The sequence below is a fragment of the Peromyscus eremicus genome, chromosome 16_21 (assembly GCF_949786415.1).
Source record: "Peromyscus eremicus chromosome 16_21, PerEre_H2_v1, whole genome shotgun sequence".
NCBI lineage: Eukaryota > Metazoa > Chordata > Mammalia > Rodentia > Cricetidae > Peromyscus > Peromyscus eremicus.
This window is the reverse complement of record NC_081432.1, coordinates 5,366,108-5,436,730: the sequence shown is the minus strand read 5'-3', so window position 1 is coordinate 5,436,730 and position 70,623 is coordinate 5,366,108. Positions and strand designations below refer to the sequence as shown.

Sequence of the window (70,623 nt, the reverse complement as noted above, 5' to 3'; positions counted from 1 at the left end):
CCAACACGGGCTTCAGAGTGGATTAAAAACAAAAAAAAAAAACCGTGTCGCCTGTGTGTAAATACATTTTTTAAAAGCTTTAAATGAATCATTTTGCAAGGTTCATTTGTAATGCAAGCAGCCGCTCCCTGGTCTGCTTTGGAAATGTTGACATTTGCGTCCTGGATTTGCTTAAACCCTGAAAGACCAACAGCTGCAAACCACACCCTGAATGCTTAAGTTTGTCACTGACAAAACCAGCCAAGCGAGTGTGACGTTATAAAATAAAACCACAAAGGTAGTCCAGAGAGGCTGAGCTGCCCGGGGTGTGTTTGTGTGTGTGTGTGTGTGTGTGTGTGTGTGTGTGTGTGTGACACCAGGCACCTCTACCAGCAGGGAAGGGACCGTGGAGAATGTGTTATCTCCTTTCTTCATAAACCAGGAACTAGCACTCAAAACTGGACCCTCCCTAAGAAAAGATCATGCCATTTTTTTTAAAGGGGGAGATTAGGGGATGGAGAGTTGACTCAGGGGTTCAGAGCGCTTACTGTCTGAAGAGGACCCCAGTCAATACCCTGAACCCACATCAGGTGGTTCACAAACCCGTTACTCCAGTTCCAGGGGATCCAGTGCTCTCTGGCCTCCTACCCAGGCGCTTGCACGAACACGAAACACATAAACTATTGCAAGTACACACTACATATAAAAATCAATTTTTTTTAAAGGAGGACATAAGTCTCTTTATCCAGTTTTGCTTCCATTTGAATACAGATGGACAAAGTACTAATCCAATTGCTAACCCCATGGAAGGGGAGGAAAGGGGTGAGGGACGAGCCTGGGCTTGGTCACATGCTTATTATCCCAGCACCTAGGCAGTGAAGGCAGGATGATCAGGAGTCCAAAGCCAACCTCCATACATAGTGAATTGGAGGCCAGCCCGGGCTACACGAAGTTGGGCTACTGAAATAAAACAAAATAAAAACTAACAACAAAATAGTAGGGTGGGGGCACATTGGGCAAAAGAAGTAGGAGTATTAATTTTACTTTGAAACTTTAATAATCATTGATCTATTATTTAAACAAAACAAAGGCTTTAAAAGGAGAGATGGGGGCTAGCTTGGGGTTCAGCAGTAGAGTTCCTGCCTGGCATGGGCAATGGATCTGTGTCCTAGCCTCGCACTGAAGAGAGACAGAAACAGAGATGAGCAGAAAGAGAGAGAGAGAGAGCCCATAGGCCATCTATATGACTTATAATTTTTTTCTTTTGTTTTTCGAGACAGGGTTTCTCTGTGTAGCCTTGTCTACTCTGGAACTCACTCTGTAGACCAGGCTGGTCTCAAACTCACAGATCTGTCTACTTCTGCCTCCCTAGTGCTGAGATTAAAGGAGTGCACCACCATTGGCCAGCGGTGTAGCACATGTCTTTAATCTCAGCACTTGGGAGGCGGAGACGGGTGGATCTCTGTGAGTTCGAGGCCAGCTAGTGCTATATGCCTAGTGAGGCACCATCTAAACGAACAAATATACAAACAGAGTGGAAGGTGATTCTTCAGTTCATTTTTCAAATTCAGGAGACAATGATGGGCAGACGGGCTTTGTCTTGTTCACCTTGTGAGAAACAGACTTTCACTCTGCAATAACAAGTTCAATTCCACAGAAAAGGTTAAAAAATAGTTGGCATGGCATTTTGGTGCAAGCTTTATTATATTTATTTATTTATTTATTTATTTATTTAAAGATTTTATTTATTTATTATGTATACAGTGTTCTGTCTGCATGTATGCCTGCAGGCCAGAAGAGGGCGCCAGATCTCATTACAGATGGTTGTGAGCCACCATGTGGTTGCTGGGAATTGAACTCAGGACCTCTGGAAGACCAGTCAGTGCTCTTAACCTCTGAGCCATCTCTCCAGCCCCTTATTTTTATTTATTTAGTTTTATGTACAGGAGTGTCTCCAAAGGTATGTGCATCGCATGTGTGCAGTTCCTGCAGAGGCCAGAAGGTGGTGTTGGATCCCTTGAAACTAACAGCAGATGGCTATGAACTGCCCAGGTAGTGCTGGGAATCGAATGGAGAGTCTCTGCAAGAGCAGTATGTGCTCCTACCTGTTAGCCATCCCTCCTGCCTCAAGAAGGTGGTTTTAAAAGTCCTCAGTGGTAAGAAATTCCTCTTTCCCCATAGGCTGGTTACCACAGAGGGCTACAATTTTTGCACTTTTTGGCATAACCTCCCACCTCCATTACATATACTGGTTCAGGACCCAGAGCTTCATCTATGGGATATCTCAGGGCTCGAGATCCTTCCTTTTCTGACTATGAGCTCACCCCATAGCCGACTGTCTGCAACTTTCCAACTTTGAGAGCTCTGAGATGAGCAGGCGTCAGCTGCCAAGTGGGGGAGAGAGCGGCCTAGAGCCTCCAGCTCACGGTGACTCTCCAGCTCATTTCAGTGTGAGGTGCACTTACAGTTCCTCAAAGATTGGGCTCTTAAAGCCACACGAGGTCGAGCAGCTGACCTGTTGGCCCTGATCTGTCTCCACAACCCACATCCTGACCATGGTCATGCTTGCTGGAGCACACATTTAGGGAAATTTTTAAAAATAACTTGTTTTATTTTTAAATTATGTATAAGTGTGTTTGCCTATGTGTAGATATGGGCACACAAGTGCGGGTGCCCACAGAGGCCAAAAGATGGCGTTGGATGCCCTGGAGCCGAAGTTACAGACGGTGGTAAGCTGCCCCAGTGTGGATGCTGGGAACCAAACTTGGGTCCTCTGTCAGAGCAGTACTTGTTCTAAACCGCTGGGCTCCCTCTTTCAGGAAAGTGTTAATTGGTGCTCCACACACTCTCTCAAATGAATTCTGGAAAGTCCTGTGCAATATGTGAACCCTGATGGACAGTCATAGGACCATTATCGGTTCTGAGGTGTCCTGTGATAATGAAACTCACATGACTTTCCTCAGTCCACTGCTTTACTTGACTTATAGACGTGGATTGCATGGACTCAAACAACTCCGTTTATAGGGAATGTACGAATTATTTATCAGTTGGCAGTTAAAATAGTTCTTGGGTCTCTAAAAATCTGGGAAGATTTAGAAGTAAGCCCCAAGGAGCTGGAGAGGCTCATGATTCACACAGCTCTCCACCCCGCTCCATTTGAAAGTCTCAGCCCTCCCTTGTCTCCCTGGGAGGTTCCCAACCAAACAGTGAGGTCAGTGGACATCCTACCCCTTTTGTTTCTGGCTTCCAGATTTTTTTTTTTTTTTTTTTTTTTGTTCCTGGGAACATGTTTTCTCCCTCTTTTTTGTTCAGAAACTAGAGTTCTTTTTCTCTCTTCACTCTGAGCCTTGCAGGCTACCTATGCTGGCATAGTTCCGCCTTCCTGACAATTTATTTATTTGGTTTTTTTTTTTTTAAGGTTTATTTATTTATTATGTATACAGTGTTCTGTCTGCATGTCAGAAGAGGGAGCCAGATCTCATTATAGATGGTTGTGAGCCACCATGTGGGTGCTGGGAATTGAACTCAGGACCTCTGGAAGAACAGCCAGTGTTCTTAACCTCTGAGCCATCTCTCCAGCCCTTATTTGGTTTTTTTAAGACAGGGTTTCTCTGTGTAGCCCTGGCTGTCCTGGAACTTGCTCTACAGACTAGAATGGCCTTGAACTCAGAGGTCCGCCTGCCTCTGCCTCCTGAGTGCTGGGATAAAAGGCGTGTACCGGGTTGGGGATTTAGCTCAGTGGTAGGGCGCTTGCTAAAGCGCAAGGCCCTGGGTTCGATCCTCAGCTCCAGTTTAAAAAAAAAAAAAGGCGTGTACCACCACCACTCAGCAAATTTATTTATTTTAGAGACAATGTTTCACTGTGCAGCCCTGGTTAGCCTGGAACTCACTGTGTAGACCTGGCTTTTGAACTCACAGAGCTCCACCTGCCTCTGTCCTCTGGGTGCTGGGATTAAAGGGTATATCTATCTGGTGTGCCACCCTACCTGAGCCTGGTATCTTTTTTTTTTTTTTTTTTTTTTTTTTTTTAAGATTTATTTCTTTATTATGTATACAGTGTTCTGTCTGCATGTGTTGCTGGAGAATTTTTCTCCAGCTCCCGCCACCAAGTCCCGCCAGTCCCAGAGCCCATTTATAAAATAAACACACAAACTCTTACATTATTTAAACTGCTTGGCCATTAGCTCAGGCCTGTTATTGTCTAGCTCTTACTCTTATATTTAGCCCATTTCTATTAATCTTTACTTTGCCACATGGCTCATGGCTTACTGGTACCTCACATCTTCCTTGTCCTGATGGCGGCTGGCAGTGTCTCCCTCAGCCTTCCACTTCCCAGAATTCTTTTCCTTGTCCCGCCTATACTTCCTGCCTAGCCAATGGCCAATCAGTGATTTATTTACTGACCAATCAGCAACACACTTGACATACAGACCATCCCACAGCATGCATGTATGCCTGCAGGCCAGAAGAGGGCACCAGATCTCATTACAGGTGGTTGTGAGCCACCATGTGGGTGCTGGGAATTGAACTCAGGACCTCTGGAAGAGCAGCCAGTGCTCTTAACCTCTGAGCCATCTCTCCAGCCCCGAGCCTGGTATCTTGATTTACAACGGCTGGTCTGGGAAAGCAGATGTCTGTCACCTGGGTGGTGATGTCCCTTGGGCCAGCCGCACCTGTGTTACTTCCTGACATTCTCACCCTCGTTCCCCAGAGAAACACTGACTCATTGTAAAGAGTGGTCACCTGGAAAAAATTACTTTAAAAACTGTATCTCTTAAGATTTTTCCAGTCCTCCTCTCCTCATTATTAGTCATGCAGCTTAAAGAAAAGAAAATCTCAGCCGGGCGGTGGTGGCGCACGCCTTTAATCCCAGCACTTGGGGGGCAGAGCCAGGAGGATCTCTGTGAGTTCGAGGCCAGCCTGGGCCACACAGTGAGTTCCAGGAAAGGCACAAAGCTACACAGAGAAACCTTGCCTTGTAAAAAACCAAAAATAAATAAATAAATAAATAAATAAATAAATAAATAAATAAATAAAATCTCTGAGCAGGCAGGAACGCAGGAGCTCAGGAAGCTGTCTTTGCAGCAGAGCTATAAGTCTGAAACCAAGAAATAACGTAAAAAGCTATTTTCGTCTTTCTTACTCTCTTTGCTTTGAGGTTTTTCAAGTTTCGAGTTTCGTTAGCAGTGAGGGGACAGAGGCACGCTCCATGTCACCCTCACACACACGTACACGTACACGTGCATGGGTGTTTTGCTTACATGTATGTTTGTGCACAACAAGTGTGCATTGCCCTCTAAAGTCAGAGGCCAGAATCCCTTGGAACTGGAGTTAGCGACAGTTGTGAGCCTCGGCGTGGGTGCTGGGAATTGAACACAGGTCCTCTGGAGGAGAAGCCAGTGCTCTTAACTGCTGAGCCACTCTCCAGTACTCTCGCTCCCTTATTTTGAGATGTAGCCCTGGCTGGCTAGATCTCACTGGGTAGGCTTCATCAGGCCTGGGGCGTAGTTTAGAAACGGGGCAGTCTACTTGGTTTGGGCTATGTACATCACTCTTATCACTCTTTGAAAAACTCACCCAGCAGCCTAAGAGCTTCACTTATGCATCACACACACACACACACACACACACACACACACACACACACACACACACGCACCCTCCCAACACCCCAGATCCCCACCTGCATCAGGCTACAGGACACCCCTCTTTGAACAGTGGGATAAGCTTTCCCTCCTTTTAATGACTGTCAAATTCAGTTTCTATTCAAATGTATCCCCAACACATCCTGGTTCAGGGTGTGTGTATGTAATCCAGTCGGAACTGGTTTTGGATTCATGCCCAGTAAGGCAAAATTATCTCATCAAGTGACTATAGGGAGAACCCTCTATTTACCGTGTAATGTCTAACACAACTGGGGGTGCATAGGATCCAAATGAGATGCATTATGGGAAGGGTCTTGTGCAATAGAAAGATGATTATATAACCTAAGTTATCAATCTAAACAGAGACCCGCCCTCACTACACCCCCATAATCAGGCTCTGCTTCAGTGAACCTCATAAAAGAGAACCCTGACAGGAACTGTGGCCCCTGCTGCTGAAGTGTGGACGGTCTGTTCTGTCCCTTTGCTTTAAGGGGCTCCCTTCTTGCCGCGCTAGCAAATCCAGGTAAGACACTTGGAAACCCTCAATTCTGATCTCAACTACCAGTGACACGACCATACTGGCCCTGAACTCACTCAGACATCTGTTTGCCTCTACGTCCTCAGTTCTGGGGTTAAAGGCAAGAGCCACCATGTCTGGTTTTGTGTTCCATTAGCTGTTTAGGGACCTCAATTCAGGAAACTCCAGGATTCGTGGCTTTGACATTGAAAAGAATTTCAGGGCTAGAGTGTATAGAGTAGTTGAGCTTTAATAATAGAAAAAGTGCCAGGCGGTAATGGTGCATGCCTTTAATCTCAGTCCTCCAGAGGCTGAAGCAGGTAGATCTCTGTGAGTTCAAGGCTAGCCTGGTCTACATAGTGAGTTCTGTCAGAGGACTCGAGTTCCATTTCCAACACCCATGTTTGGTGGCTTATCGATGCCTGGACTCCTGCTCCAGTAGATCTATTTGCCCTCTGTTATCCTACATGGGCATCTGCACACAGGTGGTATACACATGTGTACTCACAGAGACACATATATACACATAGATCAAAATAAATCTGAAATAGAAACTCAACAAAGTACACCTGAGAGCATGGGTGTGTGGGTTTCTCAAGAAGATTTGCAATTTATATTATGTATTCATTCATTCATTTATTTATTTGGTTTTTTGAGACAGGGGTCTCTCTCTGTGTAGCCTTGGCTGTCCTGGAACTCACTCTGTGGACTAGTCTGGCCTCGAACTCACAGATATCCTCCTGTCTCTGTCTTCCAAGTGCTGAGATTAAGGGTGTGCGCCACCACCGCCTGGCACCCTTGAAAAAACACTTTTAATAGAATTTAAGCATGAGGGTTAAGAGAGAAAGAGACACTGAAAAGTGTCTTACACAGGAAAGTGTAAGACAAGCCCTCGTGCGGGCGTGGGTTCCCGACGTGCCAGGTCTCAGTGTTAGCCATACATGTCATTCAAGCCGATTTGAGTGCAGGCACTGACATTAACGTAACAGGCGTGGCAGTGGCGGGAGCGTTGTGTGGAAGTTGTCACGTAAGTTACGTTACGACCTTTCCATAGGCCTAAGCACCCCCTTCTGTTCCCCTTCCCCTAATAAACTCTTATAGTGGGCTTGTTATACCTTGTGGCTTTTCCCGAATGGTAAACAGTGCCTCTTAATGAATAACATTGGCTCCAAAACAAACAAACAAACAAACAAACAAAAGAATAGCAATGTTACCCCCCTAAGGGATGAAAGACAACCAAAGTGTTGAGAGAGGCTGCCTCTGCAGTGGCTCAGATGGAAGTGGATGGGGCAGGAATGGCTGTTACTATTACAGTTCTTGTAGGTCACGTGGTCTCTTTTGCAAGATTGTACGTGTAGTATTTGCTAAGAATAAAAACAATGGGGCTAGAGAGATGGCTCAGCAGTTAAGAGCACTGGCTGTTCTACCAGAGGTCCTGAGTTCAGTTCCCAGCACGGTGGCTCACAACCATCTGTAATGAGATCTGGTGTCCTCTTCTGGCCTGCAAGCATGCATGCAGGCAGAATACTGTATACATAACAAATAAATAAATCTTAAAAAAAAAATGAAAATGTTATATGGGCTTGTGGTAGTTTGAATGCAATTGGCCCCCATAAGCTCATGGGGAGTGGCACTATTAGGAGGTGTGGCTTTGTTGGAGTGGGTGTGGCCTTGTTGGAGGAAGCGTGTCACTATGGGGGCGGGCTTTGAGGCTTCCTATGCTCAGAACATGGCCCAGTGTGTCAGTTGACTTCCTGTTGCCTGCAAGATGTAGGACTCTCAGCTCCAGCACCACATCTGCCTGCACGCCACCATGCTCCCCATGGACGATAATGGACTGACCCTCTATAAGCGAGCCCCAGTTAAATGTTTCCTTTATGAGTTGCCGAGGTCATGGTGTCTCTTCATAGCAATAAAAACCCCTAAGCCACTGTGCAAGCATGAGAACCTGAGTTCAAATCCCCAGGAACCACATAAAAGCCAGGCATGCTAGCACAAGTCTGCAAGCCCAGCACTGGTGGGGACAGACAGATCTCTGGAGGTTGCTGGCCAGCCAGTCTAGCCAATCAGTGAGCTCCAGGTAATGATGAGACCTGGCTCAAAAACTAAGGTGGAGAGTGACAGAGGAAGACATGTCTGCCATCAACATCTGTTCTCTCACGAGGGAAAGAGCAGGGGTGGTGGGATCATACATATGTACACATACGGCACATGCCCACACACACATACATGCATCATACCCACATATGCACCTCCTTAACTGTGGCCTTGGTAGAGGACTAGGCCCGCTGACCCTTCTTGCTGCTCCTTCAGCATCTCCCAGGGACTCTGAGAAAGGCAGGACCTGGGTTCTACCAGACCCTGGAACTGGTAATCAAACCCACACCGGTCAAGCATTCGACCTCTGAACTACATAACCCAAGGCCTAGAATGTGCTTCTTTCTTTTGTAGAAAAAAATTATTTTATCTTTAATTTTATTTAATTATGTGCATGTGTGTGTGTGTGGGGGGGGGTAGGGTATGTGCATGTGAATGTAGGTGCCTGTGGAGGATCTGCTGAGGTTACAGGCAGTTATGAGATATCCAATATAGATGCTGGGGACCAAAGTTGGGTCTCTTGCACAAGAATGTGTACTCTTAACCACTAAGCTCTTATCCAGCCCTGTTTGGTTTTGTTTTTTATTTTTTGCACACTTATTTTAATTCACGTGTACAGGCGTTCTGCTTGCGCACTATGTATGTGAAGTGCCAGAGGAGGCAAAAGGAGAACACTGGATTAGATCTCCTGCAGACTGGAGTTACAGATGGTTGGGAGCCACCGTGTGGGTGCCAGGAACTAAACTTGGGTCCTCTTGCAAGAGCAGGGTATGCTCTTAACTGCTGAGCCCTCCATCCAGCCCCGTTTGCGTTCTAGAACCAGTCTTAGGGAATTATTTGCATGCACAGGAGAGACAGAGAGACACTAGACCATCCCACACCCAGCTCCGTTCCTGGTCTGTTATGGGAAGGACATTCAGACTCAGCTGATAGAGTTGCCTCTGCGGGCGGGGCCCCAGTGCCAGGGGCTATGGAGTCTGTCCTTATGAGCTTCAGTGGGTGAGGCAATCATATGTCAGCCTGACAAGGAAGCAAGGGACTGCTGCAGGACAAAGAATGACTTAGGACAACATTGAAAGATGAGGACGAGAAAGCAGGCCACGGGTTAGAAACTGAGGGGAGGAAAAGTGGTGTCCAAGAACCCCGAGGCCCATGGGCATGAGGAGTGTGTTCCTTCTTAGGGGATGAGGAGTGAGTTCCTACACTAGGGATGAGGAGTGAGTTCCTACACTAGGGATTAAGGGTGAGTTCCTACTCTAGGGAATGAGGAGTGAGTTCCTTCATTAGGGGTGAGGAACGATGGGAATAAAAGCCTGCACCACCTCTCCCTGCTTTGGAAATTCATTTTCAAAAGATATAAACGAGTCATTTGTGGTAACCCACACCAGTAATCTCAGGACTTGGCAGGCTGAGGCAGGAGGATTTCAAGAGTTCAAGGTTCATCCTCAGCAACACATTGAGTTTGGTGTTAGCCTGAGCTATATAAGACTGTCTCAAAAAAAATTAAGAGGCCAAAAAATGCAGTAGGAAGATAAGTAATATTTCAATACAATTTGAAAAATCAAAAAGGGAGCTAGAAAGATCACTCAGCTGTTAAAAGTGCAGAGGACCGTGGTCCAGGCCCCAGCACCCACATGGCAGCTAATGAACTTTCTGTAACTCCATTTCCAGAGGATTGGACACCCTCTTATCCTCTGAAGGCACTGCATGTGTGTGTGGTGTACACAGACTGTCATATAGGCAAAACACCCACACTCAGAAAATGAAAGCCACCAAAGCTGCAACAACACCTTAGCCATTGTCCCAGGTTTCTTTGGGACCTGAAACACATACCTGCAAGTCAGAGGACAAGTCGCAGAGGTGGCTTTCTTGTTTCACCATGTGGGTCATGGGGATTGTGTTGCAGAATATTTGTTTACACTGTGAAGGGGTGTCTTTGCCAAGGTGTCTTCTGATTGGTTTAATAAAGAGCTGAACAACCAATAGCTAGTCAGGAAGAGGTTAGGTGGGACTTCCGGGGGACAGAGAGGATTCTGGGAAGAAGAAAGGCAAAGACTCAAGGAGACAGAACAAGCAGGATGTGCAGGAGAGGAAACAGCCACGAGCCATGTGGCAGCATGTAGGTGAATAGAAATGGGATAATTTAACTTATAAGAGTTAATTAGAAACAAGCCTAAGCTATAGGCCGAGCTTTCATAATTAATAAGAAGTCTCCGGCTCTGTGTCATTATTTTGGAGCTGGCAGGACAGAGAAAGATTCCTTACAGGATTGAGCTTTGGGCATCTTGCTTGGCACCAGGTAACTTATTTATTTGTTGAGCCATCTTGCAGGCCCTTGTTATTATTATTATTATTATTATTATTATTATTATTATTTTGGTTTTTCAAGACAGGGTTTCTATGTGTGGCCTTGGCCGTCCTGGAACTTGCTCTGTAGACCAGGCTGGCCTCATAGTATTATTATTATTATTATTATTATTATTATTATTATTATTATTTTGAGGCAAGGTCTTACTATGTAGCCCAGGCTGGCCTCAAACCCACAGAGATCCACCTGTCTCTGCCTCCGAAGCACGGTTATTAAAGAGGTGCACTGCCACGACAGTGGTTCTATTTATTTATGTGTGTGGGTGTTTTGCCTGTGTGTATGTCTGTGTGTCACGTGTGTGCCTGGTGCTCTCAGAGGCCAGAACAGGGCCATGGGTCCCCTGGGGCTGAAGTTACAGAAGTCACAGATCATTGTGAGCTGCTACATGGGTTCTAGGTCCCTGGAAGAGCTGCCAGTGCTCTTGCTCATGGAGGCATCCATCTCTTCTCTCCCGACCTGTTTTTGTTCTCAGACTAATGAAAACTTGGCTTTGAAGATGACACAGTCAAGCCTTTTTCAGACCATGAAGGAAACAAAGTCTGGGATTTCATGCTTGAAGAAAACCAAATCCTATGGTCTCACCAGTTAGGAAAGGGTGAAGAGGAACACTTAGCACAAAAACGTTCAGGGAATGAGTAACACAAGGAACATTCTTCTCTTGCTCCCAGAGGACCCCTTTGCCCGGAGGCTGGGACCTTGAGTCAGTCATTGTTTCCAGGAGTTTAAAAGTTTCCAACCAAGGGCATCGTGCTCAGTTCTTTGGGAATGAACTAGCGCCTTTAAGGTAAGCTCTGTGCACAACGGAGAGGTCTAACGTGTGAGAGTTCATCTGACCCCAGGCAAAGCACGTTAATCCTTTACAATATTGAAAAACAGGTAAGGCCAAGGGTTCCAACAGACTATGGCTACAATGATCGGAAGTCAGGGAGGGTGGGGAAAACTCTGATTAAATTTCAGAGAACTACAGACACCGTCACAGGAGTGCATGCCAAACGTTAAATCCCAGTCACGCTAGTTGATTGCATTGGTTTAGTTGATAAAGGGCCAAAGTCAATTTCCGGGTGTTGAGACGGGTGTCTTATGTAAGACGTTGAGGGAAGCTGGGTGGGTGCTGGCCTTTACGGAACTTTAGTGTTTTCATTTGGTAACTTCTGGTGGTGAGTCTATAATTATTTCAAAAGAAAAAGTAAGAAACAAAACAAAGGCGAACCAGCCCAGCCCAAGCCACCTCGGAGCACGCCCCACGATGCACTCATCAGGTCTCCCTAAGCCTCCTTGGCGGGGCGCAGCCGGGTGAGGGGTGAAGGTGTGGGCGGGGCGCTGCCGCGCACGCGCAGTCCCGCCGCCCGGGGAGCGCCACGGGCGCGTGGCGCATGCGCAGTCCCGGCCGCGGCGGCCCCCTCGCCAGTGACTGAGGGGTACCGGGGAGCCTTGGCCCCTCCGCGCCGCCGTCTTTTCCGGCAGTTGGGGTTCTTCCTGTTGTCCTCTCCCGTCGCGGCTCGGCGGCCGCGCTCCCTCGGAGTCCCCGGCGCGTCGCCGTCGCTCTCGGGGCCGCCTGCACGCCGCGTCTGCGCTGTCGCCGCCGGCCCCGCGCCCCCCTCCTCCCGGGTCTGGTGAGTGTCTGGCGGCGGTCGGCCCCCTTCCCTTCCCCGGCACGCCGCCTGGTCCGTCCGCTTCGGTGCGCTCCGGGGCTCCCCGTCCCGCCGCGCGCCGGGTCCCCGCGCCCTCCCGGCCTCCTCGGCCTCTTGTCAGCGTTCTCTCTGCGGTCCCCACTCGGCGTGCAGCCCGGACCGGCAGCCGCTCCTCCCTCCCTCCCTCCAGCTTTGTGGGCCGGCTGCCCCCGGCCCGTCCCCTCTGGGACCTCGGTCAGCACCGCTCTTCCCCTTGGCCTCCCCCTGGCGTGCCGGAACCCGAGGGTGTCGGAAGTTGGAGAGTGCCCCTGGGTGGGTAGGTGTGGGACCTCGGAGGCTGCCCCCCGAATTCGCGGTTAGTATTGGGGGTACCGGGCTTCCCCTAAGATCACCGCCAAGGGCCTGAGGACTGTTGGGAAAGGACCGTGGAGAGGAACCGAGCTGGAGGAAAGGAAAAAGTGGCCGAGGAGCCGGAGGAAAAGAGGGCCAGAAAGCGCAAAGCTAACGGCGGCCAGCGGCGCCCTGCGAAGGACCCCAGGACACAGGAGACTCTTGTTCTTTTTCAGAAGGAATAGGAAGGTCAGGGTGAGGTGGACCTCTGCTTCCTCTTCCTTCAGCTCACCTTGGCTGTGAGTTAGCCAGTACATGCGGTTTCCCTAAACAAAAAACCACCATGGGGCCCCACCCCAAACATCAGATACCAGCTTCCTCATAACAGGACCGCTCTGCCCTCCGAGCCTGCCTGCCACATCTACCCCATCCAGCGCTCCATCACCCTTGTCCTCCGCTCCCAGGAGTGGACACCACAGATGGAGTGCTTTGTTTGTTTGGGGACAGGGTCTCACGGTCGCTCTGGCTGGCTTGGAGTTTGCTATGTCGACCAAGGTGGCCTCGAATTCACAGAGATCCACCTGGCTCTCGTCCTGAGTGCTGGGATTAAAGGCTTTTGCCACCACGCCCTGCTCCCCAGGCAAACTTTTGAAGGTTCTAGGTGCACAGTTGCACAGTTTGAGGGAGAGAGAAAAACAAGTATGCCTAGTGTTTGCTTTTGTATGGTTCAGAAGAGATGCCATTTGTGACTCTTAAGGAACAGTCTTGGCGCCTGCTTGGATCTCCAATGAAAGCTAGATCTTCCAGTCACAAAGAAAGAAAATGTCGCTGAAATGGTATTTGTAGAGATGGCAGTACCATTGTAAAGTCAACCAGACAGGCATAACTAACTCTGTAGTTCATAATAAAAGAGTGGTTCTCATTTGACCTCATTGAGTTCACAGTCCGGAGGACTGAGTTTTATGAGGAGTGTGTGCTCTGTTAATTAGAAAACAGTAACCTTCTCAGACTCCTTGCCCACCTTCCCCTAACTTTGCAGAGTTGGAGGAGAATGGAGTAAACAGGACAGGGACTGCAGTGCTTGTGGGTCAGGGCAGAAAGCTAGAATTTCGGCAAGCAGGAGGGGAAGGCCCTGCCTCCTAAGAAGCACTTGGTTGACCAGTAAACCCGTGAACTGATAGTGAGCGATATTAATCATATCTTTTGATTAAAGGTTATTAGAATTAGGCTAAACCTTTTATAAGTGGAGGAAGAGAAGGGCTTGAGCAAAGGTCAAAAGGGCCAGGTGTGGTGGGTGCATCACCGGGGAGAAAGAGGCAGGCTGGTCTCTGAGCTCAAGGCCACCTTGGTCTACATAGTGAACTCAAAGGGGAAGGGTAGTGTAGTCCTTAGCATTGTATTAGATACTGGGTGGAAAATAAAAAGATTTTTGTTGGCCTAATATATTTGTCGTCTTTGAGTGCACATAATGTCCTATTGACTTGTCGTCCCCCCCCCCCCCTTTTGAGATAGGGTTTCACTATGTAGCTATATCAACTCACTATGTAGACCAGGCTGGCCTGGAACTCACAGAAGTCGGCCTTCCCTGGCCTCCCAAGTGCTGGGATGAAAGGCTTGTGTCATTACACTCAGCTTCCTGTGGAGCATTTTATTTATTTATTTAATTTGTTTGTTTGTTTTTCTTTGTTTGCTTTTTTGAGACAGGGTTTCTCTGTGTAGCCCTGACTGTCCTGGAACTCACTCTGTAGACCAGGCTGCCATTGAGCTCAGAAATCCACCTGCCTCTGCCTTTTCCCGAGTGCTGGGATTAAAGCATGCGCCACCACTGTCACACTTTACAGCCTGTTACCCCATCCTTGTATACCAGTCTGTAAATGTTCTCTTCCTACAGCTGTGTTGACAACTAAAAATCATTAGGTTGCTCAACTTAAGACTTACTAATTACTCATTGTGTGAAAGGCATTGTCTGCCTGCTTGTCTGTCTGCTTTCTTTTCTAACATTTCAGCTATTTTTTAGTTGTTAAAATGTAACTGCCTGAGGGCTCAGAGGTGGTGGCCCATGCCTGTAATCCCAGCATTTAGGAGGCAGAGGCAGGCAGATCTCTATGAGTTCTGGTCTACACAGAGAATTCCAGGACAGCCAGGGCTAACACAGAGAGACCCTGTCTGGAAAAAACAAAAACAAAACAAGAAAAATGTAACTGCCTGTAGAGCTGAGTACTGTGGTAGTTCATGCTTGGAATCCTAGCACTTGAGAAACTGAAGCAGGAGGATTGCCATGAGTTCAAGGGCAGCCTGGTTTACCAAGTGTAACTGTCTCCTACTTCCTGCATATACACACACATACACACACACACACACACACACACACACACCCAGTAACTGTCTATGTAGACTCTCTAGAAAATTTTAGACAGCTCTCACCTTATTTTTAAATTTTATTTATTTTGTGTATATGTGGGGTGGGGTGGATAGAGGCCTGAGGTGGTTTCCTGTGGCAAGTGTGTGGAGGTCAGAGGACAACTTGTAGGATTTGGTTCTCTGTGGCAACCATGTGGATCCCAGGCATTAAACTCATATCTTCAGACTTGGTAGCAAGCACTTTTACCTGATGCCATTTTACTACCCTGTTTGTTTTTTTTTAAATGTCTGGTTTTAAGTATTCTCTCGAAACACACTTCGAGTGCATGTGGTTTTCATTGAGGGTGGAGAGTGTACAGGCTGACAAATAAACCACACCCAAGCTTCAGAAACCAGAGGGTTCTGGTGTTTTTTTTTCCTTCTTTGAGATGTGTTTTCTCTGTGTTACCCTGGCTGTCCTGGAACTCAATCTGTAGACCAGGCTGACCTGCAACTCACAGAGAACTGCCAGCCTCTGCCTCCCGAGTGCTGGGATTAAAGGTATGCACTACCACAGTCTCTCCAGGGGCTTTTCATACTTTCAATCAGTTCTATTATATATTCATGATATTTCTAGTTTTCTTTTGTCATTAAAATGTTTCATTGGCCAGGTGGTAGTGGCTGGTACACGCCTTTAATCCCAGCACTTGGGAGGCAGAAGCAGGTGGATCTCTGAGTTTGAGGCCAGCCTCTTCCAGGACAGCCAGAGGTACACAGAGAAACCCTGTCTTAAAAAACAAAACAAAAGTTTTATTGAAGCTGGGTGTTGATGGCACACGCCTTTAGTCCCAGCACTTGGGAGGCAGAGGTAGATTGAAGCCTGGTCTACAGAGTGAGTACTAGGACAGCTAGGGCTACACACAGATAATCCTGTCTCAAGAAAAAAAAAAAAAAATTCATTGAACCAACTTATGTAGGAATCTTTTTTCTTCTTTTTCTAAAATGTATGAATCTTTATGAATTTTTTATTTTTTATTTTTTTTTATAATTTATTTGACTTTATTTTATGTGCATTGGTGTGAGGTATCAGATGCCCTGGAACATCTGACAGTTACAGACAGTTCTGAGCTGCCATGTGGGTGCTGGGAATTGAACCCGGGTCCTCTGGAAGAGCAGCCAGTGCTCTTAACCTCTGAGCCATTTCTCCAGCCCATGAGTTATTTATTTTAATATAGTTTCCTAGTTGGCAAAGAATGGAACCTTGTATAATTTTGTGTGTGTGTGTGTGTGTGTGTGTGTGTATACTTATACTCTTCATTTGCTTTGAGATAGAATGTCTGTTTTTGTTTTTTTGCTTGTTTGTTTTTTTCATACAAGCTAGAATCATCTAAGAAGAGGGAACTTGAATTGAGAAAATGCTCCTATTAGAGTGGTCTGTGGGCAAACCAGTGGGACATTCTTGAATGATAATTGATGTCGAAAGGCCCTAGGCAGTGCCATCTCTGGGCAGTGGTTCTGGGGTTTATAAGAAAGCAGGCTAAGTAAGCCATAGAGAGCAAGCCAGTAAGCAGCATTCATTCATGGCTTCTGCTTCAGTTCTTGCCTCCAAGTTCCTGCCTTGAGTTCTTGCCATAGCTTCATTCAATGGACTGTGACCTGGACTATGTAAGCCAAACAAACCGTCTGTTCTCCAAGTTGCTTTTGTTCATGGTCTTTATCAGAGCAATAGAGATAATTTAAGACAGGGTGGTGTGCCAGTGCCTCCTGAGTACTGGATTACAGGCATATCACACCATATCTGGTGACTTAGTTTTATTTCCTGTTACTGTGATAAAATACCCTGACAGGAACAACTTGAGGGAGAAAGGGTTTGTTTGGCTCACAGTTCGGTGTTACATCCATCATTGTGGAAGTCTGGGAAGCAGGAACTTGAAGCAGCTATTCACGTCACACCCACAGTCAAGGCCAGAGAGCAGTGAACGAATGCTGTCTGCTAGTGCTCAGCTCCTTTTTCAATCTTAAAAAAATGATGTGTTTGTATGTGGAGTGGACATGTGTACATGTGCCCGGGTATAGACCTGAAGAGGGGGTTAGATGCCCTAGAGCTGGAGTAACAGGTGGTTTTGAGTTGTCTGACGTGAGTGCTGGGAACTGAACTCTGGTCCTCTGTAAGAACCAGTTCTCTTAACTGCTGAGCCATCTCTCCAGCCCTCTGGTGCCACTCACCGTGGGTAGTTGGTTCCACATCAGCACAATCAAGAAAATTCCCACAGACATGTTGTTAGGCCAACCTAATCTAGACAGTCTCCCTGAGTTTCCCTTTCTAGGTGACTCTGTGTTAGGTATTAACCACGCCTGGCTTGTTTGCCTGACTTGTTTTATATTATATTTGTTCTCCAGAAAGATTATACCAGTTTATATTTTGACCAGGGACAGGGGAGTGCTTCATCACTGGATTCTAACTGGAGGATGCATAGTAATACCTCTCTTTTCTTCTAGCAGCCATGGCAATGACAGGTTCAACACCTTGCTCATCCATGAGTAATCACACAAAGGAAAGGGTGACAATGACCAAAGTGACACTGGAGAATTTTTATAGCAACCTGATTGCTCAACATGAGGAACGAGAAATGAGGTAAAGAATTCTGTTGGAAAACATTGTATTTGGGGCTGTGGGTGTTTCTCAGTGGTGGAATGCCTACCTGTTGTATACAAGGCGAAAACAAAACAAAGATGAGGAACTGGTGGTTACATGTTATAGCATGTGTTGTTGTACACAAAAGGAGGTCAGGGTAGCAGCAGCCATGTTATATAGCCCATCTACTGCAGTGGAGTGGCAGTGTGACAGATTTCCAGATCCTTTCTATTAAAGCTGTATCTACTGGTCAATAACTCAGAAGTCTGTTGCATTATAAAAAGAAATAATTTGGTCATGTCACTTACGTTCATCATTAAAGCAGGGTGATTCAGTAGAGTAACTCCGTGGGGTTTGAACCCTGCCTATGAGTAGCAGCTGTATGCGGCTGAGCTGGTTCCTAAGATCTTTGTGCTTGACAGCTCACTCACCAGCAAGGTGGGGATGCTACTGTTTGTCTGGGAGGGTTACTCTAACATGTGAGCACTTGCCATTCCAAAGACCTACTTAATAGTGATGGTGATAGCTGTTCGGTTTTATTGTGAAAACAAATACCCCAAAACTGTTAGGTCTCCCTATGTAGCCCTGGCTGTCCTGGAACTCACTCTGTAGACTAGGCTGGCCTCGAACTCACAGAGATCCACCTGCCTCTGCCTCCCGAGTGCTGGGACTAGAAGCGTGCACCACCACCCTCAGCTTTGCCTCCCAATTTAAAATATTGTGTTAACTTTTATTATTGAGTTTCAGGAGTTCATTTTAATTTAATTTAATTTAATTTTTTGAGACAGGGTTTCTCTGAGTAGCCCTAGCTGTCCTGGAACTCACTCTGTAGACCAGGCTGACCTCGAACTCAGAGATCCACCTGCCTCCCAAGTGCTGGGAGTAAAGGTGTGTGCCTTCACTGCCCGGAGCTTGTTTTTGAGTCATATAGACATTCTGTGTTCTGGAACTCTTGTAGGCTTACTCAGCCTCTCAGATTTAGTTCCGTGACCCATAATAAATTAATGTGTGACTGGGGGGATGTACATGCTGTGGCACGTGGTGGAAATCAAAGGGCAGCTTTCAGGACTCAGTTCTTTCTTTTCATCTGCACATGGATTCTGGGCTCAAATTCAGTCTGTCCGTCTTTTACAGCAAACACCTCTACCCACTGAGCTATCTCGTCCGCCCCTCTGTGTGCATTTTATTAGGTGAAATGTGAGGTGTCATTTCCTTCTTTTGGATTTACAGTTATTTCCTCCATAAGATTGTTTTGGACACTGTAAGTTCTTCACAGTTTCTTATAAATGTAATCAGCTTGTCAGCGTATCCAGAAAATGCAGTGGTTATGATTGGAATTATATTGAATCTGTAGATCAGTTTGGGATGATTGACGTTGTGACAATGCTGAAACTTGTGGTCCACTGCCATCACATATTTCTTCACTTTCTAAGTCTCCCTTAGAGGCTAGACAGATGGCTAAGGGTTTAAGAGCACTTGTTGCTCTTGCAGAGGACCTGTGTTCAGTTCTCAGCACCATCTAAAACTTCAGTTTCAAAGGATCCAGCTCCCTCTTCAGGTCTTCATGGGCACTGCATGCACACAGTGCACAGACATTTATGCAGGCAAAACACCCACGAACATCACATAAAATAAATCTTTTTATTTTTTATTTTTTTTTAAAGACAGGCTCTCTATGTAGTCTTGGCTGTTCTGGAACTCTCTCTGTAGACCAGGCTGGCCTTGAACTCACAATCCACCTACCTCTGCCTCCCAAGTGCTGGGATTAAAGGTTTATTTTTTGATACGTTCTCACTTGTAGCCTTGGCTTGCCTCTTGCCAACCCTGTCTCAGCTTCCAGAGTGCTGATATTATAGGCATGAGCTATCACATCCGGCTAAGGTTTTACTTTAAACAAAAGACTTACTGCATGGAGAGATATGTCGAAACTCTGGAGAGAAAAGGAAGAAAAAAACTCATTTGGGAATTGCCTCTTGTATACAAGTAAAATAGGAGAAATTTGAGCCGATTCATGGAAATATTATGGCAAGGTAGGTTGAGAACAGTTCATTTTCTGGGCGTGGTGGCCACTTGGGAGATTGAGGCAAGAGGATCAGGAACTCAAGAACATCCTCGCCTAAATGCTGAGGCTGTCTGGGCTGTACGAGACCCTGTCTTAAGATACCAACGACACAGAGTTAGCCCTCAAGTGTCGTGTGTCACTCTGTGCTCCAGTGTGCTTCCTGGTTTCCCGGGTGCCCCTGGCAGACGGTGTTCTGTAGATCCTGTAGGGTGTTTAGCCTCCAGTCTGCGTCTCTAGAACAGAGGCACTCCTCCTGTTCTCGCTGCTGTACACCCAGAGTACTCAGTAAGTATTGATAATTACCTAGTCATGAAAAAGAATGGTTTGGATAATTTATAGCCGTCAAGTTAAAACCAAGGAAACAGGCATTTCCTGTGACAAAATAGTGTGTGTTTTTTCTTCCTGAAGACTGTTGTGGTGGATTAACTAAAGCCACAGACCTAACTCATTACGTAATAATGGTTGTCCTTCCCCTGAAGTGAAGGTGTGTACTTTACTAAGAGTGTACATGTCCCACAACTTCCACAGGTGGTCTTACCCAGGACCTAGCAGTGTAGGTCAGTGGTACAGTTTAGTGTGTGCAAGACTTGGAGTTCAATCCCGGGACTGGAAGAGAAGAGGAAGAACCAAAGGAAGAGGAAAAGTGGAGAGAAGAGCAGCAACTGTTCTTTTAGGTTTTTTTGTTTTGTCTCAAAAGACGGGGTTTCTCTGTGTAGCCTTGGTTGTCCTGGAACTAACTCACTGTGTAGACCAGGCTGGCTCATAGAGATTCACTTGCCTCTGCCTCCCGAGTGCTGGAGTTAAAGGCGTGTGCCACCACTGCCTGGCTTCTCTTAGGTTTTCTTAACTCTGCAGTGTTCGTGTGATCTGAAACTCAGTAGAATATGGATGATGATTAGTGATCCAGGGTCAGTTTTATGTAAGTCCCAGGATGGGGAAGTCCAGCCCTTCTAATGGTCTCCACTGACTACGTATCAGTCAAACTAGAGTAGAGGCCCAAAGGACTAATTTTTCAACAATATGTACCATTAACTTTTAGGGTTTTTCTCAGGCATTTCTCAGTGTTGATCATGGAGATATAATAATGTTATTTCTGTATTATTTGTCTAGTTTTTGTCTGTCTCATCAACAGAAATCACAAATGTATTTGTTCAGCTCTTATAGAGTTAACCAGCCCTCTTGTACCTCAGTTACGTTTGAATGGGGCTATGCCAGGAAGGGGGCCTAGTTAGGTATAAAGGGAGCAAGTTACAAGGAGTAGTCATGAGTGCATCTGCACACTGTTGTGTTTGAGCTCTTTAAGGGGTACCCTAGAGGTGCTGGAGAGGTGGCTCAGTGGTTGAGAGCACGTACTGCTCTTACAGAGGACCTGGGTTTGGTTCCCAGCATGCACACGGTGGTTCATGACCATCTGTTATCTTCCAGGGATCTCGCGTTTTCTTTTGATCTCTGTGGGCACCGGGCACGTATGTGGTGCACAAACATACATGCAGGCCAAACACGTACACATGAAATTAATCTAAAAATTTTCATAATACCTTAAAGAGATTATCTGTGTATAAAGAAAGCACTATTTGTATTAGAGATATGTGCTCCCTCCCTTCAAGAAGCGTACAGTCTCCTACAGGAGTGAGCACACATGTGAATACCTGGAGTGCGTGGGAAACATGTCTGGGATGTAGTTGAGCTGGTCTCTTCCAGAGTTCTGGTTGGAACACTGTGGTTGAGGGGAAGAATGGCTCACGTGAAGGGTGAGGAAATTTCACTAACCTGGCACTGCCACGTGTTAGTCCTTTGCCTCAAGCCTCTGAACTCTCAGTTGTTTTCAGAAAAACATCTAGTCTTCATGTAATGTCTGAAGTGCTGCATCAGCTACTGTAGACTGTATGCTCTTACGTACATTTTTAAAAGTTTAAATTTAGCCAGGCAGTGGTGGTGCACACCTTTAATCCCAGCACTCGGGAGGCAGAGGCAGGAGGATCTCTGTGAGTTCGAGGCCAGCCTAGCCTACAGAGCAAGATCCAGGACAGGCACCAAAACTACACAGAGAAACCCTGTCTCGAAAAACCAAAAAAAAAAAAAAAAAAAAAAATTAAATTAAATTTAATGCGGATGGCTGTTTTGTTTGCATGTATGTCTGTATCACTTGCCTGTCTGGTCATACAAGGTCAGAGGAGGACGTCATATCCCCGGGAACTGGACTTACAGACACTTGTGAACTGCAGTGCTGGGAATTGAACCTGGGTCTTTTATAAGAGCAGTCAGTGCTCTTAATCGCTGAGCCCTACTCCAGCCCTGCTCTCTGCTTCTATTCTGTGCACGTCGCCTGCTTGTCTGGATTACTGGGATGGTAGAGAGTCCAGCCTGTGTACTTTCCTTTCTCTCGCTAATAAATGGGGACTCTGTAGAGTTGGTTATAAGGAATTTTTACTTAACTAGTTCAGTTTTACCAAATCACTATGAGGCTGTAGTTTAAAAAAATCTTTGGGTGGATCCTGGGGTAGAACAAGATGTCCTGACCTCTTGATAGCTAAAAGAAGAAGAAAATAATTCTTAAATTCATAAATGTATATTCTGTCTCTGTCTCTGTCTCTCTGTCTCTCTGTCTCTCTGTCTCTCTCTCTCTCTCTCTCTCTGTGTATGTGTTTCTTAAATTTGAGATAACAGTCTCTAAGCTCAGGCTGGTCTTGAACTTACTGTGAGATGAGGCTGGCTCTGAACTCTTGATTGTCCTGCTCTCACCTCCTAAGTGCTGGTTTTACAGGTGTGTACTACCCTGCCTGATTTCTTTAGTATCTTATATAGTCTTTTTAAAAACGTAGATTTGCAGGGCAGTGGGGGCGCATGCCTTTAATCCCAGCACTCGGGAGGCAGAGGCAGGTGGAACTCTGAGTTCGAGGCCAGCCTAGCCTACAGAGCAAGATCCAGGACAGCCAGGGTTCTGTTACACAGAAAAACCTTTTCTCAAAAAACCAAAACCAAAAAAAAAAAAAAAAAGAAAAAAGAAAAATTGTATTTCATGACCTTTTTACCTAAATGAATACTTTCTTTTTCTTTTCCTAAATGAATACTTACAAGTGGCTAACAATCATGTTCATATAGGCTTGTCAGAATAAAATACTAGTTATATATATATATATTCTTTCAGACAAAAGAAGTTAGAAAAAGTGATGGAAGAAGAAGGCCTAAAGGATGAAGAGGTAATTTACATGGGAGTTCTGTCTTGGGCCCCAGTGTGAAAGGTTGTGCTTTCTCCATCAAGTTAGCTTTGGTGCCAGAGAAGCGTTTGGCTCAGTGACAGGAATTTGAGAGATGGCATGCTTTTGGACTCAGTTATCATGCAGAGGAAGAAGTTAATTAAATACTCAGGAGAGGGAGGTATCTCTACTCACAGTTATGATAATTAATTAGCCTTAGAATTCTAAGAAAAGATGAAATTAGCAAAACTAAATTAAAATTTAAAAGAACAAGGTGAGCATTCTTACAAAGTTCATGGTGCTTCATACCTGTAATCCCAGAACTTGGAAATTGAGGCAGGAGGATTGCTGCAAGACAGGCCAACCTGCACTAAGTTCCATAAATGAATGAGTGAATGAATGAATGAATTCACTGAAAAGGCTCCATAGAAGTAAGGTCCATTTCTGATGTCATTATCAAAGCAAAATATTGTCTCAAATCAGCCTGTCTGTACACTGCCCACATACATGAGGCAAAAATACACCCAATAAGGGATGATGCGGGGCTGGCCAGAGGGCTAAGAGGTTAAGAGCACTGGCTGCTCTTCCAGGTCCCGAGTTCAATTCCCAGTAACTACTTTGTGGCTCACCACCATCCATAATGAGGTCTGGCACCCTTTTCTGGCCTGCAGGCAGACATGCAGACAGAACACTGTATACATAATAAATTAAAAAACAACAACAACAAAAAACCTTTAAAAAAGAAAACCAGGGATGATGTAGGTAACCAAGCAGCACTGGAAATGCCTTCAGAGATCCGAGTGACACAACCCAGGACAGTGATAGCAAATGCCCAACACATGCAGGAAAAGCAGGTGATGAACGTGGTATGCACAGGTCCCGGAGGAACCAGAAAAACACACTTAACCTAAGAAAGGGCCCAAGGAAAGTAGGGTTGTCTCTCTTCATTAGAACTACAACAGTGGACTGTTGAAGTGGTTAGTCAAAGTTCTCAGATCTGATGGCCAGCGAAGGGACGAAGACCCACGAAGGAGGCTTGTGTGATGGGGTCATGTGTGAGATTATGCATAGACGAGTGTGGTCCTGCTCCCAGCTGCAGAAGGCAGATAGGACCTGGTTTCAGAGTTCCAGAATTTCAACTTCCCTTCCTTTCCTTTGTTTAAACATTAGAAACGACTCAGGAGATCAGCACATGCTCGGAAGGAAACAGAGTTTCTTCGATTAAAGAGAACAAGGCTTGGACTGGAAGATTTTGAGTCTTTAAAAGTCATAGGCCGAGGAGCATTTGGTGAGGTAAAAAATACCCAGAGCATCACAGCTGCTGACTTAGTAGGAGCTCCCGACTGTGGACACAGCTTGAAATACAAATGTATGGGGTTCAGTGGGCAGGCATGCAAGGTCACACCCTCACTTCTCTTTTTTCCCCCCGATTCGTTGTCTCAGATCACTTCTCTGTCTTGTCAGAGATGACATTGGCTCTTTCTTTTTTTATTTTTAGATTTTTTTTGAGGCAAGGTTTCTGTCCTGGATCTCACTCTGTAGACCAGGCTGGCCTGGAACTCACAGAGATCCGCCTGCCTCTGTCTCCTGAGAAGGCATGTGCCACCAACACCTAGCTGGCACTTTCTTTTCTTTGTTCTTTTTTTGAACAGAGTCACAGTATGTAGCCAAAGTTAGCATCAACTATATGATCCCCCTGCCTCGAGCCCCAGAGTGTTGGGGTTACAGGCATGTACCACTGTGCTTAGATTCTGATGTTAGGATACTTTGAAGGATATCAGTATATCAACAATTCTCCTGTAATCATGACAGTTGCCATTTTAGAGATGGTGTCTGAATAAAGACCCTAAAGAGGCACACTGTCACATGGCTGTTGAGCACCGAGCCAGGCTGAGCAGAGCCTGCTGCTGCGTTAAAGCTTTGCTTTCCCAGTACCACAGTGCTGCTACAGAGAGACCCTGTCTCTCTCTCTCTCTCTCTTTTTTTTTTTTTTTTCCCTGAGATAGATTCTCTCTGTGTAGCCCTAGCTGTCCTGGAACTCACTCTGTAGACCAGGCTGGCCTCGAACTCAGAGAGATCCTCCTGCCCCAGACTCCTGAGTGCTGACATTAAAGGCGTGTGCTACCACCACCTGGCTGTTGTTCTTGTTGTTTGTTTTTTAACTTTCAGACATTTTCTCCATGAATAAGCTTTTACTTTCATGGTTTGTTGTTGTTTTGTTTTTTGACAAAGGATCACACCATAGTCCATACTAGCTACAAACTGGTGGCAGCCCTGTCTCAGCCTCTTAGAGCACTAACATTGCTGTACTCAAGTACAAGTAGACCTGATGTGGTATTTTCATTTTAAATGTTATGATTATTACTTAGACTTTCCAAGACGACCGGCTGATTTTTGTCATGGGTATAACTAGGCCTTAAATTTAAAACTGAAGGCTTTTAAATTAGTTTGGTCAACTAAGAGCCAAAGCGTTCAGTTGCAGAGATAGTTGAAGATCTTTCCAGCCTTGGCATGGCTGAAAAATACATTCATTTGTAACATTAAAAGTATTGTCTGTCTTTTTTGCTAGTTATTGAATATTGCTTATATTCAAATTATTAAATAGTAGTTGTGAAGTCCCGGGTCAGATCCCCAGTGCTGGAAATACAAACCCTCAGCTTGGTAGTGTGAACTCGACCTAGCATTACTTTTGTAACCTTCCAGGTGCGGCTCGTTCAGAAGAAAGACACGGGGCATGTGTATGCGATGAAAATCCTGCGCAAAGCAGACATGCTCGAGAAGGAGCAGGTAATGTTCAGCGGGAGCTGCCATCGGTCAGCTTGCGGACTTGTTGCCCAAGTTATTCTTTTTGCTTAGTTATTCTGTTTACTTTATTAGAGTTTTCTCTAGTTAGTTCTCTTATGTATATTATACATGTGGTCCTACTTTTTCTCCCCAAAAGATGCACTTACACGTTTAAAAATACAAATAATGGCCGTGAACAGTGAATAATACTTTACCGTGGAGGCTGTAGAGGAAGCTTTGGGTCTCCCAGCTACCACAGCTGCACTCTTTTGAGGTCACACTTCGTATGATGGGAGTTTCTTACCGATCCTGAGAAATAACAAGATTTTTGTACTCCTTGGGTGGAGAGGTAGAACTCAGATGTGTCGGAATTTGCTGTGCTCTTTATACCTAAACTGAGATGGGCCTTCTGTGTGGCTCCTCAGTGCCAAGAGAGGCCGCCTTGCCCGTTCCTGAATTAATCTGGAAAATAGAAATGGCAGAGCAATGGAAAGTTTCCTTTAATGGTTAGGAACACTCTCTTGGACCCTGCAGTGAAGCTTAGTGGTGAGTGCTTGCCTGTGGTGTGCACGGCCCTGGGTTCCATCCCTGCTAACCCACCACCCTACCAAATAAGGACTGGAGCTCACATTGAAAATAGATCTGAGGCCAGGCGGTGGTGGGGCACACGCCTTTAATCCCAGCACTCGGGAGGCAGAGGCAGGTGGATCTCTGTGAGTTCGAGGCCAGCCTGGGCTACAGAGCAAGATCCGGGCAGGCACCAAAACTACTCAGAGAAACCCTGTCTCGAAAAAAAACAAACAAACAAAAAAAAAAAGAAAGTAGATGTGAGATATATACTTAATGCAAATAAGTAAGATTAAATATTCCATGAGATTTAAATATTTGATAGCTCATCCTTTAAAAGTAAGAGTGTAGACCTTCTGTGGATCTGGTATAGCTTAGCTGGTTGCCCAGAAACAGGTAGCAGTGGGTGATGCTGTAGAATTCCAGTGTAAGGTCAGAGATCTTGTGCCAGGCCAAACTCTCCGTTTGGAGCCCAGCAGCAAGGACAGAGACTGGCCTCATATCTAGTCTGTCTGCCACTGAAGGAGTAGAATCATAGAGTCTTTCCTGCCTATATTTGAGTGCCACCTCAAAATTGAGGTGTTTTGGGGCTGGAGAGATGGCTCAGTGGTTAAAAGCGCTGGCTGCTCTTCCGAGGATCTGGATTCAATTCCTAATACCCTCATGGTTGCTCACAACAGTCTATAATTCTAGTCTCGGGGAGTCTGACACCCTCTACTGGCCTCTTGGGGCACTGCATGCACATGGTACTCAGACTATCCATGTAGACCAAATAGCCATACACATAATGATTAGTTAGTCATTTTATTTTCTTTTTCACATTCTACTCAGAAGCCTTGGAATCTTGATTCCAGTTGAAAGCAGGTCTTTAGCAGCTCTTCAGATATTATTACAGTTTAAGCAAACACCAACTTAATGAAAGTCCGTTATAGCCCTGTTTCCATGTTACCTAGAGGACAGTGTGCAGGTACTGACGGGAGCACCAGTTAATCTCGTGAAGGAAACAGTTAACTGTTAATTAGTCAGGATATCTGTAGATCATGAGTAAGTTCTACAGTGTGTATTTCCTGTAATTGTAGCCAGCACTCAAAGCTTGTGTCAGTTGGTTAGCATCAAAGAGTTATAAAGTAGGGCTGGGGAGAGGTACAGAGTGGGAAGGTGCTTGCTGATAACTAAGCCTGATGACCTGAGCTTTGTCAGGTAGGATCCACAGAGTGGAGACGAGAACTGTTTCCTGGACACTGTCCTCTGACCTCCACTCAAACACAAGACACACATGGATACAAAACAAAACACTTAAAAAATTATAAAAAGGAGCATGGTGCTGCACCCCTTTAGTTCCAGCATTGGGGAGGCAGAGGCAGGAGGATCTCTATGAGTTCGAGGCCAGCCTGGTCTACATAGTGGGTTCTAGGACAGCCAGAGCTATGTAGAGAGACTTTGTCTTCAAAAAAACAAACAAACAAAAAAACCAGTTAGAAAAAGGGAAAGTTACTTAGTAGATACATCATGACTGGAAGCTCCACATAGCAGGTGATCTAAACAGAAATTATAAAATCTTTTCTCAAATATTACCTTTTCTTCAAGGTTAATATCTATAATTTTCTTAATGAAAGTAAATATTAATTAGAATTTTAAAATAATGCATTAATTGGAACATTAACTTGATTATTCAGGTCACCTTAGTTGATGGACTCAGTTCTGTCCTTCGATCTCAGTATGTGGCCAGCTAAGTCCTGAAAGCATTCAGTGCTTATGCTAGGTAGGTGTGAGAGGTAGGCCAGCACAGCTCTGTCCTCATTTTTTGGGTAGCGCTGATACTGTTTTCGACTGAGAATCTAAGTTGTCATGTTGTAGGTACTGTTTGTTTCCACTTCTGAACTGAGCAGGGTTGATTGATCACTACCTGTTGAGCTCAGGTTATTATTCTGCCCCACACAGGGGGTGCTTCTGTAACCTGGAAACGTTTAGAAAGAGGAGACATGAGCCTTAGCTAGGCTCGTCCGTTCTCTTTCAGGGCGGTCGATGCGGTTGCACTGCTGCGGAAGGACAAGACTGGCTGGTATGCCAGCTTCCTTAGTGCCTTAGATGTTACAGCCAGGGAAGAGAACCTTCTGGTGTGAGCCGCACCTCTGCCTCTGTATTCAGCTGACTCCATTTCTAGATCTCATGGCTTCTGGTTGCCATGTCAGCCTCAGGAAAGAAGGATAAGGTGGACTCCTAGTGGTTAGCTTTCCTCTTGACAAACAGGAGACATTACAGTCATCATTCTGTCCTCCAAGATGAGCGACAAGTGGTAACACTAATGCCTTCTGTTTTCTTTGGATCTTTGTAGTAGGTAGGGACCCAGGAGAGCAGAGGTCACACTCTTCTGGCCTCATAGTGACAAGGCCATTGGTAGAGCGCAGGTCAACAAGCAGCAGTAAACTTTCACAAGCTTTTCCTGTTTCAGCAAGGCAAGGTAGAGGTCGGGCTGGTTTTGTGATTTCATAGCACTGTTCTTACCTCCATGTGCCAGAAATAACAACTTAACACAAAGCTGAGGATTTTCACACATTGAGGCTAGAGTTCCCCAAAGGGCCATGGTCCTGTAGACTGGAAACTCAGATATACCAATTATTATGCCCTCAAGCCTCACGGGGCTTGGGAGACTAGGCAGGTTGGAGAAGTCAGGAGATGATAGGGTGTGTCTCCCAGTGAGTAATGGAAGAGCATGTGGTCCTACTGAAGATATCCTACCAAAACGAGCAGTGTGTAAGCATCGTATTAGATAGAACCACAGAACAGCCAGTTCGTGAATCTTCAGGCATCTTTGACTTTGGAACATATGGTAAAAACTTAAGATCAAACTTTTATCATAGGCTTGGACTGACTGTGATGAACTTAGATTTGATTCAGCCTATCTTTGGATCTTGTGACACTTAAAAAAGAAAGGAATGAATTTGAGAATATGTAATAATGTTTTTTTATTACTCTTACATATTTAAATAATATAAATTTGATATAGTCATCATCATTTTGGAGACAGGGTTTCGTGTAGTCGTGGCTGGCCTCAGATTTGTTACATAGTGGAGGAGGATGGTCACTTGAACTCCTGATCCTCCTCCTGTGTCTCTCAAGTGCTGAATTTATAGCATACACACCTCCTCCCCAGCTTCACATGGTGCTGGGATCAAACCCAGGGCTTCATGCATGCTAGACAAGCCATTTACCAGCTGAGCCACACCCCTGCTCAGAAAGCATTGCATTTGAACAGAATGATTTTACCAGTTTCCCTAAACTGCTTGTAGCTCAGTCTCTTTTTAGCTAGATGTTGCAGCAAATGTAGAAAACTAGAAATGCCATGATTTTGAATCTATAACCCAGTAAAAACTTTATTTTTTTCATATTGTGGTGTAGTGCCCAGAGTGGGCTAAGTGCTGTGGCACCATGGTATCCTAGAATTGTCACTCAGGGCTCTGTTACTTTGATATCACTGTGAGGGGCACATAGCTGAGTACTTATGGAACATGAACACCTGTGTAGAGTGCTTTTGTAGCATGAGCAAGGTCCTGGGTTCCATCTCAGGCAGAATGAAACCAGAACCAGACAAAAACAAGTTCACCTGGGTAATGCAGACTGAGGTGGGGCTATTTATCCTATGGGATTATTAGAACGGTGGGCTGGGGATGCTGGGAGAGGGCTTGTTTATCCCTGGTTCAGTGTTCTCACTACACAAACCAATGTGTCAGTACATGCCTATAATCTTCAGTTGTGGAGATGGAGGCAGGAGGATCTGAGTCCAAGGTAAACGTTGGCTGCATAGTGAGTTCAAAGCCAACATGGAAGACGTGAGACTCTGCCTTTAAAAAAAAAAAAAAGATTATTAGGACAAATTTTATATATATATATATATTATATATAGCTATATATATAATATATCTTACATATATGAATGATAATTTTAACTAATCAGAGGTTTACTTCCTGACATTGCTACAATTGCTGTTGCATTGAAACCGTTCATTCATGTTGGCAGTTTTAAGAGCCTTTCTTACCAGGTTTCTATTACTGAATTCCTTCAAGTCAAATGTCCGTTTCAAGTTGGTCAGTTTGTGATAGCAGAACTTTTGCTCATCACAACTAAATACTCAGAACAGTATTTAAATTGTTTAAACAGATATACAGTTTACAGCAGAGCAAGGCTTGTCATTAATCAAATGCGTATACCTCCAGGTTGGCCACATTCGTGCGGAGCGTGACATTCTAGTGGAGGCAGACAGTTTGTGGGTTGTGAAAATGTTCTATAGTTTTCAGGATAAGCTAAACCTCTACCTAATCATGGAGTTCCTGCCTGGAGGTAATTACTTCACAATGAAAGGTCGATTTCCCTTTTGTTCTGTGGTTTTTCTCTCCCATCAACAATTAACCCTTTCTCTACTTGTAACTGCTCACAGAGTCTGTGTCTAGTCTAGGTCTGTGAAGGAGGTCAGTGCCTGCCTGTGCTGGTGACTCTCTGAGGTCTTGGCCTTCCTTCACTCCCCATTTTAGATAGATAAGTCTTCCTGTTTCTTTTTCCTCTAAACATGTACAGACAGAGTAGGGAGCTCTGTCTGCTTTCCTGCTGACGGGAACCCTGCATGCTGTCCAGCCGATCACACTGAGGCCATAGACACCTTTGCTTCAACCTTTTGCTTTCTTTCTCTGTGATTTATTAGTAAAGAGTGATTTTCTCTTCACCTATATTAATATCTAGAGTCCACTTCTCCTTTCTGAGATTTCAAGCTTAGACAGCTACAGAGTAAGCCAGAGCAGAGCATCCCATCTGTTTTGCGGACAGTCTCTCCTGGCGAACCAGTGAACCCTAAACAAACCGAAGACAAGTGGGTTTTTTTTCTCTCTTTTTTTGCATTTATTTATTTGTTTGTTTGTTTTTACATCCCAACCACAGTTTCTCCTCCCTCCTCTCCTCCCAGTCCCTGTACCTCTGTTTGGTTTTTAACAAAGCAAATGTAATTTATTGGGACAAACTATATTGATCTTGTGACGCCCCTTAGTTTAGACCCAGGGTCACCAGTAATTTTTCCTGACAACAGATCAAGATCACAATAGAGTTGGCTAGTAGAATGCCACCCCCCTCCCCGCCCCGCCTTTGTCTTAAGCATTTATGTGTCAGCTCTTAGAGAATAAGAAACAGCCTGGCCACCAGCTCCTTACCATGTGTCTCCCTAGCTATTACTGCACTAATTCCTTAGCTTTTCATGTCCCTTGGACCCTGCCCTTTGAACTTGGTGATGCTGGCCTGCACAGCCATAGACCAGCTGGCCTGAGCTCTCCCACCATCTGGACAAACTCACACGAATCAGGCCATCAGCTTCCTGTTCTGCTTGGTAGTGAGTGACAGTGCATTGCATAGTGACCTTAGGATGGATTCAGCCACTGTTCCTGGTCTCAGAGTATTCCCAGGAATGCTGAGGACTCAGTTTGCAAGTCTTGGGCCTTTATTTAATTTTTGTCCAAGGGAAAAATTCTTGCCAAGATATCAAGAAAAAAATAAGAATTATGAATGAAATGCCCCTCAGAAGGCAGCATGAGACTCTGAGGTCAGAGGTCTCTTTTCCTTGTTTCCTACTGTAAGTAGCTCTACATGAGGTAGACACTGAACCTTCCTGTCTCTCTTAGCTTTCTATCTACCTGACATACTTTCTTTGCTTTTGTTTAATTGCTGAATTTTAGGGTATGAATCTTTTTTCTCTTGCTTTATGATGTTAGTATTGAACTTGACACTCTTACCTTGCAGGAAACTAAGGAGTTTATCATTAGATTAACAGTTCTGTAATGGTTTGAGTACTCTAATAAGATGTTAGGAGAAGGCCCTGGTGGTCTTGAGAACGGCCAGTGTGCTCGCCTGTCAGGCAGTTAGTCTCCAGTGTAGAGTAGTGGGTTCAGCATTTGCTGACTGATGCTCAGCTGCCCACAGGCCACTCCCTCTTCGTTTGCCTCTCTGTGTTAGTGGAAAACCTTGTTTTCAGTCTCCCTAAATATTATGTTTTATTTGGCATTTCATTCTAATGACAGCAATTCAACCTGTGTGGAATTGCCATTTGCCTCTAGATGTAGACAACTTTACAGATACTGGAGCAGACATAAAAGTACAGTAGGTCATTCACTGGGTGGTGGGCACGCCTTTAGTCCCAGCGCTCAGGAGGCAGAGGCAGGTGGATCTCTGTGAGTCTGAGGCCAGTCTGGGCTACAGAACGAGTTCCAGGACAGCCAGGGCTACACAGAGAAACCCTGTCTCGGAAAAAAAAAAAAAAAAAAAAAGAAAGAAAAAGTAAAGTAGGATTTTTCCTCAAGTCCAAAATACTGTTGTAAGCAAATACACTGTAATCATGGGAGAAATTCTCACTTCTCTGAAGAGGAAAATGAAATCATAGCATAATAGTCATCATTACCTAGCTTAGGTACAAGATGTGATTTTCTCTGTGACTGTGGTTTTTACCCTTAAGTATTAGAAATCTCTTGCTGTTTCTTCCCATGTCAGCACTGCGGGTCAGTCTCTGGGACACAGCACAGTTGGGTTTAGTTGACTTGTATCTGAAAACTGGTTCTTACTCACATTTTATGGTGTGTGTGTGTGTGTGTGTGTGTGTGTGTGTGTGTGTGTGTGTACATGCATTGTGTGTGTATGCTGGTGGCTTTGTATCTTTCTGCTTCCAGGGGACATGATGACCTTATTGATGAAAAAGGATACTCTGACAGAAGAGGAGACTCAGTTTTACATAGCAGAAACAGTATTAGCCATAGACTCCATTCACCAGCTGGGATTCATCCATAGAGACATCAAACCAGACAACCTTCTCTTGGACAGCAAGGTATGTGGGGGCATAGCACCCTGACCAGTGTGTCTGCTGAGCTAGGCAGCCTGGCTGTAGTGTCTGTGTACATGCAGTGCTGATAGGGAACAGCGATCCACCTTGTGTGGTTTTCTCCTTTTTACGGGGGGCGGTGAGACAGAGTTTCTCTGTGTAGCCCTGGCCATATTGGAATTTGCTCTGTAGCCCAGGCTGGCCTCAAACTTAGAGATCCACCTGCTCTGCCTCCCAAATGCTGGGATTAAAGGCGTGCACCAACACACCCAGCTGTTTGAGTAGTTTGTTGTTATGTGTTTTTCATTGTAGTAAGATGGGTGGGGAGCAGTATGTTGACTAGAAGTGTAATGGACGCTGGAAGGACAGAAGATAGTTTTCTCCCTATCCAAGAGTGTTTGTCCATCCATCACTGTGTTTCTTCTTTCCTCACAGGGCCATGTGAAACTTTCTGACTTTGGCCTTTGCACAGGCCTGAAGAAAGCACATAGGACAGAATTTTATAGGAACCTGAACCACAGCCTCCCCAGTGACTTCAGTGAGTGCCCTGTTCCTTAACCCTTGTGCAAGAGTGATTGCCCTGGTAACTCAACTACACAGGGAACATGGAAGATTCTCACACCATGAGTTCTAGAGAAGAAATGTAGTACCTTTCTGTATTTTCTGTGCTGCCTGACTAGGCGAGACGAGTGCTTCCAGGTGTGCTAAGGCAGATGTTGGGAAGGACTTCTGGAGAACCCTGCTGGGAAGGTGCTGGTGTGAGCACGGCCCAGCAAGGAGTGATGAGACAGAGCTCTCAGGACAGCTGCAGACTGGGTTTATTGCAGGAGTCTAGTGAGGCGTCTGCTGCTGTGAGGAGACACCACGGCCACGGCAGCTCTTGTAAAGGAAAACATTCATGGAGGGGTGGCTTACAGCTGCAGAGGGTTAGTCCATTATCATTATTGTGGGAGGGATTTGCTCTTTTTTACTTTTTTGGGGGGCCTGCCACCCAGCTCCCAAATAAATCACACACAGAGGCTTATTATTATTTATGAATGCCCAGCCTTAGCTTGGCTTCGTTTCTAGCCAGCTTTCCTTATCTTAAATTATCCCGACTACCTTTTACCCCTGGGCTTTTCCCGTTCTCTGACTTCTGTAAATCTTACTCTTTGTGGCTTGCTATGTAGCTGGGTAGCTGGCCCCTGGAGTCCTCCTCCTCTGCCTCCTAGATCTTCAATCTCTCCTCCCAGTTTTCTCCTTGTATACATTCTCTCTGCCTGCCAGCCCCGCCTATCCTTTCTCCTGCCTTGCTGTTGGCCATTCAGCTCTTTATTAGACCATCAGGTGTTTTAGACAGGCACAGTAACACAGCTTCACAGTGTTAAACAAATGCAACATACACAAAAGCAACACACCTTACAATAATATTCTACGACAGTCATCACGGTGGGGAGCATGGAGCCATGCAGGCAGACACAGTGCTGGAGCAGGAGCTGCTGCATGTTGATATGCAGGCAACAGGAAGTAGACTGCCTCAGTGGGCATGGCTTGAGCATCTATGAGACCTCAAAGCCTGCCCCATAGTGACACACTTCCTCCAACATGACCACAGCTACTCTAACAAAGCCACACCTCCTAATAGTGCCACTTCTTTTTGTGGGCCATTTTCTTTCAAACCACCACACCAGGTGTTCTTTTCCACCTGAGCAGTATCAGGGCATGGAAGAAAGAGTATGTAGTAAAATCACAGTTGAGGCCTGGGGAGATGGCTCCGTGGGTGTAGTGCTTGCCCTGCATCCATGAAGACCCACGTTTGACTCCTAAAATGCATAAAAAAAGCTTGGCATGAAGATACATGGCTGTAACCCAGCACTGAGTGGGTGGGGACAGGAGGACTCCCTGGGGCCAGTGAGAGACCCTGCCTCAGAAACAGAAGTAAGAGAAAAAAAGTAAAAGAAAAAGAAAAGAAAGGTGGATGGCATCTAAGGAATGATACCTGTGTTCCTCGGGCCCTACACATAGATGGGTACGGGGACACACCCACACGTGCACCTGCACAGACTCGAACACACAAATCCCAGCTCATCCTGGGAAACTCAGAGTGCACCCTAACTCCAGGAGTCTACTTGCTGCTCTTGCAACTTCCATTATAAGTTTTAGAAATTGTGAGTGTTGTAGGTCAGCATGCATGGGTCAAGCCCATCTGCAGATTCAGAGTGAGTTGATTTGGATTTTCTGGAATGCTACAAACCGGGTCTGAATAAGTGTGAAAACTGAACATATAGAGCTGTGAGAGATGAGGGGGAGTCATCTGAGTGTATTACGTGTGTATGGGAGGTGACCACAAAACAAAGTGAGTAGAAAGAGCGTTGTTGTAACTCAGTAGTACACTGCTTGCCTGGCATGCAGAGAGCCCTCATTCTTCCAACAGTACCACCACCAAAACCCCCCAAACAAACAAAAAAGCACATACATACACAGTTGATACACACTTGGGTTTCTCTCTCTGCAGTTCTGTGAAGGCCTGGCTGTTCTCTCTGGCCACATGAGCCACATGAAACTGTTGACAACTCCCACTGTGACTCTTGGAGTGCTGTGTCTAGAGCTTCATATTGGGGTGATAGAAATGAATGGAAAAGCCGGGCGGTGGTGGCGCACGCCTTTAATCCCAGCACTCGGGAGGCAGAGCCAGGCGGGTCTTTGTGAGTTCGGGGCCAGCCTGGGCTACCAAGTGAGTTCCAGGAAAGGCGCAAAGCTACACAGAGAAACCCTGTCTCGAAAAACCAAAAAAAAAAAAAAAAAAAAAAAAAAAGAAATGAATGGAAAATGAGTCACCAGAGTTGAATTGGTTTTGTTTGTTTCCCTTATTTTGGTGCTTTGAGATGGGGGTCTCTATGTATCCCAGGCTGGCCTGGAACTCACAGAGATCTGCCTTCCTCTGCCTCCCACTGCTGCGCCTGACTTTATCCAGGGAGTTTAGTGAGTGTATGGTATGACTAGTACCAGACCCCCAAAGTACTAAGCATTCTTTTCTGAATTTTGATTAGGACTTGATTTTTCTACTTTTAGCTTTCCAGAACATGAATTCCAAAAGGAAAGCAGAGACCTGGAAAAGAAACAGACGCCAGCTAGTAAGTAATATTGGAGGCTTCTAAAAATATTACAAACCAGTCTGACTAATTTTTGCAATGAATACAAATGGGCTGGAGATGTAGCTCAGTAACAGAGTGCTAGCATGACGTGCACAAGGCCCTGGGTCCTGTCCCCAGTACCAGTTATCACCAAGCAAAACAGAAACAAAAACCAGAAAGGCACATATATGTCCAGTTGATAAATATCTGAGCATCTCCCTTGTGTGGAGTCCTTCAGCAACAGCACTGTCACTGGGCTGGTAGCCTCCAAAGGAGTTCTGTGAGGAGGGCAGATAAATTAGGCAACAGTTGGTGAGTTTTCGGGAGGTAACTTCATTCCTACCTTCCAATAGGTAACAGTTCCTTTCTTCCTGTCATCCCTTCTAAGGTATAAAGGGTTCAGTTAAGCTGGGGACCTCAAGGTAAGGCTAAGTGTAAACCTCTGCTTTGAGTATTTAAGGCATTGTCTATTTATTAATTTATTTTGTTATAAAGTCTCCTATAGTCTAGGCTGGCTTAGGACTCATTTTTTAGCTAAGGCTGGCCTTGAACACCTGCGCCCCCCCTCCCAACCCCAGTCCTCTTGATTCCACCAACATAGTAGGATTATGGATGTATTTTCAGGAAGTATCTCACACTTGTTAAGATGTTGATCCTGTTAGGCAAGTCAGCACTCCTGTTCATCTGTCTTACCTTTTCTTACATTGTGGTAATCAGAATTGGAGAGGGGAATTTAAAATTTCTATAAGTGTTTGACTATGTCCACATTTAAAATTGTGCTCCATTGGAGCTGAGAAATGGCTCAGTGGTTAACAGCACTGGCTGCTCTTCCAGAGGTCCTGAATTCAATTCCCAGCACCCACATGGCTGTGTACAACCATTTATAATGGGATCTGATGCCCTCTTCTGGTGTGCAGACATGCATACAAACAAAGCCCTAAATATATACATAAATAAAATTGTGCCCCATAAGCTTCAAAGTAAATAAGTCATTTTACTGCATTTACTTTGATAGTATATTGAAAGCAATCTAAATAGTATACATTCACCACTGAAATATTACTGTCTAGGAAAACTTCAGTCTTATTTATTTTATTTGTGTGTGCATGAATGCCTCTGTGTATGTAGGTCAGAGGACAACTTGTAGGAATCTTGTTTCACTGTGTGGGTTCTGGGGCTCAAACTCAGTTCATCAGTCTTGGTGGCAAGTGCTTTTACCAATTGAGCCATCTTGCTAACCAAAACTCTGTGTGTGTGTGTGTGTGTGTGTGTGTGTGTGTGTGTGTGTGTGTGTGTGTGTGTTTTAACCTTGCTTTCATTTTTATTTTATGTGTGTGGGTGTTTTGCCTGTGTGTATGTCTGCATACCATGTGTGTATGTGTGCCTGGTGTCCTCAGAGGCTGGAAGACAGCGTAGAATCCCCTTGAAGGAGTTACAGATGGTTATGAGCCACTGTGTGGGTTCTAGAATTTAAAACCAGCTCCTTTGCAAGAGCAGCAGTACTCTTAACCACTGGACCACCTCTCTAGTCACAACAACATTTATTCTTTTTGTTTTTCTTTTCTTTTTTCTTTTTTTTTCTTTTTTTTTTTTTTTTTTTGGTTTTTCGAGACAGGGTTTCTCTGTGTAGCTTTGTGTCTTTCCTGGAACTCGCTTTGGAGACCAGGCTGGCCTCGTACTCACAGAGATCCGCCTGCCTCTGCCTCCCGAGTGCTGGGATTAAAGGCGGGTGCCACCACTGCCTAGCCTGTTTTTGTTTTTCAAGACAGGGTTTCTCTGTGTACCTTTGGCTGGCCTGGAACTCACTCTGTAGACCAGGCTGGCCTAGAACTCACAGAGATCCATCTCTGCCTCCTAAGTGCTAGAATTAAAGATATGTGACACCATCTCTTGTCCCCCAACATTTATTCCTAGTGGATGATTTCTTGATTTGTTCGTATCTGAAAACTAAACATGTGCTGTACTTCGCAGCAGCAGTGGTCACATGTGCATATGTAGAAAAAGTAGCACTGTGATTGTGCACACATACAGTATTAACTTGGCAGATCTCTGAGTGAAGTGCCGGCTTAGACTTTCTTGCTGTGCTTTTACTAACTTGCCTCAAGAGGAAGTAGGTGACAGGTAGGCCAGTGGAATAGCATACTCAAAGGGACAGAGCTACACTCACTTAATTTTTGACAAAGGAGGCAAAAACATACATTGGAAAAAAAGTAGCCTGGGGCTAGAGAGATGGCTCAGCGGTTAAGAGCACTACTACTCTTCCAGAGGACATGGGTTCAATTCCCAGCACTCACATGGTGCCTCACAACTGTCTATAACTACAATTCCAGGGGACCTGATATCCTTACATAGGCATACACACAGACAAAACACCAATGCACATAAAAATAAGTATTTTTTAAAAAAGTCTGTTCAACAGATGATGCAGGATTTTTACCTGCAGTACTGTACTGTACTTTGAAATGATATTAGATTCTTACCTTTTGCCTTGTACAAAAATAAAAAAAAATTCAAAATGGATCAAAGGCCTTCATTTAAAACCTGAAACAAGGGTGGGTATGTTTCAAAATGCCTTTAATTCCAGCACTCAGGAGGCAGAGGCAGATGAATCTCTGAGTTCAAGACTAGGTGCTCTACATAGCAAGTTCTGGGATAGCCAGTGATACATGGAGAAATCCTTCTTAAACAAGAACAAAAACCCCTTGAAACTTCTAGAAGAAAATACAGGAGATGCCCTTCAAGATACTGGGGTAGGCTAGACCATCAGTAGCACAGGGACTAATCCACGTGTCAACAGATAGGACCACTTGACAATAAAAAGTTTCTACAGCAAAGGAAACAGTCATCAGTGCAGACAGCCCAGAGTGGAGAAGAGCTTTTCCAGATACATTTCAGACAAGTGACTAATATGTAGAACTTGCAAAGAATTGCAGAAATTAAATACCAAGGGAGTAAAACTAAAACTGTCAGTCAACAAATGGGCAAGTGACCAGAATAGTTTTCAAAAACGAAACACAGGTGGTCAATAACTCTTTTTAGAAGTGTTCAGCTAGGCTTGCTAGTGCACACTTTCATTTATTTATTTATTTATTTTTTGAGACAGGGTTTCTCTGTGTAGCTTTGCGCCTTTCCTGGAACTCGCTTTGGAGACCAGGCCAGCCTCGAACTCACAGAGATCCGCCTGCCTCTGCCTCCTGAGTGCTGGGATTAAAGGCGTGCACCACCACCGCCCAGCGCTAGTATACACTTTTAATCCTGGCCCTTGGGGGACAGAGAAAGAGAATCTTTGAGTTCGAAGCCAGCCTGATCTATATCGTGAGTCTTGGGCTAGGCAGAGCTGTATTGTGAGACCCCAAAACAAATGTCCAGTAGACCTCGCCATCAGGGGAATGCAAATACTTTGAGGTAACACCTCAGTCCAGTCCTAATGGCGACCATCAGCAGATCTGACAAGGAATCGTGGAGAGGATGTGGAGAGGAGGTGCCTGTACTCGTTGTCGGTGTGAAAATCATACAGCCACTGTGGAAATCAGCTACCTGCTGAGCCACCTCCCACCCAAACAGGACAGGTTATTAAGGTTATTAACCTCAACTATGGGCTAGCAGATGAGAGCAGAGCTGATCTCAGATTTGCCTTACACGTGACAAACCCCAAATGGCCAGCTTTGGCTGCACGGCCTCCTAAGGTTTGTAGCCTCGGGTATACATCAGAATAAAGTCCTGGCATTTGGAGACTGTTCTTGTCATCACAGAAAGCCTGTGATACAGAGCCCATCTGCAAGCGTTTGGCCACTAGGCCTTTCGTTCTCACTAACGGGCTTCTCTTTGGGGATGCTGTCAGGCCACGTAGTGCGTGTTGGAAGTAGGATGATTTGGAGCAAGGCATTTCATTTCCACACTGGGCTGTCCCTTCCCTAGTTCTCAGGCCTTGAGTAATGAGTTTGGATGTCAGGATTTAGCTGCATCATTGGGCTAGCTAGTTCTTCCCTGCAGACATCTTGGCAGAATTAGGAAGGCTCATTGAGGTATAGAGCCTGGTTCTTTTTTTTTTTTTAAAGATTTATTTATTTATTATGTATTCAGTGTTCACTTGCATGTGTCCCTTCAGGCCAGAAGAAGGCACCGGATCTCATTACAGATGGTTGTGAGCCACCATGTGGTTGCTGGGAACTGAACTGAACTCAGAACCTCTGGAAGAACAGCCAGTGCTCTTAACCTCTGAGCCATCCCTCCAGCCCCTTAATAGGTGGTTTATGGTGTGGGCTCTGGGTATGTTTAGGAGGGGTCTTTTGTCTTATTAACAAAGCTCTATTGTTTATTTTGGAAAGTGCTGTAGCTGATGAGTTTGTAGTAGACTTGGGCTGTCCTACTTACGTAGTTTGGGGTGCCCCTGGTAGAGCTCCAGGCCTGTGGTCTCTGGAATAACATTCGGAGCTTAGGTACACCCTCCTGGCCAGGCCTGCCTAATGTGTGTCCGTATTTCAGGCCTTCTCTACAGTGGGCACTCCTGATTACATCGCCCCTGAGGTGTTCATGCAGACCGGCTACAACAAGCTCTGTGATTGGTGGTCACTCGGGGTGATCATGTATGAGATGCTCATCGGTAAGTTGTTGCGTGCTTCCTGAGGGTTTCTGTGCGCCCAGGAAAGACTTCCACTCTTACTCTGGGTCACGTGGAGGCCAGCTAGGCACTGTGCTTATTGGCCTTCAGAGTGAAGTTTTCTTGATGGCCAGCTCTTTCAGACCAGTCCCATTGTAGTCACAGGTTCCCTGACCTCTCGTGTCACTTGTGCTGGTCATGTATTACTTACATGTCTTCTGTCCCTTCACTCTCCCCATCTGGCCCCTTTAACCACTCTCACTTACCAAGACATTGTGGACAGAGAGCTTCACCAAGGCCGTGCCTCTCTTGGTTTGTGAGTTGTGACTTGCTTTCTCTCTCGAAGCCTTTACAGCTGGAACCTTTGTTCCTCCCTTGATTTGGATGGAGTGTCACCTTGACGGCATGCCCATGTGCCGTGGAGCTCTAATGAATGAGTCTGGATAACAGGGTGGGAACATTGGATATGGATGTGCTCCGTGTGGAGGACACGCTGGCGATAGATAGGGAGTGCAAGTCTTTATCCTCAACAGACAGGAGGCCATGATGGTCTTTTTGAAACCTACACTTTTCCCTCCTCCGCTTGCTTGACACTGTGCCATGTGAAGAGTTCCCTGGAAAGGGTCATTTCATGGTGTCTTTCTTTCTTTCTTCTGCTGGCATGCTGATTCCCACACTGCAACTCTGCTTGTCCTTTCCTTTCTCAGCATCAGCCGTAAGCTGGCTTTCCAGTTGGCTTTCTAGAGTATCAGAGGTACACCTCTTCACTTTGAGTTGGCAAAAATGAAAAATGGTGGTAGATAGCTGGGCAGTGGTGGTGTATACCTTTAATTCCAGCACTCGGGAGGCAGAGGCAGGCGGCTCTGTGAGTTCGAGGCTAGCCTGGTCTACAGAGTGAGTTACAGGACAGGCAGAGCTACACAGAGAAACCCTGTCTCAAAAACAAAACGAAAAGAGGGTTTAGATACTTTGTGGGGAGAAAGAAAGTCCCGCCAGTGTGGTGGAGGAGTGGGCATGCCGAGGTGGTGAGTTGCTGTTAGAGACGGAACCGGGTCGAGAAGTGCCTCAGAGTCTGGGTTCTGGGCAGTAAAGCTCCCACACTTCTGCTCATTGCAGGCTACCCACCCTTCTGCTCCGAGACCCCACAAGAGACATATAAGAAGGTGATGAACTGGAAGGAAACTTTGACCTTTCCCCCAGAAGTTCCTGTCTCCGAGAAAGCCAAGGGCCTGATTCTGAGGTAGCAGAGCATGTCCCATGCTCAGCCTTGTGACAGGAATGAATCCTGGGTGTTCCTGCTTCCTCCAGGGGTGGGGTTTGGGGGAAGAGCATGCAAGAGCCTGGCTATTCATTTTTCTGAAGAAACTGTTGGAGTGTGTTGAAAAGCCTGTTTTTTCCAGGTTCTGCTGTGAATGGGAACATAGAATCGGAGCCTCTGGAGTTGAGGAAATAAAAAGTAATCCTTTTTTTGAAGGTGTTGACTGGGAACATATCAGGTATACACCATATTACATTATCCAGGATTTAACATAACTTCGTATTGGAGGGGGAATGTGTTCATCCCCCAGTGCATGAGTGAAGTTCACTCTTCCCTTTAACCTTGGCATTGGCTCTGGGATCAAATTAGGTCAGCAGGTTTGTGGAGCAAGCACCTTAGGTGTATAACAGAAGATGATTATGAACTCCTGATTCTCCTGCCTCTCTTCCTTCCAAGTGCTTAGATACCATCCAGATTGTGTTTCCTTAGTCTGGTTTGGGAGAGTCATCATTGACAAGCTCCATAAAGGAAGAGAACCCTTTAGACATTTAGAGTCTTTCATTTGCGGTGAAAATGAAGTCAGGCTTGTCCGCTGTGTGCCACAGGATGCAGTAGACCCAGCAGTGACTGACAGAATAAAGTGAAGGGTGTCTAGAAAACATGCTGTCTTTCTCATACCCATCCTCTATGGTTGAGGGCCTTCAGCTGTTCATGCACACCAGGTAGAGGCTGTTTCTGGGAGATAGAGGACCAGTGAGAAGAAGGTGAAGGGGTCAGTACAGAGGGCAGGAGAGAGGGAAGGAAGAAGCTTTTGAGAGGGTAGGGAGGAGGTGTGGCCTGGACTCCTGGACTACCCGCTGAAGCAAGCGCCCGCTGTCATTAGCACTCAAGGATTACTAAGCAGAAAGTGTCTTGCCATTTTATATTATAATTGTGTTTTGATTTAGATCCTTGAATTTTGTTGGTTGGTTGGTTTTTGAGACAGGGTTTCTCTTTATAACAGCTCTGGCTGTCCTAGAACTCCCTTTGTAGACCAGGCTGGACTTGTGAAGCTAGCCTGGGACTCACAGTCTGCTTTTCTTGGCTGCGCTCTGGCCAGCATCCCTGTGATTTTATCTTTCCAGTGGAATCAGGGAAAAGCCCAATGCAGGCTGCATAGAGGCTCTTTCTTCTACTTGGGGACGGGCGCATTGACACAGTCCTCCACTAGGGGACAGGCGCATTGACACAGAGCTACAGCTGGTTTCCTGTCTTTCTGATGGAATGCCTTTTTTATTTGCTTGGTTTTGTTATTTTTTTGAGACAGCATCTCAGCCAGGCGGTGGTGGCACACCTCTTTAAACCCAGCACTTGGGAGGTAGAGGCATGCTCTCTGTGAATTTGATACCAGCCTGGTCTACAGATCAAGTTCCAGGACAGCCAGGGCTACACAGAGAAACTCTGTCTCAAAAAACGAACTAACCAAACAACAACAAAGAGACAAGGTCTCTGTGTAGCTCTGGTTGTCCTGAAACTCACCTGGTATACTAGGCTGGCCTTGAACTCACAAGAGATCCACCTGCCTTTGCCTTCCGAGTGTTGTGATTAAAGGTGTGCACCATCATGCCTGGCTGAATTACCAGTTTTGAATGGTAATTTTGCTCGGATGCAGTCAATTGGCTTATTTAGCATTTAGAGAAAAAAATGCTGCCTACCAGTGAATAGTCCTCCCATGTGAGACAGGGTTCTTCTGAGAAAGACTTGGTCAGCATCCTCCATGTGAATACTAACTGGTGATTTGGTGTGTCTGTTCTTGGCAGGGAGAGACCAGCTGCCATATCTATTGAAATCAAGAGCATCGATGATACCTCAAACTTCGATGAATTTCCAGAGTCTGATATTCTTAAACCCACAGGTAATCCCACTGGCTGACATTGAGGCCTCAGAGTTGCATCATCCCCTGCAGTTTTGGGGTGACATTTACAGATTCTCCTCAGAATGTGGAGGGGAGCTTCTGACCCTGTGTAAGTAGTTAGTACTGTTGGGTAGTGGTGAGACCACTGAATGGGACATGAGTACATATCTGTGTCAACTCGGAGCTGGCCAAGCTGGTCACAGTGCTCCGTCTTTTGTTACTCACCGGGTTAAAGGGTAGGGGAACGGAAGTGACTGGAGCAGGAAAATAAAGCTTTGGTGTTCAAAATTTATTTATGCATATGGCTGCTCAGTCTGCTTGTATGCCTGCAGGCTAGAAGAGGGCGTCAGATCCCACTAGAGATGGTTGGGAGCCACCGTGTGGGTGCTGGGAATTGAATTCAGGACCTCTGGAAGAGCAGCCAGTGCTCTTAACCTGAGCCATCTCTCCAGCCCCCAAAATAAAACTTTTAAATATTTATGCAGAAATGGAAAGTTCGGAGAACATAGGTGAGCAAAATAGAAAATTTGCACAGTGAAAAATAATGCTTTCCAAATGGGAACTGTGCTGTGTTCTTCAGGGGTTAGGTCTCTGGGACCGAGCTGTCCTTGAGGTAGGGCATTGACTCAGTCTCTTCCGTTTCTTTGATTACAGTGACCACAAGTAATCACCCTGAGACAGACTACAAGAGTAAAGACTGGGTCTTCATCAATTACACATACAAGCGCTTTGAGGGCCTGACAGCCAGGGGGGCCATACCTTCCTACATGAAGGCAGCAAAGTAAGGCCTGTGCTGGGAACCCTAAACTGGGCAGAGTTCTCGGTACAACATTGTGGTTTGCCTCTCACGCTCTTGAAAGAACTTCCAAGAAGTTTGTAGACCCCATTAACACGTCATAGTCAAGTCTCTGAAATGTGATTGTAAGTGGCTGTTCCCCCACAGTGCACCAGGGAACGGATAGGACAAAGACAAGCATTTCTCCAGCAGCCACAAGCAGCTCTCTTGCTTCTCTAGAAGCTCTGTGAGCCAGTTTGCTAGGTGTTTCAAAGAGAATTTGAATTTCCTAAGTTCATCAGAGTGAAGGGGACAAAGAGCCATCGTCCACCATTACTGAGATTATATACACTGATACCAGCCAATGTCTGTGTTGTGGTGATATGCCTGCCACCTGCCAAGCCCACCAAGTATTTCTTTTCTCTTTATAGCTGAAAATCCTACAGTCAAAGAAATAACGCAATAATGAAAATCTATGTGAACAGCCAACAGTGTGGCTGAAGGAACGATCTCCGTCCTGTGGGTATGGGTGTTTTCTCCCCATACCTCGGCCTGGGCGAGGAGCTTTCCCCAGCCTTCATTCATGGTGCACTTTACTTATGGTACTAGGGCAAAGACCCGGATCCACTGACCTATCTCCCCATCCAAAGACTCATGCTGCTCTTCTGAGTGTTGATGGGGAGGCACTAGTGTGATCCTTTGTGGCTGTTAGCCCACAAGCCACTGGACACTGCCAAGGAGTTCAGGACCATGTTCAACCCTCACTCACTTTCTCTTCACGGCTATTTGAGAAGATCTTGAGACACGTGCTGCCTACCAGCAATACCCGGAAGTGCTCCCAGGACAGCTTGTTCCTGAGAGCACAGCAGAGAACCTGGTGGAGGCTCCGGTGCTGCCATGCAAGATCTCTCAGCCTCCTTGGAAGGCAAGGCAGACACAGCCCAGAGGAGTCCTTGGGCTCATTCCTCAACTCACGGTGCAACTGTGTTTGTCTTGGTTTTTCCCTGTCCCAACTTCAAGTAGCCATTTTGCCTTGGAATCATGATTACAAATTTTTCCTTTGCAGATGCCTTCCTGGGGGATACTTGCCCCTGCACCCAAAAGGGTTGCCTGCAGCCTGGGCTGACCTGGCCCCTCCGCTGTGGCGTTCTCTCATGAGAAACACTCAATTTAGCACAAAGTGCCTTCTCTGTCACAGCTGCTGCCACCTTTAGAAGATTTTTGCTGCGTCAGAAAAATGTGGAGGTTCATATGAATGCATTATTCGTTTGGTTTCAAGTGTTGACACCTGTTAAGGCATTATTTGCACCTGCGTGGTGACTGGCAGTGTCCTGGCCAGGCTACAACTGGGACTCGCTCTCTGCCAGGCTTGACGTTGTGAAGGTCAGCTCTGTCCTAGCTCAGCCATTCAGAGAGTAGAATAGAAGACTTAAAGTTGTAAGCAAAACTGCTTTGTTTCCATGTCTTAGATGAAGAAAAAGGAATGTTAGGGAAGTCTTCACTCTGGGGAAGGGTGCTGGATGTGTTAGCTCCTTCATCTTTTCATGCAGAGCCTGCCAGTGCAAAGGAGACAGAAGGACCTGTGTGGCTCTGAGCTCTCTACTACCAAACAGTTGGGGTCCTGATCCCTGTGTGTTTGCAGGAGTGTGTGAGCATGGGTGAAGAGGTAATGTAGAGTAGTGGTGGAGCCTGTGTGGTGGGGAGTGCTTCGTTCTGGGGAAATGCCCACATTTTAACTACTCAACCTTTGAATAAACTGTGAAAACAGTAATGGGACTTGGTGGTTTCATTCATTCATTATTTATTTATTTATTATGTATACGGTATTTTGCCTGCATGTATGTTTGCACATCAGAAGAGGGCACCAGATCTCATTACAGATGGTTGTGAGCCACCATGTGGTTGCTGGGAATTGAATGCAGGACCTCTGGAAGAGCAGCCAGTGCTCTTAACCTCTGAGCTATCTCTCCAGCCCCTGGTGGTTTTATTTAATGTGATGTATTTAAAGTATCTGTGGTTTGAAATACAATCAAGTGGCCCCTTTCAATCTTTGTCTAGAGATACTGGATCACTGCACTGTTCTCTTGATACAAAATGCTGTCTTGGAGCTGGTCTTCTGAATTGGTATTCATAGAAAGAGAGTATTGAGGCCCCTCAGGGGACAAAACACTTGCTAGACAGGTGTTGTCACTGGGTCATACAGGAGCCTAAGGGCTTACAGTGTGGGACTTCCCATTTTATGTATTGTGTGTGTCACAGCTTGTGTGTGTGGTGTTCACAGGACAACTTGGAGCAGTCAGTTCTGTCAGCTCTAAGGGCCCAGGGGATCAACTCAGGTCCTCAGACTTGCTCCTGATGTGCATCTCATCAAAACTCTATTTAAAAAAAAAGATTTTCATGTTTATCAGTTTTGTTTGCATGTATGTCTGCACCATGTGCACGCAATGCTCTAGGAGCCTGGAAGGACATCAGATACCCTGAAACTGGAGTTCAAACAGTTATATCCTGCGGTGTTGGGTGCTGAGACCTTGTTAGTAAACTGCAAAAACTCTGGGTTTGGTGTCCCGGGTTTCGGCACCAAATGTAATTAATGTAAGTAAATTGATGGCTGAAACTGCAAGGAGACAGTTCAACCCTAGAAGGCGAGGTATCCCGGATACCTCAGAGCTACTCTGGACAAGAGCTCTGCCCTGAAGGTGTCCCTGACACCTGGAACTGTGTAGCACAGCTCTGATGGCTGAGACTGCAAAGAAACAGCCCAACCTTGGAAAGGAAGGTTTTCTGACTTCTCAGGAGAGTCAGGCCTGGAACTGCTTCAGCAAGGAAGGGTATCCTGACTCTTCGGGAAGGTCAGGATATACCTGGTGTGATGGGGGATGGTCTCCCCGCAGGACACAGCAATCCTGCTCCTCTCCTGGAGAGCCACAATCTCTGGCTCAGTGTTACTAGCTCTTTCTCGCTCAGTCCACTATGGGACATCCCAGCAAGGTTCTTCTGTTCAGCTCCCCCTTGCTCAGTCCACTATGGGACGTCCCAGCAAGGTTCTTCTGTTCAGCTCTCAATGAAGGTCTTTACCCAATACTCTTTTGAGAAAAAGGTTTATTTGGGAAGGAGGAGTCCAGGAGAGTAACTGCCTCTACCAGGGTGGAGAGAACAGCTCACAACTGACGGGCAGGGCGGTTTATATAGGATGTCCAGGGGGTGGAGTCAACTGTGATTGGTTAGTTTATTTTCTGCCCAGGGATTGGCCAGTTTTGTGAGCAAGGGGCAGAGATGGCCCTGATTTCAGGGCCAAACTGTGTTTCTTTCACTGGCCTTTCTTGGCTTTTTGACACTACCTCTAAGGCCAGGGCACATTTCTTTCACTGACTCTGATTCTAGGGGCCAAGAGTGATATTTTGGTACTAGTCTCAGAGTCAGGGCATATTTCCTGGGTTCTAGGTTTGGGGATAAAGTGTTCACTTCTCTGGCTCAGGTCCCAAACACAGGCTGTGTTTCTTTCCCTGATCCTGGGCCCTAGGGCCAGGATTCTGCTGTCCTGCTCTGTGATTGGTCGATTTCACAAGTCAGTTGGACAGAGGCAGAGATGGCTCTGATCTGAGCTAAACTGTGTTTCTCTCACTGGCTTTATCTGAGCCATCCTTCCCTAATTCTGGGCTCCAGGGTCAGGGTGGGTTTCTCTAGCCAGCCCTTTTTCCCTACAGACCTGAACCCAGGTCCTCTGCAAGAGCAGCCAGTGCTCAGTGCTGAGCCCTCTCCAGCCTCAGGTTACTAGTTTTAGATGCATCTGTGTGATACAATAGGTGACCTCTGCCTTTGGTCCCCAAGGGTTCTTCTCAGAATCACCTCCCTGGAAAGCACATTTTCCAGATCCCCTTGTCCCATGTCCCTCCCATGGGCTTATGTGTAACCTATGTGGTAGTTTCAGTTGAGCTCAATTCTGCTGGTGGCTCTTTAATTCCTATTTAGCATGTTTCTCTGAAACGTCCAACTATGAAAACTAGTGCCAGCTGAAAGCAGGGGGCACGGTGCTTTTTCACTCGGTTTTCAGAGAATACTTGCCTACAGCATTTAAGCATCCCTCCTACAGAGGTCCATGCTGCGTGCTCAGGAACCTAGATCCATTGCAGGCTAGTATACAGTCATGCCAGCGTACATAGAGCAGGCCAAGCCACAGGCCAGTAGCCTGCAGGAGCTCCCGAAGGAGTTCTATAAAGGTTTTTCTTTATACCTCCAGCTCCCAAATAATGACACAGAGACTTCTTATTATGAAAGCTTAGGCTTAGCTTAGGCTTGTTCCCAACTAGCTTTTAAGAAACTTACCCTATTTACATCAGTCTGCATCCTGCCCGTGGCTTGTTACTCAATACTGTACCCTAACCCTGAGTCCCCCCACATCAAGCTGGTGAAATCTCCCATCTCTCTGATTCTTTCCTAGAGTTCCTGTCTCTTCCCCTGGAAGTACTGCCTAGCTATTGGCTGTCCAGCTCTTTATTAAACCAATCAGAAGGTACCTTAGGCAGGTGAGGAAGGACAAACACATCTTCACACAGTGTACAAAAAGATCATCCCAACAGCTCCTTAAGTAGTGACTTAGAACTGAGTATGTACACTGTACTGAATCCCTCTTGTCCACTTCAGACTCACTCCAGTCTTTTATTATCCCACATAGAAACCATACTGTTTTGATTTTTTCAAAATGGACTCCTGTAAGCCCAGGCTAGCTTTGAACTTGTAACCTTTCTGCCTCTGCTGGGATTGTAATGACATTCCGCTGTGCCTAGCTATCAATATTAAATTTTATGATCATTCTTGGTGTCACCACCATTTGTGTTCATTTGGTCAGCGGCCCTTGGCACTGCTGAGTTCCCCGCCCCCCTTCTCGGCTCATCCTCTGCCCCCATCTAACTGTTGGGGCAACACCTGTCTTTCCCTTGCTGAGGCTTCAGCTATCACTTCTGCATCAAAGTTCAAAGTCCCTTGACTCAACTGAAGCTAGAACTCGGAGCCAGCCAGTGCTGCTGGAAATCTGGAAGGGCTTCATCATTGCCGACGGAAGCTGACTGCGATTCTACCAGTGCTACCTCTTAATTCCTCAGGCCACTGTAGGGATTTTGGACAACCTTACTGTGTGTTGTCCTTCCCTTTTTGAGCTGCCAAATTCCAAGTCTGCTCCACTATTTTGCATAAGATCTAGTAATACAGTCCAAGCACCCTGAAACTCTTAAGTCCTAACTTCTGCCCCATCGCCTCCTCTTCCCTGATGACAGTTACTTTTACTGTGGCCTGTAGCTAGAGTTTTCCTGCCTGGCCCACAGACAATTCTCTGTCACCTGCCAGTCCCACAGCCACTCAGACCCAACCAAGACCCAACAGAGACTTATATTGCTTACAGACTGTATGGCCATGGCAGGCTTCTTGCTAACTGTTCTTATATCTTAAATTAATCCATTTTTATAAATCTATACCTTGCCACGTGGCTTACTGGCATCTTCACATGCTTCTTGTCATGGCAGCGGCTGGCAGTGTCTCTTTCCCTTCCTGTTCCCTTAATTCTCCTCTGTTAGTCCCGCCTATACTTCCTGCCTGGCCACTGGCCAATCAATGTTCTATTTATTGACCAATTAGAGCAACAGATTTGACATACAGACCATCCCACAGCAGTGGCTCATAGATTGGAGTTTGCTAGGAACAGCTCCTCCTTGCATGAAGTCTTTCCTGATTGGCTCTATAGGATTTTTTGTTTTGTTTTTTTGAGACAAGGTTTCTCTGTGTAGCTTTGGTGCCTCTCCTGGAACTCATTCTGTAGAACAGGCTGGCCTTGAACTCAGAGATCCACCTGTCTCTTCCTCCCGAGTGCTGGGATTAAAGGTGTGCGCCACCACTGCCCGGCTCCATAGGACTTCTAAAAGCTTTTGGAAGGAAGGACCAGTCCTAAGGAGCATTAGCTGAGGGCAAGGATGCCTGGGAAAAAATACCACCCACCAGGCCATCTGTCCTCAGGGTGTTAGCCCTGGACACCTATGGGGCCCTTGTTACTAAGAGAGCAGTTACTAACAAGAAGCCAAGGAGAAACTTGCTTAGAGTGGGGCCAGGACAGGAATGAGAGCCAGAGGCCTGCAGACTGCCACCGTTTCTCACCTGACCTGAACTAACACTAACACAGAGGTCTGTGATCTAAGCTTTTGATTTTACATTTGGTTGAGGGTCAGGGTTAGTTGGATTGGAGTGTAGGGTCTCCAGTGGTAACTAACTGTGAACTCCAGAAGACGGCCTAGGACAGCAGAGAGGAGAACAGGCAAGCCTGTGTCCTAAGGAAAGGAACTCACTGTCCTGGCCAGTAGGCACCACCCTTTAAATCTGTTAGGTTTGTTCTGTGATTTTCTTTTCTGTTATGACTTTTTTGGCATTAGTGTTTTCTTTGACTGATGAATCTATTTTCTCTATTGTGTCTTCAACGTCAGAGATTCTCTGTTCCATCTCCTGAATTCGGTTGGTTATGCTTGCATCTGTAGCTCCTGTTCGTTTAGTCAGATTTTCTATTTCCAGCATTCCCTCAACTTGTGTCTTCTTTATTGTCTCAATTTCAATTTTCAAATCTTGAGCTGTTTCCTTCATCTGTTTAATTTCTTTTTCTTGGCTTTCTTTGATTTCTTTCAATTTTTTGTTTTTTTCTTCCATTTCTTGAAGGGAATTTTTTATTTCTTCTTTAAGGGCCTCTATCATCTTCTTAAAGTCATTTTTAGGATTGATTTCTGCTACTTCTGCCTTGGTATGTTCAGGTCTTGCAGGTGTAGAATCACTAGGTTCTGATGTTGTCATATAGGTCTTTATGTTGTTGCCTGTATTTTTGCACTGGGTTCTACTCATCTCTTCCTCTGCTCGGTGTAGGCGGTGTCTGTGTCTGAAGGTGCCTCTCTTGTTCTGTTAGTCTTGGTTCACTAGGAGTTCTTGGTCAAATCGGTGCTGTTGGGCTGTTTCTCCGGGAGCAGCTTAGTCCAATCAGTGTTAGTGGGTTCTGTCTCAGGGAGCCGTTGTTCCCAATTGGTGCAGGGTGGGCTTATGGATCCAGTGGCTGTTGGGTTCACAGGGGCTGGCTTTTTTTTGGTGAGGGAGCAGGGAAAGGTAGCTGTCTGGTCCCTGGGGCTCAGACGGCTGGGGCCTAGGGGTTAGAGACCTGGTCTGCCGGTTCGGAAATGGTGCCTAACTTGTTCCCAGTCGGTGTAGAGTGGGTTTATGATTCTGGTGATCTGGTTCGGTGGCTGGACGGCTCCTTCTCCTGCGTTCTCAGGTCGCGTTTTGCTTGCTCGTTAACTCCTTAGCTGATCTTGTTTCCTCAGACTGCAGACTTCTGAGACCTCTCCTGAATGGGTCTCAGCTGAGCAGGTTGATCAGTAGGGCGATCTCACCAATGCCTCCAAGCTGTTGGGCTTCGCAGGATTGGCAGCTGGGCCCCGGGCTGGCCTCAGGCAGAATGTATGGTCCGTTCTGGTCGTGTCCCACAGAGATGGATCCTTCCCCCAGTGCTGGGATTAAAGGCATCCCTGCTCCCAATCTCTCTGAATTTGAAGGTAGCCTTATCTACATAGTGAGTTTCAGGCCACCAAGACTCTTTCAACAACAACAAAAGGACCATCAAGATGGTACTATGGGGTTGAGGTGCTCATACACATACACAAATAATAAATGGAATAAAAGTGATTTTATCCTGGGAAGTGGGCGCAAACATGCCTCAGCCCTGTCTGGAGGTCAGAGGGCGTGTGGAGGGGCCACTTCTCTCCTTCCGCCATATGGAGCCAGAGAACCGAACCCAGGGGGTCAGGCTTGGCGGAAAGTGCCTTCTGTGACTGTCTATTCTATTAAACACCAACGGACACAAATACAAGTACTTTATTATAGAAAAAGCATCCCGTACACAGGATCCGTAAACACTGGTGGGTGGACAAGTGCAACATCAAAGTCAATACAGAGTAAGAGGCAAAACCTGCAGGCATTTTGCCGTTAGGAGAAAATATAAGTTTCCAGAACTGATCCCATCCAGACACAAACATGGCTCTGCCTCCTGGGAAGGTGGCATGTCCTGCTGTGCCCCCTGCACCCGCCTCGGAAGCTTCGGGTGGCAGCGAGTACAGCCCTAAACTTAGAAACCACCCTGAAGCACAGAGTTTGGGTGGAAGCCTGTGCTCTGGACACTCTTCTCCCTTAGACACAGCCTCTGACACATCCCCCTCCCCTCCTGAGGGGCTGTCAAAGTGACTTTGGCTACTGTACCCAATCTCTTCAGTCTTCTTTGACATCTGCCGTCACCTTTTCCCACCAGGGAGAGCCATGTCATTTTTGACATTCTAACACTGTGTCCCTGTTCAACTCCTTACTGGCAGGTGTTTCTCATCAACTACACAGGCAACAAGGACATGCTGAACAGTCAAGCCTCAAGTTCAGGTTATCTTTTGTCTTGCTAAGATGCTCTGAGTCTCCGGATAAAGTCACTTGTCTCATGTGACCATGTCTGTGCACAGCCCAGCTTACGTATTCAGGCACTTACAAAAGACACATGAGCCCCAAATCCATCCTTTTATTAGAGAAGTCCTCTCACTCATATAGCCAGTAACCAACTCCAGAGACAGCGACTGTACCCCAGCCCTTGATCCTGCAAGGACCACTGAAGAATGTCCCAACTCTGGAACAGTAGGAGAGACTGAGGGGAGGTACCAAACTACAGTGACAGTGAAATTTAGGTAAGGGGGCGGGGGTAGGGCTAGGGTGCTAAAGAAGCCTCCTCTCCACAACCTGTGTCCCAGCCTTTAGTCACTGTCATTCAATCCTGGATCAGCCTAGACTGCCTCCTACTCACAAACCCCAGGGACTGGAGCCACAGCACATTAACTTATTTGGGGTGCAGGGTAAGACCTAGTTCATCAAAGGCCGAAGGCAGTGACCAACTCCAAAGGACAAGGACTGTGCTCACACCTCAACACTACACACATCACACACACACACACACAATCACACTCCAGTAGCCATTGATTAGCACAGAGGAAGCACCACGGAACCAGTGCCTGGGCCAGTCAGCTGCTAGTGGGCAACCATGTAGCACCAACAAAGTCAAGGCCAAACCTGACCTCAAACACGAGGCAATCAACTTCTCAGAAGCAACTTCTGGATGCAGATAACCTTAACCCGTATTCAGCCTCCCCAAGACACCAATGATCCCCACAAAGACCGGGGCTGCTTAGTTACCCTTCAGTTCCTTTCTAAGCAAGGAAGATCTCTCACCAACTCCCACTGTGATGCTGCACAACACAGAAAACACCCTTTGAAGAGCATTCTTGCTCTTCAGTCCTGGAGAGGGGCTTCCCAAGCCTGACTTTGCTGCCATTGAGTAGTATACTCTACGGTTCCTAATGGGAGGAGACTTCAACAACCAACCATGTTCTTTAAGGAACTTGAAGGAAACAGCTTACATGCACCACCTATGATGGGAAAATGTCCAGGGTGGAGGACCGACTCAAAGGTCAACTTCTACCAGGAAGTAAGATAATCCCAGACACTGCTGTCTGGCTCTTGACTCCGCAAACAGCCATGGAAATGTCAGAGGAAGGGGCTGAGGACTGATTTGGATTGCCATCTACCACACATGTAAGAGTGAACAGATCAAACCAAATAACAAGGCCTAGACCTGACCCTGGGGAGAACAGTAGTATCATTTTCTTACCATGTTTGAGCAGCTTATGCGCTACTTAAAAAAAAAAAAAAGCAAAAATGTGAATGTATTGGTGTGAGAACTCTGGGGCAGCACCTGCCCAGGTGATGATTCCCGTCCAGCTCACCACAACCCTCCTCCCTGGAGCTCACAAGAAGGTACCAGGTTTCCCACCACACCCACAGCACCTCGCTGTCCCAGGGTACAGGTCTTGCTGGCCTGATCTGGAGTCGTTCTGCCACCTAATTTCCAAGTTCTGCTTCCAAATGAAGCGTCAGTTTGGGCTTGGAATCCTGAGGCCAAAGGGTCAAGGCTCTTCCTGCTGCAGCCCTGTCTCATGTGTCAGATTGTTCCCGTGCTAATGAAAAGCAGAGCTGAGGAGCCTCAGCTCTCGGGGGTTCCTTTCAGCCATTCTATCCAGATGGCATCTTTCATCCACCCTGGCACACCTCCTCAGCGGGGCACACCTGCCCCAGCACACAGACTGTTTGCTTTGACATTTGGTCCTTTTGCTATTAAGCCATTTGTCTGATGCAAAACCCACCCATCAGCCGTAAAGGGTGCGGGCCACTGCGCCAACCATGAGGCGACAGGAGTCCACTTCCTCTCCTGCAGTTGTCCAAGACTCCACCAACAGCACCAGACTCAAAATGGTTGTTTACCAGGGCTGGCTAAGCTGGTCGCCTATTTACCAGAGAGCTTCTCCACCCGGCCAGAGGCAGACTCAGAAAAGGGCACGATAATAACTGAGAGGGGGTGGAAATAGGAGGAAGCATCTCCTTGGGGTGAGGACCCACAGGAGGACAGGGAAGCCAGGTTGGGGGTACCCACATAGAGAAGAGCTCTGGTGAAGGGCAGATCCCTTTTGTCCCTAATCTTGGAAGTCATTAGGAGCCATCTGAGAGAGTGGAGCATTTAAGCGGTCAAGTTCGTCCACTTGCGGTGGGTGGTGCATTATTATCTCCTGGTCTTCCAAGACGTCCTCTCCAGCAGCCACCAAATTCGTGAGGGATTTGCTGCGAACACACTGGAAATCCACATGGCGACTCTTCCCTTCCTCCTTTTCCCACGACATCTGGATAAAGGGGCGCTGCACGTAGTTGTAGATCACTTCAGACCTCCCGCCAGGTCTCCTCTTGATCTTCTCTTTACAGGTAGGGTAGCCTGCAATGGGAAAACACTGCTCACAATCCCAGCAGACTGTGCTTGCTTTGGCATCTACTTCCAAATCCAAAGACAGCAAGAAAAGCTCTGTGGCAGGTGGCCAGCGCCTTCCCAAGGCCCCTCCGCTCCTCGAAGGGAGCGGTCTGTGGGAAAGTTGAACAGGAAGGGAAAAGAAAGCACTTACTAACTTCAAGCGCCTTCAGTTGTTGGAAGCAATCCCACAGGACAAGACCCCACCAGGGCACCCCCTGCCGTCTTATGAATGCTCTTGTGCAGAAAGCATGGGTAAGGGAAAGTAAGGAAGTGTGGATGTTCACCTAAGAGAAAACACAATGCTGGCAGGTACCCAGCAGGGGCTCTTGGAAACCGAGGGAGAGGCGGGGGGGTGGGGTGGGGGTGGGGGGCACCAGTTTGGAGTGCGGCTAGCTACAATGGCTTGGCAGACACCCAGGGAGAAGGGATGTTCCTGTCCCCCTGTCCCCAGTCTTCTCAGACACCAGGCAGACAATGTCAAAGGAGAGGCTAATGAATTCTAATTTAAAATCCTGAGCAGATGAATGAATGAGGTGATGAGCTCTGTGGGCAGAGTAAGGCAGGGAGGTTAACAAGGCACAGGAGCCAGGCCACATCCACACCAGCTCAAGACATGGCAGCCGCCTGCGCATCCCTCGAGGGGAAACAGAACCTCAATTTCTATGGTTTCTTTTTTTTTTTTCTGGGTCTTCCCCCCACCCCCCCAGACAGGGTTTCTCTGTGAAGTTTTGGTACCTTTCCTGGAACTCACTCAGTAGACCAGGCTGGCCTCGAACTCACAGAGATCCGCCTGGCTCTGCCTCCCAAGTGCTAGGGTTAAAGGCTTGTGCCACTACCGCCCGGCTCAATTTTTATCTTATTTAAGAAAAAACAAAGTCTTACTGTATAGCCTTGGCTGGCTTGGAAATGGCTATGTAGACCAGGTGGCCTAAAGCTCACAGAAATCCTCCTGCCTCTGCCTCCTGAGTGCTAGGATTGTACCACCACAGCTGGCAAGTCTGAAGTTCTTAAGCTGTTTTTCAAAAGGATAATTGTAGATCCCAGAAACATGCTCTTGCTCAGGTGCGCCCAGGACCTTCTGACTTCACCCCAGGGTCCTAGTTTCCTGAGGGACACTCAGGACTAGACCCCATTGCTTCAACTGGAGGAAAGGCAAATGCAAGCCTCAGGATGAACAGCAATAAAGCGGGACCCTTCAGTGCGTGGAGTGAATGTATGTGTTCTCAAGCTCCTGTGTGCCAAGTCAAAGGCACAAGCATCGCCCAAGGACCCACCCTATCCCTGGCTGAGAATTTGGTTTTAAGGCAGGTTTTCTCCATGTAGAAACTCTGTGTAGGTCTCTCTGTCCTGGGACTCCCAGAGCCCCGCCTGGCTCCGCCCCCTGAGGGCTGAGACTCTGATACCTTCAATGCCGATGCGGATGTTCTTCAGGCCCCGCCCCTTTAACACTGCTTTAGCGACATCTCGGTTCTCGATGTACTTGAAGAACCTGTAGAGCTTGGAGCTGTAAAGAACTGGAACAAAACAAAAGCCCCCCAAACTTGGAGTTAGTCACAGAGGCAGAGGAGTGAGGTGACAACCATGATGTCGGACCTGTCACACCCTCCCCAGCTCCTGCATCCCTAACACCAGGACTCCGGCTTGCAGCAAATCTGCTGGGGTGAGCTTTAGAGCAGCTTCTGAGAGGCGGGGAGCAGCGCACCTGCTCACACACGGCCTTTTGTTTTGTTTTTTTCCAGACAGGGTTTCACCATGGATCCCTGACTGTCCTGCAACGCACTTTACAGGCCTGGCTGACCTCGAACTCACAGAGATCTGCTTGTCTCTGCCTCCCAAGTGCTGGAATTAAAGGCAAACACCACCAACAACGGCTAAAAACACGCCCCCTTTTTTTTTTGGAGGTGGGGACAGGGTCTCATGTAGCCAAGCTGGTCTGAAACACACCATGATAGCCAAGGTTGATCCTTCTGTTCCACTTCCTAAACGTTGAGACTACAGGTCTGTCTACCACACTAGGCTCTATCATACTGTTTTATGAGTGCAACTTGGTATAACCTTTAGAAAGGATAATTTGGCAACATGTCAAAATTATAAAAGCACCAAGCTTTTGACATTCCATGTTTAGGAATATCCTACAGTGATGCATGTGCAAAAATACTGCTTAAAAGTGATCATGCAGCCGGGCGGTGGCGGTGCATGCCTTTAATCCCAGCACTCGGGAGGCAGAGGCAGGTGGATCTCTGTGAGTTCGAAGCCAGCCTGGGCTACAGAGTGAGATCCAGGACAGGCTCCAAAACTACACAGAGAAACCCTGTCTTCGAAAAAAAAAAAAGTGATCATGCATCATTTATGTATATAGGCAGCTTCAACGTCCCACAAGGGAAGTGAAGTATGGTACACAATTCACATCATTCACGACTGGACTATTAAGTAGCCCTAAGACGAACGTAAAGCTTTTTACATAAAGAGAATACAAGCAGAAGGACACTGAGGTGGAGCAGGGTAAAAAGCTCTAAGTGCACATCCTCCTATAAATGGTGTGTGTGCATGATGCACGGGTCAGTGTATCTGCCTCTGCACGGGTGTGGAGGCCAGAGGATACCCTGGGCCGTCAGTCTTTGCCCGCCACCTTGTCTGAGGCAGGGTCTCTGCTTTGCTGTTCACGGCTGTGCACTCCAGGGCGAGCTGGCCCATGAGGTTCCAGGGATTCTGTCTTCCCCCCATCTCACTAGAGGAGCTCTGGGACTGGAGACATGTGCTACTACATCCAGCTTTTCTGTGGCTCTTAGGATCTGAACTTGGGTCCTCACAACTGCATACCAAGTGCTTTTCTCATTAAGTCAATTCTCATCCCACTTTTTAAGTTGTGAATGATTATCAAGTCAACAAGATTTCAATGAAATGAGAACTGAATCCCCAACTTCAGTATCTGACAATGCCATCCCCCAGGGGAGATCCCAGCAGAGGTTAGGCTGGTCCCCATCACTTGCTATCAGTGGGATCTGAATGGGATCTAGAGTCTGGACACTAATCGAGGCAGTGTTTCTCTTGCTGAGAGCATCCACACCCTGCAGGGCTCCTACTTTGGGAATACTCTTCCCCCATGGGTGGCGGGTGGTCTTCATCCCAGTCCACAGAATCCTCGTCTGCCAGCACAACAATGTGGCACTCTCGCTCCCCCTTCTTGGCACAGCCCACCATGATGGGCAGAATCAGCTCCTCGAGGTAGTGATCAAACTGCTTGTGGGCACCATCATTGGACAGCTCGTGAAGTAAAGCACCTGGAGAGAGAAAGGCAGAAGAATCCGTTTCCTGTCCACACACATGCTGCTGAGGGAGGCTAAGCCTGCCGCCATCACAGAGGACAGAGAGAGGCGTTACAAGGTGCTAAGTAGCTTTATTCTTACACTGTTTGGCTTTACCATGATCCTTTCCTCACAGACACTCAGCACTCCTGTTGTCAGAGTTGACGCCATGGTCCTATCCGAGAGGGAAGCAGTATCCCAGTGACTAGTTGGCCAAATTAGATTCCTTTTATTTCCGGCCTCCAATTCCCGAACAGTGAAATCACAGGCACGTCTCACCATGCCCGGTTTACTTGGTGCCGAGAATGCAGCCTAGGGTCTCATAATGCTAGGGGAGCCTTCCATCAACTGAGCGACATCTCCAGCCTTTTCTTTTGAGACAGTGTCACTCTGTAGCCCGTGTTGGCCCTGACCTGATGGTCATCGTCTTGCTCAGGCTTCTGAGTACTGGAATGATGGCTGTGAGCCACACTCCCCAGCTGCCTCCTTTCCTTTACTCCACTTCCCACAATCCCTTCATGCAGGAGAAGCAGGGGATGGTTAGAGGATGTCTACCTCTGTGGTGGTTCTCAACCTCCACACCACACTCCTCCACTTCTCAGCACGGTCAAGTGCACTGGCTGAGGGTGGCCGACAGCTGCTCCATACTCACTCAGGTCTTGACAGCGGACGGTGTTGAAGTCAAAGTTAATGCAGAGATAGTCGCACGTGTCCCTCAGATCTGGGATAGAGATGCCGTCGGGACAGTTGATGATGCCAGTTTTGTAATAATCCTGTCAACAGATCGCGAAGGAGAAATGTAGGAAAGATGCATGGAGCCGACTCCTCTAACCCGACGCACTCCTGACTACTGAGGTGGAGGGACCTGGAGTCAGCTGCTCGGTGCACTAGATGAACGACAAGGCGGCTCCCATCTACCACGTTTAACCAGAGCTTGACAACTGACGGAGCTCACGTAAGGAAGGACTGAGAAGTTACAGGCTGGACACCCGAGACCCGAGAGTCAGTCCTACAGCCGTGGAGCACCTGAGGGTGCAGCATGTAAGCACGCATGCCAGGGTGGTGGGCAGGACACAGAACTACGTACCAGCACTGTGCGGAACACGGTGGCACTGATGCCCTCTGCAATCTCATACTCCCCCTTCTCATTGGGCCTCGTGAAGTTGTACTCTCTTCCTGGTCCAAACATTCTGAAAGACAGCAGCAACAGCATCACCTTCTCCAGCAGGATCCGCAGAGGCCGCTTCCCCCCACCCCTCCCCGAACATGACCCGACTCTCCCGCAGCATAATTAAAAGCCCAGCCCTGGCACCTGATGCCCCTCAGGGGAATGCATGCCTCAGGGAACTCCTCAGACAAAAGAAGGGAAGGAAGGAAGGGTCGGTCTGTGGCAGCAGGCACAGTCCAGTGGCAACGGCAGGGGCCTCTGTGGTGTGCAGCGGAGCCCAAGAACTGCCCGTGTAAACCAGCTCTTCCGGCTGCCTGTGCCTCACCCTCCTCCTGCCCCATTCCTCTGCGAGGTGATTTGTAGAGGAAGGAACAGCCCTTGGTGCATTCCTTCCGGCTCGTCTTCCCTTCTGGAATGACCCACTCCAACAGGCTGCTCTAGCCATGGACTTCAGACAGCTGTGAGGCTCTTCTGTACCTTGTCGTGTTTCCGGGAGGAGGCCTGCTCTCACTATGAACTCAGGATTCAGGTTTGATTCCCAGCACCCACATAGCAGCTCACAACCATCTGTACGTCTGTCCCCGGGATCGACACCCTCTCCTGGCCCTTGCTGGCATTGAATATACCAGCACAAACATACCAGCAGGCAAAACACCCACGTGTTAAGAAATAATAAACTGGCGATAGGCCAGGGCTTTAGCTCAGTAAAGTGCTCATCTCCCATGCTTGACAGCTCCAGTACTGCTGTGCTAGCCCCCCCGCCCCCGAAAAGAAAAACCAGACCCCAACTGGAAATGGGTAAGAGGCCACTGTTTTTCTAGAATGGCATCACTTTCTTGTGCCATGTGGATCATTTCTAATACTGTTTCTTGCAGAAGGAAAACAACAGGACTTTGAACTCAGCATCTCCGACTGTGCACCTGAGTGTAAGGCAGTGTGGTTGGGGGGGGGGGGGGGGGGGACTGCAGCAACTCTTACGGCTCCTGAGTGGATACTCCTCATCTGGCTGTACAAATGCAACCCTCCCAGCATCAAGGCTCCCACCCACTCTCCTCCCCTTCCCCACAGAAGCGTGAAGCGAGTAAGGTCAGCCATGGACTGGGTTCGGTGCAGCTTTGCATCCACTGCAAGGCCAAACCCTTCCACTCAGAGAAGAGTGCACACAGAGGAGAACTCTCATTACCTTCCCAACATGGTATCCGGATGAGCAGTGAAAATCTGAGGATTCACCACAAAACGTGTGCCATCTACAAGAAGTGTCACTTTCTCTGGGGCCTGGGGGTGAGAGCCACCTCCAAAGCCTAGGCCGCTGTTTCCAAGTCTCTCTGAAACGATGAAGGGTTCGTGGCTCCGCTTGCTTCCACTCTGGAAGCAGGAGCCCTTGCTGTCTTCAGGAAGTGGCATTATGTGAGGACACTGAAGGCTTGCTGGCTGAGGGGCATAGTCAAATGCAAAGTCTGAAAGACCAGACAAATAACCAAGTAACTCAAGAGCAAACGTCTAGAGAAAAATGAAGCCATGTCTGTCCTAAAACAATAGACAAAAACCGAAAGCCATAGGTGTTCACAGCTAAAATACTAGTCTAGGGAAAATTAAAAACAAAACTAGACACTCTAAAGTCAGACCCAGGCAGATCTCTGAATTTGAGGCCAGCATGGTCTACAGAGCGAGTTCCAGGACAGCCAGGGCTACAGAGAAACCCTCTCTTGAAAAACCAAAACCAAAACCAAAACCAAAACCAAAACCAAAACCAAAACCAAAACCAAAACCAAAACCAAAACCAAAACCAACCAACCCCTCTCGAAACTAGAGCCTCACACTGGATCTGGGTTTAACTCCTTCCTGTGTGAAATGGGGCTGGCAGGGATTAAAGGCTGAAGCGCCCACACTTTGAAGTGATTGCAATTCTAGTCAGCAAAGTGCAGTGAGTGTGAGACCCAACCAAAGAGCAGGGCTTGCATGTGTGGTGGCCTGGCAGTGTCCTGCCAGTCCCCAAAGCTGGTGTTCAGAAGCAATCACTTCCTACTTCTGTTGTGGAGGATTACTTTAACTAGGCAAAGACGTGTTACAATTGTTTAGGCTGCATTTGTTTAACTATGTAAAGATGTGTTGCTGTTTCGCCTTGCCTGCCTAAGGCATCTGATCGGTCTGATCAAAAGCTGAAGAGCCAGGCAGAAGAGGCAGAGGCGGGGCTGCTGGCCAGCAGAGAGGAGAGAAGAGAGAAGAGAACCAGGAAAAAAGAGAAGGACACGCCCAGGGCCAGAAGCCAGGCAGCCAGATCTGAGAAACAGTGAAAGATTGATTCACAGCAGGAAAGGTTTTACACAGATAAACACATTAAAGTAAGCGCTAAAACAGGCGAGCATTCATAACTAACATTAAGTCTCGGTGTCTTGATTGGGAAGCTGGTTGGTGGCCCCCCAAAGCCTGGTGCATATTTCCATGTCATTTCCACATCTAAATAACACTTCCATCCCCTTTGCTCTCCTAATTATGAAGATTTTATGTTTGTGGATTTTGAGTGTGAATGTGTGCACGTGCCCAAGGAGGCCAGAAGAGGAAGTCAGGTCCTCAACTGGAGTTACAAGTGGTGATGAGACACCCAGCGTGAGTGCTGGGAACTCAACTCCAGCCTCTGGAAGGGCAGGAGGCATTCTTAGCTGAGAATTCTCTCTAGCCCCATACTTTACTGTTTCTGAAACAGGATCTCCATCTGAGCTAGCCTTAAACTCTGTGTAGCTGAGGGTAGCCTCTGATTTCTAGTCTTTTTTCCCACCCGCTCCGAGTGCCCTCACACTCGGTCACACAGGGCCTCCTACCTGCCAGGCTCCTATGCTGCCTGTATTTTAGGAACTTACTACTACTGTGTACTAAAACTCAATGTTCAGTCTCCAAAGCTGCTTTTTGTTTTTGTTTTTTAATTTGCCAGAAAGAATTGAAGTCTTTACCTAAAACCCATTACTCTTCCCAGAAATTCACAGAACACTCACTCACTTCAGGCTGGAGTCCCGACGGCACCCACCCACATCAGCTTCTGAGCTCCCAGGCCTGGCTCTCAGCAGCAAAGTCCCAGTGCAAATGGCATTAGGATTTACTCTTGGGATCTCATTTTTTGTCTTATTACCAAAAGGCTATCTTCTTTAAACTATGTGTTTAAAAACCCCTCCTCCGCTTAGACAGGATCTCGTGTAGCCTGGGCTGCCCTTGAACTAAAGCTGTAAGCTGAAGATGACACTGGACTTCTGATCCTTGTCTCCCCTTCCTCAGGGCTGGGATTACAGCATGTGACATGGCATGAGGTTTCCATGGTACTGAGGACCAACATGTCAAATATCGAGAGTACCATGACAGAGCAGGACAGGTCATCTCTGTGGCCCCCCTAACGATACATCTTCGGACTGTACTGTTAGACAGACAGGGCATCCACCTCCTTAGAATGTACATATGCTTTTTAATCTTTAATAAATTTAGACTAAAGACTTGCTTTAAACTAAATGTATTTAAATTTCTTAGGAAGTACATGTATGGGAAGCCACTGAGGTGCTCAGTGAGTAAAGCGCTCGTCACACACACCTGACCACCTCAGTCTGAGTCCCAGAACCCCGGAAGGTGGGAGGAGAGAACTAACTCCATAAAGTTGCTCTCTGATGGCCTGTGCAGGCCACGACACACATAAAACTTTATTAACAAGGAGCTGTTGCTCACTCGGTAGAGTATTTGCTCAGCATGCTTAAAGCCCCGTGTTTGACCCCAGCCCCACTTCGGCACTGGGAACTGGAGGCAGGAGAATCTGAAGTTCAAGGTCAGCTACCTAGTAAGTGAGCCCAGCCTGGGCTACCTGAGACCCTGTCTCAAAAAACAAAAGCACAAACACCCCCCTCCCAACAAAAACAGAACCCTAAAATCCTAACAAAAAACGGGCTGTAGAAATGACTCAGTGGTTAAGAGCACTGCCTACTCTTCCAGAGAACCTGGGTTCAATTCCCAGCACCCACATGGCGGTTCCCAACCATCTGAAACTTCAGTTCTTAGGGACCTGATGCCCTTTTCTGGCCTCCATGGGCATCAGACATGCATCCAAGCAAAAGCATTCATACATACAAAAAATTAAAATATATGTAAACATGTTTATACATCTGTATTCAGTAAATGGTGGTTACCTTTTTAAAGTTATAGACTAAAAAATATGATAAAAAGTCCAGCCAGTTAAGAATTAGGCAAGTGAGCCGGGCAGTGTTGGTGCACGCCTTTAATCCCAGCATTCAGGATGTAGAGACAGGCGGATCTCTGTGTGAGTTCGAGGCTAGCCTGGTCCACATAACGAGTTCCAGGATAGCCAGGGCTACACAGAAAAAAAAATCCTGTCTAGGGGAAAAAAAAAAAAAAAAAGAAAGAAAGAAAAAACAAAACAAAACAAAAACAAAACCCAAAACACATTCAAACAAAAAAACAACCAACAAAACAAACTGAGTTCCAGTTAAAAAGACAAACAACAAAAAGTTAATTAAGGTTATCTGAGAGTGAGGTATGACAGCGTATGCCTGTCACTGAAGTCCTCAGGAGGCAGAGGCAGAAAGGCTGCTCTAAGTCAAGCAGAGCCTGGTCGGCAGTGAACCCAGGCTAGCTAGCCACAGTTAGGACTCCATGTAAGCCTGCCCCAGGGCTCATCAGGAACTGTCCCACCATTCACACTGGTCCAGCCGCCCTCGGAGGAAGGGTGACTATGAACAATTCTCTTCACTCTATTTACGAGCAGAAAAGCCAGGGAGTGAGGGTCTCACCACATTACAGTTGACACAGACCACAGCAAGGTCAAGCTGTCCCCTGACTCCAAACCTGTAGCTGTTTGTCTTACACACTTCCACCAGGTGGACGGGCCAGGCTGAATGGAGGTTTTCTATGGAGGTCGGCTGGATACACAGTGAACGTATGCTAAGGCAATTAACTGACTATCTGCTCAGCTTAGGAATCTGCCTTTCTTCTGGGCAGACGTCTGGGTGTGAGACAGCCCCACCACTGTACCTTCTCTCCTGGTAGCTAGGGGGTAAGTGAGAATGTGAGGTTCAGAGGACACCAGGCTGATGCTTTCTTTCTCGGGAGTGGCAGCTAAGGTCTCATCTAGGCAGCTGAGCTCTGGCTGCAACAACCTGTCGCCATCACTGCCCTGGTGAACATTCATTCTTAGTCAGAGAGGAAGCCTGGAAGACAAGGAATGTGTATGATTTAGAAATCCGAAAACTGGTTCCCAAGGACTTCCACGGTTTGTAGTGGTTGGTGAAAGACCTCTGTAACATCAGAGGTCTAGATGGCTTTTACCAATACTACGAATTGGTGCAGTTGTTACAGGACACACTTTTGGTTCTGTTTTGAGACAAGGTCTCTCTTTCTAGCCCTGGCTGTCCTCGAACTCAGAGATCTGCCTCCTGAGTGCTGAGATTAAAATCCTGTGCCCCATGCCTTGCTGTGCACTATGATTTCTACATATTACGTGGTAGGACATAATCTGGTGTCACTCAGGCCACAGATCAAGGGGGAGGGGAGTTGTTCAAGAGCTCAGTCTACCTATGGCTTCTGTTTGTGGACGGGGTTGCTCTATGTACCCCTGGCTATCCTGGAACTCACCTGGCTTCGAACCCCAAGACCTGCCTGCCTCTGCCTCCCAAGTGCTGGGATTAAAGGCATTTGTCACTACTGCCCGGCTCTGCCAATGTTTTTTTAAAAATGGCATATACATGTCTCCAGCCAGTGAGCATCCAAAAATCACAACCATAAAGCCATACTAAAGTGAGTGGTGGCTAGCACAGATGCTCGGAACTGCTCAAAGCACTAAGAACAAGCAAGGCCAAGTGCTCGGCTGTAGAGACATCTCTACATCAACCTCCACCCTAAGGCTCTGGGAACATCTAAGGAAGAGTGGAGAGAACGTAAGAGCTGGAGCTGAGGGTCACTGTGAGACACACATGTCCTCAGCCAGACACAACTGCTGTACATGAAGTCACAGCAGCTATGGTTACCTGCAAAAGATCAAGCCAGTCACAAACTCCAGCATGGAGCAGGAGGTGGCCCATGCGCCCCCCCCCCCCCCCCCCGATGATCCCATATGCCCACCATGCACCAGGGGCAGCACTCTTTAAGCTCAAAGGCATGAAGTTGGGAGGGAGATGTGTTGGGGAGGAGCTGGGGGGAGTTGGGAGGGAAAGAATGGGAGTGAGTATGACCAAGATACATTGTACAGACAGCTGAATGTTTCAAAGACCAAATAAAAATAACAGAAAAAAGGAGCCGGGAGACGGTGCTCAGTCAGGAATGCACCCCACTCCTGCAGAGGACCTGAGTTTGGTCTGCAGCGCCCACACTGAGTGGCTCCCTTGTTAACTCCAGCTCCGGGGAGCCAATGCCCTCTTCAGAGGCTCCTGCACTTACATGCACACAGCCACACACAAATAACAAGGACACATAATTTCATAAAACAACCACATTTTGACTTGTGCTGCTTAAGTTCTCCTTTTTACCTTCTTTTTTTCAGATTGATTTATTTATTATTTACTTAGTTACTTAACTGCACTGGTATCTTGCCTGTATATACTTTGTGTGAGGGTGTCATATCCTCTGGAACTGGGTTTACAGACAGGTGTGAGCTGCCATGTGGGTGCTGGGAACTGAATCTGGGACCTCTGGAAGAGCAGCCAGTGCTCTTAACTACTGAGCCATCTCTCCAGCCCTTTCTAATTCTTATGCCCACCCTTAAATCAATCACACTGGCTATAAAGCTTACCATGTCACTTCTCCCCATAAGCTCACAATCCTCCCCCCTCCCTCTCTCTCTTGTCCTCTAGACTGACGAGGAAAACTAAAGCAAGCCTGATTCCTACCACTTTCCTCTCCCAGAGAGCAGGCAGACACTCTAGAGACAAGTATTTTATAGGGTCCTTTTCCAGTAGCCCAAGTTTTGAGCAGGGTAAGAATTCCAACAGGAATGGTAAGCTCGTCTGGTAAGGAGGGGACAGTAAACATTCCAGGTTTTGCAGGCCACACTACCACAGTGCAAAAGCAGCCACCAGCAATTCACAAATGAGTAAACACGGCTGTGTTCCAGAAAGCTGCTTATAAACTTGGGCACACGTGAGCTCTGGATAGAGAAGATCTGAATAACGTGATCCACGGATCTGACCTAGCTGACTCCAAGACTGCAGAGTATCGTTTTCAAGCATTCTTGGACACTTGCTTAGAGCTGAACATAACCAGGCAACACAGCCTCCTACATTTCAAGACTGACACTCTATAGCTGTGCTAGGTCCAGTGTGACAGTGACCAGCAACAAAAACAAATGTATGCAAGTGTTGGAAAATCAGCAACATACTTCAGATAATCTGGGTTAAAAAAAAAAAAAAAAAAAGGAAATCACAATAGGATATAGGAAATTTTTCAGAGTGGTGGTACACTCCTTTAATCCCAGCATTTGGGAGGCAGAGGCAGGTGGATCTCTGTGAGTTCCAGGTCAACCTGGTCTACAGAGTGAGTTCCAGGACAGCCAGGGCTACACAAAGAAACCCTGTCCTGAAAAACAAAACAAAAAACAAAAAACAAAAAAAAAAAAAAAAAAAAAAAAAGAGGAACTATTTTCAACTGAATGACAAAAACAGTCAAGAATGCATACCACTCCTGCAGAGGATGTGGGCAACACAGACACAACACAGCCGAGCTTAACTCAGGATAAGATCGACAGCTTTAACATACACACTGGGAAAGAGCCAAAAAAGACAAAATATCCTTCTCAACAAATACCTTCTCAACCCCAAAAAATATGTAAGAAAAGAAGGCTAGAAATTAGAGAAAACGAAAACGTGCCGGGGTGCTATCCCACACCAGCAAGCCCAGCACTCTGGAGCAGGAGCAGCCCATGCGTGCTTCAGGCAAGCCTGGGACACAGTGCGAACAAAACCTAACAGGAGGGGATGGGGTGGTGCTGTGCTGGTAAGAGCTGACTTGACACCAGAGGCCTAGAGCTCTAACTGGTAAATGACTAAATCATGGGGGCGCAGCAGGTAAAGGCACTTCCCAGCTCACAGCTGAGTTTGACCCCAGAACCCCAGGGAGGAAGGAAAGACTGACCCCTGCAAGTTGTCCCTGACCACACGCAGACTACGGCACAGGCATGCACACATCCCACACAATAATGTAATAAACAACTTCACTAAGAAAAAGATAGTGAGGGGGCTGGAGAGATGGCTCAGAGGTTAAGAGCACCGACTGCTCTTCCAGAGGTCCCAAGTTCAATTCCCAACACCCACATGGTGGCTCCCAACCATCTGTAATGAGATCTGGTGCCCTCTTCTGTGTACATAATAAATAAATAGATCTTAAAAAAAAAAAAAGAAAAGAAAAAGATAGTGAAACCAGAAGTTAGCTTTTAAAAAAACAGATGAAGAACATCTATAAGCTCTCTAAAACTCCTCAAGAAAAACGGGGGCAATGGTTACACAATCTGCGATTACTCAGTAGAAACCACAAAACTGTACTTCATAAGGATGAGGGACGATATGGAAATTACCTTGGCGAAAAATTTCCTAAAGGCTCATTCAGAAAAGCACTAGTCTTTCAAGCATGAGGACTCAAGTTTGATCTCCAGATCCCACGCTAAGAAAGGCACATGTTGGGCAGTGGCGGCGTACTCCCTTAATGCCAGCATTAGGCAGAGGCAGGCAGATCTCTGAGTTCAAGGCCAGCCTGGTCTACATAATGAGTTCCAGGACAGCCATCAATACAGACAAACCCTGTCTCGAAAAACAAAAACAAATGAAGAGAGAGAGAGAGAGAGAGAGAGAGAGAGAGAGAGCGCCCGTCAGCATGTGCCTGTAACCCCAGTGTTGGTGGCAGGCAGGCAGATCACTGGAGCTCAATGGACAGGCAGCTTCTACACACGCAGATGTACACACAGGAAAACACAGAACGAAACAAGGCGGGCCATCACTCTTGGTCAACACCCAAGGCTGTCATAGGGCCTCCACATGCATGTGTACACATGGACACACACCTGTGCCTGCACATACACAGACACACACACAAATAAAAATGAAAGTACATAATAAAATTACATGTCTGAAATTGGTAAATTCTAAAACTCTGAAATCTGAAATGCTTCAAAATCCCCAAATTTTCATTTTAGATATGAGGCCAAAGTGAAAATCCCACACTATAAAATTTTGTTTCACACAGAAGTATTAAAAAAATCACATACAGTACCTTCAGACCATGTGTCTATAAACACAAATGAATTTCATGACTTAAGTCCTACCCCCAATATGCAAATACTTCCAGATCCAAAGACATCTGAACTCTACTGAACAGCACGTTGAGTGTGTTGTGTGTGCATGGGTGTACACGTCCACGTGTGTTTGTGGGGCCAGAGGTTGGCATCTGGTGTCACCTTATACTGGAGACTGCCTCTCGCTAACCGGAGCTCACCGACTGACTAGCCTGGCTGGTTAAGCGCCCCTGGTCTTGGCTTCTACACCTCAGTGCTGGACTACAGGCTGCACGTGGTGCCAGGGATGGGCACTCAGGTCCTCAAGCTTGTATAGCAGGCGCTTTACTGAGCCTGTGTCAGGAACGTGAATATGACCAGCATCACAAAGCCTCAAGATGAGTGGTTATGGCAAAAATTAAGTTTTTGGATGAACCTACAATTCAAAATAAAAACAGAAAATAGTCTTATAAGTCCTAGGGACTTTTTTTTTTGTTTTTTTTTGAGACAGGGTTTCTCTGTGTAACCCTGCCTCTGCCTCCCAAGTGCTTAGGATTAAAGGTACCATGCTCGGCTTGGGTCCTAGTAACTTAATCACAACTATCACAAAGAAAATCCCAACGAATGTATGATTGGCAAAATTCTCCATTCTTTTTTTTTTTTGTTTTTTAGTTTCTTGAGACAGGGTTTCTCTGTGTAACTGCTGTGGCTGTCCTGAATCTTGCTCTGTAGACCAGGCTGGCCTCGAACTCACGAAGATCCACCTGTCTCTGCCTCCCGAGTGCTGGGATTAAAGGTGTGCATCACCACCGCCCGGCTCCATCCTTTTTTTTTTTTTTTTTTTTTTTTTGGATTTTCGAGACAGGGTTTCTCAGTGCAGCTTTGCGCCTGTCCTGGATCTTGCTCTGTAGACCAGGTCCATCCTTTTTTTAAAGCTAGTGTGAGCTACATAAGAGTATCTCAGGCTGAAGAGACAGGTGTCTCGGTGGTCAAGAGGCTCTTGCAGACCCGGGTTCCGTTCCCAGCACCCACATGGCAGCTCACAGCCATCACAGCGCCAGCTAAAGGATCTGACAACCTCATCTCAAGGGCATAGCATGCGTGTGGTAAAGGCCTTTAATGCCACACCTGGTAGACATACATGCAGGCCAAACATCAACACCTCCCCCCCAAATCCCAACCTAGTACCTAATAAACCTGATCAGGACAAGAGTTGCTCAAGACCAATGCAAACGTCTGGACACTGCACATACATGTAACTGCTAAAAACCAGTCTTCATGAAACCTTTTCTAAAGTGAATCTTTTAGAGAGTGAGCGTATAACCACTCTTAGGTTTTGTAAGACAGCCTTCTTGCTCACTTATCC

The 70,623-nt window shown here is 46.7% G+C and overlaps 2 protein-coding genes across 3 annotated transcripts; one reads left to right on the top strand and one right to left on the bottom strand.

The window, feature by feature from the left end:
• The first annotated feature begins 12,036 nt into the window (after positions 1-12,036).
• Stk38 (serine/threonine kinase 38) lies at positions 12,037-46,411 on the top strand. 2 transcript variants are annotated; one of them, XM_059281527.1, is made up of 14 exons: positions 12,037-12,219; positions 17,410-17,542; positions 22,753-22,804; positions 23,972-24,094; positions 25,505-25,588; positions 30,368-30,491; positions 32,852-33,006; positions 33,436-33,538; positions 36,052-36,113; positions 40,599-40,716; positions 41,830-41,953; positions 42,114-42,209; positions 43,771-43,865; positions 44,520-46,411. In XM_059281527.1, exons 2-14 carry the CDS (start codon positions 17,412-17,414, stop codon positions 44,648-44,650), a joined length of 1,398 nt encoding a protein of 465 aa, XP_059137510.1. In that variant the 5' UTR covers positions 12,037-12,219; positions 17,410-17,411; the 3' UTR covers positions 44,651-46,411. The 2 variants fall into 2 exon arrangements, with proteins under 2 accessions (XP_059137510.1, XP_059137511.1); XM_059281528.1 differs by having other exon boundaries at positions 17,407-17,542.
• An 8,656-nt stretch (positions 46,412-55,067) lies between these two features.
• On the bottom strand, positions 55,068-65,782 carry Kctd20 (potassium channel tetramerization domain containing 20). Its single transcript, XM_059281656.1, has 7 exons — positions 65,036-65,782; positions 61,197-61,470; positions 59,933-60,035; positions 59,498-59,618; positions 58,624-58,821; positions 56,944-57,054; positions 55,068-55,507 (listed from the first exon to the last, which is right to left on the bottom strand). The coding sequence occupies exons 1-7, from the start codon at positions 65,190-65,192 to the stop codon at positions 55,215-55,217; spliced, it is 1,257 nt and encodes a 418-aa protein (XP_059137639.1). The 5' UTR covers positions 65,193-65,782; the 3' UTR covers positions 55,068-55,214.
• Positions 65,783-70,623: the final 4,841 nt, after the last annotated feature.

What these genes read in the sequence shown, in the direction of transcription:
- Kctd20 (XM_059281656.1), bottom strand. Translation starts at nt 65,192, where the DNA reads ATGAATGTTCACCAGGGCAGTGATGGCGACAGGTTGTTGCAGCCAGAG. An exon ending in CCTAGCTACCAGGAGAGAAG is followed by an intron (nt 61,471 to 65,035) that starts GTACAGTGGTGG and finishes CTGGTCTTTCAG; the next exon opens with ACTTTGCATTTGACTATGCC. An exon ending in CATCCGCATCGGCATTGAAG is followed by an intron (nt 55,508 to 56,943) that starts GTATCAGAGTCT and finishes TTCCCATTGCAG; the next exon opens with GCTACCCTACCTGTAAAGAG.
- Stk38 (XM_059281527.1), top strand. Translation starts at nt 17,412, where the DNA reads ATGGCAATGACAGGTTCAACACCTTGCTCATCCATGAGTAATCACACA. An exon ending in AAAGAAACAGACGCCAGCTA is followed by an intron (nt 36,114 to 40,598) that starts GTAAGTAATATT and finishes TCCGTATTTCAG; the next exon opens with GCCTTCTCTACAGTGGGCAC. An exon ending in TGATATTCTTAAACCCACAG is followed by an intron (nt 43,866 to 44,519) that starts GTAATCCCACTG and finishes CTTTGATTACAG; the next exon opens with TGACCACAAGTAATCACCCT.